The 51,063-nt window shown below is 28.2% G+C and overlaps 1 protein-coding gene across 3 annotated transcripts; it reads left to right on the top strand.

Moving 5' to 3' along the window:
- The first annotated feature begins 2,314 nt into the window (after nt 1-2,314).
- LOC107446780 (oxysterol binding protein) lies at nt 2,315-37,304 on the top strand. Of its 3 annotated transcripts, XM_016061540.3 has the most exons (14): nt 2,315-2,706; nt 2,802-2,907; nt 7,510-7,649; nt 9,973-10,178; nt 14,256-14,509; nt 17,003-17,171; nt 20,205-20,292; nt 20,914-21,055; nt 23,323-23,580; nt 25,279-25,524; nt 28,229-28,546; nt 31,284-31,453; nt 33,294-33,514; nt 35,566-37,304. In XM_016061540.3, the coding sequence occupies exons 3-14, from the start codon at nt 7,525-7,527 to the stop codon at nt 35,709-35,711; spliced, it is 2,343 nt and encodes a 780-aa protein (XP_015917026.1). In that variant the 5' UTR covers nt 2,315-2,706; nt 2,802-2,907; nt 7,510-7,524; the 3' UTR covers nt 35,712-37,304. The 3 variants fall into 3 exon arrangements, with proteins under 3 accessions (XP_015917026.1, XP_015917027.1, XP_015917025.1); XM_016061541.3 differs by lacking the exon at nt 2,802-2,907 and having other exon boundaries at nt 2,357-2,706; XM_016061539.3 differs by lacking the exon at nt 2,315-2,706 and having other exon boundaries at nt 2,831-3,117.
- The last annotated feature ends 13,759 nt before the right edge of the window (nt 37,305-51,063 follow it).

The raw sequence follows: 51,063 nt of genomic DNA, 5'->3' as shown, positions 1-51,063 counted from the left end.
ATATATATATGCATGCTATTATTCGCACTTGAAAAGAATCATAGTTTAACGAAAAGGAATAGTTTATTAATTACTATATTGTAAAATAATATTGCAAATAATGGAAATAATTACAATACAGTGAAATAAATTTTAAAAAAACATTTATTTTTGCTTAAAATAATTTTTAACTCTTGTTCATCGCCCCGGTTTGACCCCCGGATCTCGGGATCAGCAATTTCTTGCTTCCTATCACTTTAACTTTAACGACCAAACTAAGCCATGCAGCTCGACAAATAACAAGCTTTAAGTACTTTCCAGCGTTTTTTTTCAATGGAACCATATTTTGCCTCATTGAAGGTGCTCCTAATTTGTCTATAAATATTTCCTGTGGTACGTTAGTGTTGCTACGATATATATCCGGCCGAGTTTGAAAATTACAGGTTAATATTAAGGAGAGATATGAGGTTATATATATGTACAGTATATGTGCAATAAATTCTCCATTCTAACGCTATTATACGCACTTAGAAAAAATAATAATAATAATTTAGGGAAAATGAATATTTTATTTACGTTACAATATTGTTAAATAAATATTAAAAAAAACTTTATTTTTGTTAAATATAATTTTTAAATATTGACAATGAATAAGGTTTGTCCACTGGATCTTCGGGATACAAGATTATTATTTGATTTTCTGGCAATGGCTGTTCAAAAACATTTGTTTTCTTCCGCAATTTATTGTAGGTCTCTCAAACATCTGAAAGCTTTAAATTTTATTGCTAAGTACGTAAAATCGAATGAACTAACCATCTTTAAAATTTCAAAGTAGTCTGTTATATATTTCCTGAGAAATTTAAAAAAATGTCAAAAACTTAAAGTGACTCTTCCATCATTACATTGTAGTGTATTTTACAACTATATATTATTATACCAACGATAATAATTATGGACAAATAAGGAGGCTCACAATGGAGCATAATATCGTTCCCGCGACAAAGCGCAGGAAATTTTTAAAAGGCTATACATAGTAGCGTAAATAAAATATTCATTTTCTTAATGTTATTATTATTTATTTATTTATTTATTTTTATTTTTTTTTTTTTTGCTAGAGCGCTTATAAGAAAAGCGTTAAAATACGGAAATTGTTCATCATATACTGTAAGTATAATACCCCGTATTTCCCCTGAATGTTTACCTATAATTTTTTAATCTCCGAAAAATATTATATTATAACATAATATCTTATCATACTAAAGGAAATAATTATAGACAAATCAGGCTGCGCACATTGGGGCATATTACGGTTCCCACGTCATTTTTAGAATTTAGGAGAAATTTAGAAGAAATTTCTTGAAAGCAACTCCTTATTATTCCGTCTTTTAACAATTATTTTTATAATATATTACATTTTAAAAAGAAATTTATAATTTAATTCTACGATTTTAATTAGATTCATGTTATTAAGTAGTATACATGTTTGTTTTTTTTTGTGAAGAAGGAAGGTTGTATTGGAAGGTTTTGAGGTTGTATTCGTTATATTAGTTTGATCTCTCCCAAAGAAAAATAATTTTTTGTGAGGCCACTTCCTCAATTTAGACAGAGTCATAAGTAGATAGATAGGTACTTGTACTTTATTTACGTCGCACTTTAGCAGCACAAATGGGCTATTGGCGACTGTCTGGGAAACATCCCCGAGGATGATCCGAAGACACGCCATCGTAATTTTAATCCTATGCAGAGGAGATTTCTCCCCTGCTTTCATAGCCCAAGGACCTGAGCGCGAAGTCGAGCACTTTACGGTAGAACAGTTTAACGAGGACTGATACCGCGCATGCTCGGTCCCTACGCATTCTGATCACAGTGGTCACCCACCCGCTGACGACATAGTCAAATGGTTCAGTCGATTCAACGACGAACCGCAAGGCTTCTCACAGATTTTACAAGCATGTATATTTTACTTGCATAATTTGCGTATTGGCGAACGAAATGGGCTACAGGTGGCATAAAGCAGAAATCTCTACCTATGGCAACACTTCGCATGCTTTCAACAATAGCGGAGATAGTCATAGGAGGAGTTACGTTAGTATCAGTCTTGATTTACAATGAGATTAAAAACTTTTAAGTTGGGTAATTATATGAAGCTGAAGACTACATTGAACATAGTTCCAAATGAAAAAATCAGTTTTTACGCAAAAAAAAAGAAGAAAAAAAATCGCCTCCTGTATGAATGGCTCTTTCGACGGGACTGATAATGTTTGGGATCTATATGCAAGAACTGTTTGCGTATGCGTGAACCTTATTTACATGGGCTTGCATATGCGATTTGCCTGCAGTCAACGAGTAATATTGTAGTGAGAATGCTTTCTTTTTCTTCCTTCCTGCTAGACGCTCACTTTACCCAATGTTCGGGCCAACTCCTGATTTCTACCATATTCCACTTATAGAAAAATATTGATTAGAACTAATTCGAATTATAAGGAAAAAAACATATTTATATGATTTTAGTTTCACGATTTCTAATTATTTTCTTTCTGAGTTATATTGACACAAATGGCAATAGAATATCAGATTGTTCTGAATTTTTATTGTTTTTATGGAATAAAGAAATGGAAACGTAACGCTTACAAAAGCTGGTTGTGTCATGCTGGATGCGCCGCACCCAGCTGTTTAAAATCGCGTACAATGTAAACAATGAAGTTGAAATAATAAAATCTATCTTCTGTGAGTTTGTTAAATGTGTTGGGTTTGCTAATATATGCACTAAATTAAAAAAAAATCCTTGGCAATAATTTTTTTTCTTCTTTTTATCAATTTAGATATGCAAGCTGATAACTTTCCGTCATGCTCAGTATTTTTTAAACAAAATTTCCTTATGAAAGTTGATTTTTGACGTTTAACCTGTTACTGGAAGCAAGAACGAATGTAATCGCTGATTTAATTTTCCTTCTAAATTTAGTTCTTACCTTGTCTTTTGCAAGAACTAATTTTATTATTCAATAAAATTTCCTCTCTCTATCATTAGTAATTCTTAAACTTAAGTGTGTATATGTGGATTCAATGTTCTGATATAGGATTAACGTCCAAGAAATTCCATTTGCACTTTCATTTCTGATTAATATGAGAATTAAAAAGGTTCCCCATTTATATATTTTATAAATTCTATACAATAATATGTAAAAAGTAATATGAAACAACTGGATTTGAATATTTGTGTTAACTCGGAGAGAAATTAGTTGTGTCTAAGGAAGGGAAAGAAAATTTATTTAGCTTTGTTGTCTGCAGAAATTTATTTTAAAATGCTTTTTTTTGTGTGTGTGTGTATTTTCTAATGCTTTGATGTTTGTGGTTTCAAGTTATTGTGACTTCCAAATAGGATCCTTATCTACTTCATATGATTCCTGTGGATATCAAATTTTGTTGTTTAAAGAAAGATTAAAAACGCATTAAACAAAACCAAATCTTCTACCGAAAGCATTTTTACAAAAATCTTAAGTTATTAAATTTAATCATATATGTTTCAGCGTGATAATTTTAATTATTTACGGTTGAAATAATTCATATTTTTTCCTCACTTATACAGGGTATCTGCACACCTGGAAAGTCATAAATTTCTGCTTTGAAAGAAATTTGTCATGATTTTAACTATTTTTTTAAAAAAAGTCATGAATTTAGTTCGCTGAAAAATCTACTTTTTAAAATGGAATTTAACCCCCCCCCCCTCCAAATTTCATTGTGTTCCGAATATCTGAATTTGTAACAAAATCACCACATGCAATCTTATATCATTAAAATATAAAATCTGTTTATCATGTTCTTTAAAAATCATGGTGTTCTTTCAAAAAAGGAAGAAAAAAAATTACATTTCTAGAGTGAATTATCTTTTAAACTACTGTGATTTTAGAATTTTTATTATTTATTTTTTTATCAGTTTAAAATTCTAGCGATTTTTTTTACATTCCAAAATGAGAACAGAAAAATCAGGAGTATTTCTTTCCTTTCCGATGAACGCGAAAAGTATCTTTAGAATATAATTCTGCAAAAAAAAAGAAATTATTTGCTTTTGTATTTTTTTCAGCTATTATATTACTTCAACTCTTTCTTCACTCTGTTTTTTAATTTTAAAATCTATAAATATGAAGATGCAAAATATATAACATTTTTGATTATACCTATCATTTCAATTAATGCTATTATAATGCTTTTTTAAATTTATTGTTTTGTTTTTGTCGAAGAAAATAGTAACTTCATTGAGTCATGAAAAATTCTTCGAATTAGTCATGAATTTGAAAATCTAAAATGTAGCAGATACCCTGCACTTAGCAATTTATATTTTGTAAAAGATGAATTCTTAGTCACTGATTTAGTTTAATTTCTTCCTATGGACAACTTCTAGTATAGATATTTGTTCTGTACTTGGTATGATGAATGTCATTTCTTCAAAGCGATAAAATATTTTTAATTAAATCAAAAATTATATTTTATTTATCGTTTCCTCAATAAAAATATCAATAAAGTTTTAATCCTTTCAAATATTGATAAATTCATTTCGTTTATATGTTGAGTATTTTATAAATCTTGCCATTTCTATAAAGTATTGAAAATATTTGATAGATGTTCTCAGTTATTAACATAGCTTCTTACAACTTTTAAAAAGCTGTAATATGAGATGAAAGTAATTAATATGAAAGCTATGTCCCGTAAATTCCAATTATCTATGTTGCCCATATGTTTACTTAGAACGCATCAAACATGAAAAAATTATAGTAAAAATAAGTAGCCAATGATGTTAAAAGTAAATCAGTTTTTAAAAATTTAGGTAACCAAGGTAACTAACTAATTATTTCTTGTGAAAATTCTACTTCAACTTGGTTTTGTATTTATTAGAGTATCGAAATTTATAATTAATTTGTAAAAAATGCTCTTTAATTAAAAGTTTCTTGTTTAAAATTTTTAATACTTAATAACTAAACTATAATAACTAAAATATCACATCGATATTTTTATTAAAATGTTGATAATATTCTGTGAATAAATGCTTACATACTTTTTTCTTGCTCAAATTTCAGGTATTTTTTCAATTATTTTTAAAAGTGTTTTTGCACATTTCATTTTCTATTTCATCTGGATTTCTATTTTCAGCTTTTTTTGTTTTTCTTTTACCTTACTCATCCTTCTAGTATGAATCAATGTAAAAGTTCTATGAAAATTTAACATTTTTTAAAAAAATCCGTGATTTTAAAATATTTTCCCCAAAACAAGGTGGCGACAAAAGGGTTTCAACTAATTAGAAGAGTTAATCTATGTGTGCGGAAAGATTTTTAATTGAGATTTTGTGTTCAAAGAAAGTTTTTTATATTGTACAAGTCTGCTATCAGCTGCTTAGAATCTTATATTTTACAAAAATGGTTTATTTTTTATTTGGCTAGGTTATTTTTTATTTTCTGTAACAAATCATTTTCAAGAACAGTTTTCGTTTCTATTACGTTTTCGTTTTAGAAAAAGGAAGAAAAAAATTTCTGCAATAGGTATTTTTATTCTTACATCAGTTTTTTTAAGCGAACAAAAACTAAGCCTGAATATTTATTATAATATTTAGACCTTTTTTTTTATTAAATGTTGATCGTTTTAAACTTTCATTTGTTCATTATTACTGTTTTGAATTGTTTCTTGACCATTATTTTTCCATTTAAAGTAATTCATTACCATTCAAAATTATTCATGAAAAGTTATATTTATTTTGTTTGAATTCTTTCTTGCTTAACCTCTCCTTACCCTTGGGCATGTAAGACTGCAATGTTAATTCTTATCTTGTTTTGCACAGTCAAATTAAATCTCTTGGTTCTCATCCAAAAAATTTATTAATTGTTCATTCTCAATTAAAAAGAAAAAATATCCGATTATATTCACCTCACTAAATGCACACACTAATTACACGGTATTACATTAGTTTTTTGATTCCTGGATGATTTGAGGATATAAATCATTTTTAGCATATCTGATTTGTATAGTTGATTTCACTTAATTTATCAAAGATTCATTTAAACTACTATTTTATTAAAAATATTTCATTAATTATTGATTTGCATAATATTAAAATAGGATTTTTAAAATTAGTACTTGTTTCATAGATGTTAATAATTATTTTATTAAATGATTAATTTTATCATAAATAAACAAGGTTATTAATTTTAGCACTATAAATAAACAAGATCAGATTACATTCACTTCACTAATTACACAGTATTATACTAGTTTTTTTTATTCCTGTATGATTGGAGGTTATAAATCATTTTTAGCATATCTGATTTTTATAGTTGATTTCTCTTAATTTGTCAAAGATTCATTTAAGTAATGCATTATTATTTTATTAAAAATATTTCATTAATTATTGATTTGCATAATATAAAAATAGGATTTTGTATAATATTAAAAAAAAGGAAAATTTGCTTTTGGACTTATAGTCAATGGTTAAATTTAAGATTATCAAGAACATTTGTTAATACAAATACAATTCTGATGTTGCTGTAAGATTGAAACTAATAATTAGTAAATCCTTATTATTTTTTCATTTATTGACATTTTATTTTATTCTTGAATTAAATAGTACCTTATTTTTTATTAAATTTAAAAATTCAAGTTATAGTCAATAATTTAGAAAAAAATAATGTAAAACACACTTTTAAAAATTTTCGAGGGCATTACTTTTGCCTTTTTTCTTTTAAGGAAATATTTTAAGGATTTCATTGATTCAACTTTCTAGCCCTGTTTATCATAAACTGAAGAGGATTGCTTACTAGTATTCAGTATTAGTTTTATATTAAACTAAGGAGAATAGTTTACTAGTACTCAGAAGTATTAATTTTATTATAAACTGGAAAAAAATTGCTTAGTAGCATTTCTCAGATATATCAATTTCTATTTTTGATGCTTATTTATATTACTACTCAGGGGTCTGTTCAGGGCAAATTTACTACCCTTTAGCGGTATACCTTCAAAAATTTAACTTTAGGAAAAACAGTAGTTTCACAAAATAATTTTAAAATGTTCTCATAATGAACTTATAGTGCTAGTACTGTTAAATTCATTTTTTTTTATTAAATTCATGTTAAAATTTGACTATGGACAATGATTTTTAAATTTGGATACAATTTTAAGCCCAAATTTTAACAATAGCAAAATTGTTTTTGAATATATGGGGGAAAATATATAGAAATTTACCAGTTGAATAATTTTTATTGGTAGTAACAATTTTTGAAAATATTTTCTTACTTTACCTTATTTATGTGTTGATTTTTTTAATTTTCTCAAATTATATCTAAATTTTCATAAAATTTTAAAAAACCTAGACAGACCCCTGCTACTAAAATATTTTTCTTATATTTTAAATCTTATGAAAATTTATATTTTACCAATTGTTGTGAAATATATATAGGAAAAAAAAAGTGTATACAATGTTTTGTAGATAAAAGTAGTAAAGTAAGATAATTGTTATCTTATCTAAACTATTCTTGTTTCTCTTTCCAGTTGAAACCACTTGATATGGCAGAAAATAAATCTGCTCCTGAGCCTGAGATGAAGGGCTGGCTTTACAAATGGACAAATTATTTAAAGGGTTATCAAAAGCGTTGGTTTGTTCTTTATAATGGACTCTTATCATATTATAGGTAAACATATTTATTATTACTACTTTTGATTGGTTTCCTCTTCTTGTAATGCCTTCGAAGAACATTATAGGCACATATTATTAAATTAATATTATATAAAGAAGGATTGCCATGTCGTTGAAAGAAAAACTATTTGTTCCAAAATACTGGAAAAACCGAAAGAAACTAGACAAAATGAACTAAAAATTAAAATTGACTAATACAATTGTTTAGCAATAAGTATTATAAGAATAGCTTAAATTTAAACGAAGTTATAACTAATGTATTAAAAAAAATGTAAAAGTTTTTCGCTCTAATTTTTTTCTTGTAATTAACCTTTTTCATATTATTTTAATTTTACGTAGAATTTTAAAATCTATGAATTATTCTATTTAAGAGTCTATGTAAACATTCATGTTTAACAGTATTTGATTATAGATATTGGTATACCATTTGTAATTGTGACTTCAATAGTGATTTGAAGTGATTTATAGTAGTTGTATTTGTGAATTAGTATTAGTAAATTGTCATAATGTTATTTTAACAGCTCTTTATATCATTATAAAGTGCAATTTTACTGTGTGTTACTACTTGTTAACATGTTGAGCATGTTAAAAAATGTGAAAAGAGCAAAAAATGTTATTAATAATATGCTTAAGATATTGTGGTGCAAAAAGCAGACTTTATTAATGCAAATTTGTGTTGTGGTCATTAAAAAAAAATAAGAAAAGTTAAAAATTAATCTTTGTATGATAGTTTTATAAGTATGATAGTTAAAACAAGGGATAACATAAAGTTATTCTTTCCAAACGCCAGTGAAAAGATACGCCATTTTTTTACTCTTTTTTTTGGATGTAAATTCAGCAACCATTGATGCAATCGCACAAATGCGTGTGCAGTCCCACAAGCCAACAATAAAACTACCAAGCAAAACTTGGCTAACTTCCAATCGCAGCAGATTTTTTTTTGCTTCGAGCCGAGGAAAAATGTGATAATACAAAACGTACTGACAAATTCTGCAACGCCCCAGTTTTCTCGGGGTAATAAATATTTGCAATATATACATACCTAAGTTACCTCTGGCTAATCAGAGAAGCCGTTATTTTTAAAATATCGTAGTCAAATTTTATTAACACACTTAACAAATTGCATACTAAACTTATTCACTACTACAAATCTCATATTAAGTTCAATTCACAATTATAAACATAGATATTGAATTTCAAAATTAAATACTGCTAGAGAAGAATACTAAAACTTACTCTTAAATTATGTAACATATAGATTTTAAAATTCTATGGGAAGCTAAAATGGATTATTTAAAAAAATTTATTTATTTTTTACTTTTTGGTGCTACTTTATATTTATCTCGCTTAAATTTAAACTATTGTTATAAATTTTTATTTCTCAAAAATTCTATTAGTTTTTTTTTTTTTTTTTTAAAGTTTTTTCCAAATAAAATTCTAAACTTAATTCTTAAAGATGCTAACAAAAAAGTTGTTTTAAGTACATATCAGATAATCATGAATATTATTTTGGTTTTATTATGTTCACAATAGAAAGCATTTGTCCAAAATGATTATGTAATGCAAGTTTATGATAATATTTGAGAGCCAAAGCTTGAAAAATTTGAATTGCTGTTGTTGTAGTTCATTTACGTAGCACTAGAGCTGCGCAATTGCTGACGGTCTGGGAAACATCCCTGAGGATGATCCGAAGACATGCCATCACAATTTTGATCCTCTGCACAGGGGAGGGCACCCCCACTTCGGTAGCCAGACGACCTGCACATGAAGTTGAGCACTTCACGGTAGAACAGTTTGACGAGGACCATTACCGCACACCCTCGGTCCCTACGAAGACTGATCCAACTGGTCACCCACCCGCACACTGACCACAGCCAGTGATGCTTGACTTCGGTGATCTACTGGGAACCGTGGGAAAAATTTGGAAATTTGGTTGTTAGTACAAATTTCAAAAACTCAACATAATTTCAACGGTAGATAAATTTTAAATAAATTACTTAAGTCTGCATAATTACAATGACAAGAAATGGTTTGCAAAATTTATTAAGAAAACTCGTATAAAAAAAATTATAATCATAATTTTAAAATCCTCTGGTATCAAGAGATAATAACATTTTTTATTAGCAAAAATATTTTGTGAAATGAGTTGGCTTAAAGAGTATTCTTCTGTCAATCTATTAGTTAATGAGTGGGGAATTTAGAATTTTGTGGTTTAACTGTTTATAATAAGCTTTTAATAGGTTGTTTTCAAAATAAATATCTGTGAAAATTTAAAATTTAATAAATTTTTAAGTTAAAGTAACTATGTTCTATTATAGAAATCCTGCTGAAGTTGCTCATACGTGTAGAGGCACAATCAACTTAGTGAGTGCTGTAATACATACTGTGGATTCTAGTAATTTTGTAATATCTAATGGTGGAACACAAACATTCCATTTAAAAGCCTCGAATGAGATTGAGAGGCAGAGATGGGTCACTGCTCTAGAGCTTGCCAAATCAAGAGCTATTAGGATGACTGAATCAGGTACAACACTTTTTTTTGTTACTTTTAACCAGGGTGTAGAATACATCCAAACAATGCTCTGGGGAAATTTTTGGTCTATTTAAGTAAAACTGCGAAATTTTTTGTGTAGAAACGTTATCGCTTTGCAAATTATAATTGTCAAATATTACTATTTCAATAAATTAATATTATTACAATAATAATTTATTGATCTATAATTCTAAAATATTACCATTTTAATAAATTTTGAATTCTATTATTATTCTTTACTCTTATACTAGTTTATTCAATAATCGAGTAAAGTCAAGTGAATTTTTGTTCTTTGTTGAAATTAGAAATTATTATTATTTCAATACATTTTGATTATTTTTAACACATAGCTATAATACATAATTTTATTTAAAAATTGTGTAAAAATGTTTTTTTTTTGTTTTGTTCTATTTGTTAAAAAGAATATTTTTAGAAAAATTTAACAATACATAAACTTTACTTTCTAAAAATATTTATGAAACTTAGAAAAAAGAGTTTTTTTAAAAATGGAAAATTCTGAATAATAAATAAAGAATTAAAAATTAATTTTAGAGAAATATTGTGTCTGAGAATTTTCTGCATCCCAGCATTTAGCTTCATATGGTTTTCTCATTTTGAATTCATTTTGTCATAACTTTTTTCCCTGTATTTAGTGCTGCCTTTTGTTCTGATGACATTAAGCTGATTTTTTTAATTTAATATGTACACAATGTCAATGCTTTTATGTTTTTAATACAAAAGTGAAATGCAAAAAATATTTCAAATCAAAAAAAAGTTAGCAGAAAATAACAGAACTTTTTCTTTATTTTCCTCGGAAGAACGGATTTTGCTGAATCATTATTGGGAAATAAATTCTTTAATAACCCCACCCTTTTCAGAATCCTTTTCAATTTTTAACATTTTATACCTCTTATCATCATAATAGTAAATCTAACTATGCAATTGTTGAACTCCATATTATGCCTCATATAAAAACCTAAATACCTTTGTGTATACCGTTGCTGCTCCTATTCCAAATAGTATTGCTAGTTTCTTATTGTATAAGTTTATTGTCTGATATAAATATTATTTTCATTTATCTATTTTTGCTAAGGTACAATTTTTTATATTTATTTGTTCATTCAGTTATATACAATGTAGTTTATTTTATGAGCGGAAAAAATTTTACTAATTGAATACCACTTAATTATTTACTGTATTACTTACTGCATTTTATTTTGAATTTTAAAATTACTATGAAAAAGCAACTTTTTAATAAAGGAAGATCATCACACTTTCTGTTTATAATTATAAATTGAATTTATCAACCTTTTAATTATTAACTTGTATTGTTTTTTCTCAAGCGTGTTTACCTTAGTTAAATCTAATTTATTTCTTTTAAAAATACAATTTATAAATTTTAAGTTAAAGTTAATTTAAATTATATTCAATGGGAAAAGTGATTAAGAGGAGGTTTAGGAAGATAATTTTGTTCATTTTTTGCGAATTTTTACAAAAATTTTCGTGCAAGTATAGATTCTATAATTAGCATTAAGAAAAATTTGTTTTCTATGCTGAAAAATCATCAAGTTAGACCATGAACCCAGCTTAATTAATATGGATAAAAAAAATATACAAAACTATTTATTTTTTTAGAAAAACTTTTTTTTTCTGCTCGAGTTTAACTGCTAAAGTGAGTCTGTGTTATTTTAAATAAGCGTATGTGGTTCTTAAATGTTTACATGTTGTAACTCTTCTGAAAAATATATTCATAAAATAATTAATGTGTGTAATTTTAAAAGTTACGTTAATGTCTCTAAAAATAACACAGACCATTACCAATTCCATGTTTTGATGGCTTTTATAATTATTTAAAAAATACAATTATAGAACAAGTTAAGATCAAAATTTTTCTTATTTCTTTAATCTTTTTAGACAATAGGTTGTGCTTGATAGAACCAAAAATGTAAATGGGAACAAGATGCTTTTTGGAATTTTATATTTTATTTAGTAATTTATTTTTATTATTTTTTTTCCTATTATGAGTGTACACATATAGTTTTATTTTATGCATGCACTATGTTTTTATTAATGATTTTGAAATGCAATGCTGTAGCAAAAGAGCCTAATTTAAAAATATTGGAAAGTTTTCAAAATTCATTTTAGATATTATCAATGTATATTATTTTATTTTTATTTTATGTTGCAATATTTATAAGCATTGTTATGCTTTGAACTTCATTGTGTTAAAATGAATCTCGAAAAGCAGTTAATTCTTTATTCAGTTATTAAATCATTAATACTAAGATAAGCCTTTATGTGTATATATGTTTGCAGCCTATTTGACATTTTTAGTCCTATTCATCAATCCATTATTTCAAAATACTTTTTAATTGAAAAAATGCATTGCCTTCAATTTTTCTTACTCCTTTATGTTAAAATTTTTATTTATCCAGTTCAAAACAAAAATAAATGAATAAAATAACATGATTATTTTATTAAGTAATAAACTGATAATTGGTTGTAAATTCAGTAGTACTGCTAATTATTCTTTTTTTCAATGACACTCCAGCCCAGGGTGGGCCACTGCCTTTCTCATAATCGAGTTCCAAGCTGCCCTCTTCTTGTGTCAATTCTTCCTGTTTATAACTTTGAGAACTTTTAAATCTGTTTCTAAACAGTCGATCCACCGCATTTTTGGTTTTCCCCTTTTCGGGCTTCAGGTGGTTTTGCGTCGAAGGTCTTTTTGGTAGCACGGTCTTCATTCATTCTAATTAGGTGTTCTGCCAATTTTAGTATTTGAACTGAGATAAATTTTATTATGTCTGTCTCTTTGTGGATCCTATAAAGTTCTAAATTTGCTTTTCTTCTCCTAGTATCATTATACTTTACACCTCACAAAATACATACTACTTTTCTATTGATCGCTAAAACTTTATCACTTTCAGTCATTGCCCAAGTTTCAGCAGCATTTGTATAACTATGGGCCTGGTTAAAGCTTTGTAGGGCGGTAATTTTATTTTTCCTGCTGATGAATCTAGATTTTAAATATATGTGTACTCAAAAGAGTACTGCCAATTAATGACGTTAAATAATGCTGAAGTATGACATTTTCATATATACTGACAAAGAACTTAATCTTTGACATACATAACTAACACATAAACAATGTTCAAATGTATAAACATATTCAAATTCTTTTGTTTTTTCTTTTGTCATGTTAGTATGTTTATGGATGGAAAGCATGTATTTTTTAATTTTTTATTAAAAATATTCATTAATAGTTATAAAAATTTTCAAGATTATGCTTTACAATAGCTTATTTGCTTTCGATTTAAAGTGTAATGTATTGTTTAACCCTTTGTTTAAAAATACCAAGCTTTTAATTTATTAAAAAAAAAATAATAAATAAATAAAGACGACTTTATGGGAAAAAGTCGAAGAATTTTATTGATCTCTAAAATATCAAAAATAGTAACTAAAAAAATTGAGGGTAAATTAATTACTTTGAGAATGAGGTATCTGAAAGACAGATATTTTGTTTCCAAAAACAATTTTGTCTTTTGATAATTTTCGTATGAAAATATATGTTTATCTTTAACTCAAATGAAAAATATTTATATTTTGTAATATACATTATAAAAATAAGGCATAACTAAAAAATAATAATGAAATTTATTCTGCTGGTCCCAAAATTCTGGAAAATTCAAAGAAAAAAGAACTTTTTGAAAACTTGGGCTACCATCGCTTCTGGGCCATATGATTATTTATTATTTAACAAATCTTCACAAATCTTAAAATTTCAATATTATTCGTTCATCTCTTTCATCTGATTTTAAAAATGATTGATTTCATTTAACAGTGCAGTAATCATACCATAGGAGTTTTAAATGACGAATATCATCATAATGGATCGTTCTTTAAATTGCTTTTGTGCAGAAATGTTGGTCTGCTTTCTACAAATTCTTTAATGCATTTTTCTCTTGGTTTTTGAATCTACTTCTAATTTTTAAAATTTCATAAATATTATTATTCTTATTTTGTTAATATTTCTTTGTGTGTTTTATTTGAATTTTTTCCTTTCTCTAGATGAAGATGAGGAATTTAGTATCTTACCTGCTCAGTCTGATAAGAATGAATTGCAGACTGTTCTGAAGACACTAAATGCCAAGTTAGAAGACCTTAATACCTGTAACGATCTTATCCTGAAACACGGATTTGCCCTTCAGCGGTCTCTCTCCGAAATAGAGAATCTCGAAACGGTTCCTGACGCGGTCAACAAGATAAGAAGCGTGAATGAGAGAGCCACCCTTTTCAGAATCACCTCAAATGCTATGATAAATGTAAGTACCAAACCTGTCTACTGTTTTTTTAACGAAGACTCCTGTATTTCATGACCATCTCCTGTTTATCCGTATATTCTCAAATCTATCCGTATTTCTTAAAGAAATTTAAAAAAAAAAAAAAATTGGTGATAAAATATCCACTGATGGCAAAAATACTTCTCTTATTCCTCAACAGATGATGCTATTGCCAGTACTGCAGTATTTTGAGTGTTAATTGTTAAAATCAAGCCGTGATGGCTCAGGGGATAGATTGTTCGCCTTCCAATGAGGTGAACCCAGGTTCAAATCCCAGCGATGAGTGGTCGATACGAATTCTGCATCCAGCTTGCACTGACCACAGTGCTGACATAAAATATCCTCAGTGGTAGACAGATTATGGGCTAGAATCTCCTTGTCGTCAGACTAATCGTGGAAGGTTTTCATTTTTTTTCCTCTTCGTGTATTTTAACTGTGGGTTAATTCCATAAAAAAAGTCCTCCACAAAGGTAAATTTTTCCCAATACTTGATCAATGAGTTCATAATCCATGAGTCTTTTGGATTGGGTTCAAAATTACAAGGCTACGGAGTTGAACATCAGTAGTCGTAATCCCAAAATTGGGTCCATTAGTAAAATCTCCGTTATTTTATTTCTCCAATGTTGGCAGGTATACAATCATGTTACAAACTCTTAAATAGGCATGCACTTTTCCACGAGTCCCCAGAATTCGGCTCTCATCGTCCAATTTCTATCTTAAACTCTTTTAACAGTAAGTCACTTATGAATTCTAAAAGTACAAAGATTTTATTTGTTGAACTGAGGAACTATCCCCAAAGTATGTGAAGTATCTTATCTATTTTGCTGCATATTATTCTTGAATAATATTATATTAAAATCAATTACCAGAAATTTTCTGATTATTAAATTTCATAAGGATAGTAAAACTTCATAATTTATGTACTTATTTACTATTTATAGAAAATAAAATAAAATCTTGTATGATAGAGAAGTCTTTTTCAAAAATTTTAAATTTTTTCTTTTATTAGTTTATTTAAAATGATTTTAATCCAATTAAAAATTCACAGAAATTTTTAAAATGGGGAACTAAGGAGTAATTTATTTAAATCAATTTTTTAAAAAAAGTTTTAGTTGCATTCAAATCTAGTGTAACTCTAGATAAAATAGGAAACCAAATTCCAATTTTCAAAAGGAATATTAAATCTTTAGATTGATTCTGTAATCTCATTAATATAAATTCATCATTATGAAATGAATAAACATATATTTTAAGGAATAAATATTTTGTTTGTTAAACGTAAATGTTGCGTTGCATTCAAAGTGGGTATCAAAGAATTTTACTGGTTTTTAAACTTTTCAAAATATTTTCTTCTGACATTTAATGAATTAAAATCAAGGCTATTATAAATAGCTTAAAATTAAGGCGATCCTAGTAAACAAGTTATCACAAATTTTTAAGTGGTTTCAAATATGATTTGTACAACATATGAAAGACTTGCAGCAAAATACAGTACGATACCTTATTTCTAAGATGACATTATTTATGTTGCATTGTTTCAAAGTAGGTACTGTGCAAGTTTTTTTCTCTTTGTGTTATAATTGCTTAGTGTCCACTAGATATATATCAATGTCAGGGAGGAAATTAGCTCTTTTTTTTCGTTTGAATTCACAGTAATTAAAACCTTATAGAAGTATCCTCCACAAAATTCCTGACTTCTGAAATTGACATTTCAAAGTCTTGGTTTAGAATATGACCCTTTCACAAAACCCATTTTTCTACAATGTCCGATTATATATTATTTTGTATGTCACAGATTTGTGTGTGTGTATATATATATATATTTCAATTTTACCTTAATTTGCTCTTTCATATTTTGTAATCTGGCAATTTTGTTACTAAAATATTTTAAATCATTCTTGAAAAATATCCCGTTCATGTAAGTTCATTTGAATTCCCTACTCGCTTTATAGATTTCGTTTTATGTTTTGTTCTGTTTTTTCTTTACATTTTATTTTCTGTTTTTACGTGATATTTTTACTTAATGTGTTCTATTTGTTTCAACAAAAAAAAATTTTTTTTGAGTGCTCCTCACACTATTGTATTGATATATTTTGATTTTGGCTGTATTGATACATTATTAGAAAGTACTCCTTTTTACAGATATAATCTTATGAGCTGATGAAAAGATTATATCTTTTATTTTCCACGTTTTTATTAATTTTTATTAGTTTTATTATTTTTATTATTATTTTTTACTTTTTCCCTTTTTTTCACTGTTTTGTAATTTTTTCCATGTTTTGCTTAATTTTCTTGTTTTTTTTTTCTTTCTGCCCTTTTTGTAATTATATATATATATATATATATAAATATATATATATATATGTNATTGTTACTTCTATTTCATTTTTTTCATGTATATATATATATATATATATTAATAATTCATTCTTAAAAGAATCCAACTTTTATTTGAATGATTTTTATTTGTTTTAGGCTTGCCATGAGTATATGCAACTAGCTCAAAACCAAGGTCGTAAATGGCAGAAAATGCTGCAGCATGAGCACGAGCAGAGGCTGCGATTGGAAGAAATGGTAGAGCAATTGGCGAAACAACACTCCCATTTAGAGAGAGCTGCAAAAGAGGCGTCATCCAATTCACCAGGTGAGACACTGAACGCTTTTTCCCAATAAATACTTTCACATATTATTGAGCTTTAAACTTTAGAAAAAAATGTCTCGAATAAAAAAAAAATTGCTTGTTTTTTTTTGTTTAATTCATTTACCTTTGTGCAAATCCATTATTTAGGAATGTCATATTTTCAGATTTTAGTAGCACATAACTCAGTTAAAAAAAAATTGAGCTGTTCTACTAAGTTTTGTTACAATAATTCTTAGTGTCATATACACTTACTACAATTGTTAGCAACTTTCATAAGTTCAAAATATTTTCAAAAATTAAAAACTGTGTTATTTATGAATATTAGTAACAGCCAGTTTTGAAAAAAATTATTAAATTAATCGTTTTAAAAATTTAAAATACAAATATTGTAATTTCTAAAAGTTTCTGAAAATTGGTGTAAGAAAAAACTGCTTGAGACTTATTTTCACAAAATTATTTGAATTGTTTAATTTTTTTTTAATGGATGCATATTAATATTTTTTATAATTCTGTGCATTTCCTACAAAAAAAACGTGATTTAATAAATTTTGAAGGAAATGCTTTATATTTTAATGACCTTGCGATTAAAGAATAGATTCTATCAGTCATTTAAGTTGGTAACTATGCTATTGCATTTAAAAATGCGTAATTCTTATAATTTTCGTGGAAATTCTTTTAAGTGTTTGTATCTTGATAAATTAAAAGGGTGTAAGCAAACGCAGAACGTAATTTTTGTTAAATCCTTACAGCTGCTAGCATTTGCAGAAGATAATATCGTGGGAAGAACTAGAGCAGTTATAGTAGAGGCTTTCTGTGAACTTGAGGCAGTAGCAAAAAACTTAGAATTGTCAGTCAACAATGAAAAAACTAAATTCATGGCAATATCAAACAGGATCAAATCTACAACCACTGAATATGGCTCAATTTAAATATTTCTGTACAATTGTAAACAATGATAATGACATAAAAGCTAAAATCAAAAGTAGAATCAACATAGCTAATAGATTTTATCACGGATTGAGAAACCAAGTCAAATCTAAATACATAATTTGTGAAACAAAAATATAGTTGTACAAGACACTAGTGAGACCAATAGTTTTATATAGCAGCGATTACTGGACAATTAACAAACCAGGTGACTGATAACTTTCGAGAAAAAAGTATTAAGACAATTTTTTGGTGCAGTAAGAGAAAACAGAACCTGGAGAATTTGTTGCAACCATAAATTACAATTGAAATACAAAGAACCTAACATGATGTGCAGGGAAATCGCAGTGAATTTTTTTTTCAGATTTGAGTGGCAACCCTAACCCGTATAAAAAATATATATTACCCTTAAAGGGTATCTGCGCACCTGGAAAGTCATGAAAAATCATAGAAAGTAATTCCGGTATTGAACAAAATTTGTCATGATTAGAACTATTTTTTTAAAAAAATCATGGAAAGTCATGGATTTAGGTCGCTGAAAAATCTAATTTTTAAAATTGAATTTAAAAATACCCCCCGAATATCTGAATTTGTAATAAATTCCCCACTCACAGTCATATTTTATTAAAATATAAAATGTTTTTATCATGTTCTTTAAAAGTTATGGTGTTATTTCAAAAAATGAAAGAAGAAACATTTCTAGAGTGAATTATCTTTTAAACTTCTGTGATTTCAAAATTTTTGTTATTATTTGTTTTTATTTTATCAATTTAAAATTCTAGCTGTAGCAAGCCAGTCATTGGCGATTTTTTTTTTTAATTCCGAAATGTGAGCAGAAAAATCAGGAGTATTTCTTTCCTTTCTGAAGAACAAGAAAAATATCTTTAGAATGTAATTCTGGGAAAAAAAATTATTTGCTTTTGTGTTTTTTTCAGCTATTTTATGGCTTCAATTCTTTCTTTACTCTCCTTTTTTAAATTTCTTGTTGTGTTTTTGTCAGAGAAAATAGTAACTTTGTTAAGTCATGAAAAATTCTAGGAATTAGTCATGGAAAGTCAAAAAAAGTCATGAATTTGAAAATCTAAAATGTAGCAGATACCCTGCCCTTTTTTTTTTATTGCATTTTAAGTAAAATCTATCTTCTCAGAAATGATTTTCATGTGTCTGAAGTCTCCTGTCAAAAAAATGAAAAATTGTCACGGACCATTGGTTATGTGGCTCTGCTGCATAATGATGATCTCTTTGAGTGAAATGAAGGAAAGAGGAAGAATGGGAATTTCCTCCATCATTGTCCTTGCAATCATTTTTCCTCAGCAGTTTTAATGCTGATCATTCCTTTTATGAAGGAAAAAGCCCTTCAATTGTTACTTCTATTTCATTTTTTTCATGTGGACATCATTAATGTATTCACAATAATACACTTATAGATGCTGATGGTATTAATGGAGGTTTTGACATTCATGTAATTTCTTACTCCTCCTCCTACCTTTTGTCCCTGGAATGACTGGTTAGAAAACTATAGATTTTTGGAAGTTCTCTAAGTATAATGTGCATACATATTTTATTTATTTATTTATTTATTGGAGGAGGAGAAGGGGGTGATGATGTAATCGATTTTGATTTTGCTTTAGATATAGAATTTAATTAATGAACTCTGTTTTAAATTTTATATTGATTAATTTGTAAAATATAATTAATTCAACTAGTTTTTAAGTTTGATTCTGCATTATAACTAATTCATCTGGATATTATCCTGGATTCTTTTGTAGATTATTATTAATTGAAGACTCTGATTTCATTTTGTTTGTAAAATATAATTATTTCAACTAAATTTTAAATTTGATTCTGCTTTATTCATTAATTGTAATTAATTTGCAACGATTTTTTTTCTTTTTTTGTGAATTGTAATTGGTCTCTAATTTTACTTTTTGTTTGTTTATTTGTAAAATATAATTAATTCAACTAGTTTCTAAGTTTTATTTTGCAGTATAACTAATTAATCTGGATATTATCTTGGATTCTTTTGTAAATTATAATTAATTGAAGTCTAATTTAATTCTGATTTTATTTTATTTGTAGAATATAATTAATAAGTATAATGAATTTTAGGTATGCATTCTGATGATGATGAGTTTTATGATGCAGAAGAAGAAACAGGCTCAGATTTCCTCATCACCATTCCAGGAAAAGGTCATAGGTAATATGAAATTCGAAATGGGGATTCTGTTGTTATTCTTTATTAAACTTAAAAAATTAATTACAGAAAATAATGAAAGAGGTTATTTGTTTTCTAAAGACATGGAAATTTTTTAGCTTCAAATTGAAAAGAAGCTCCGAGTTTGATAAGTTTAATCAATGCCAAAATAGCTGCATTAAATAGATTTGTGATAAAATAGTTGTAACTGCTAAAAACTCTTTTTTTTCTTTTCTATTTTTAATTTGGAGCAGGAATATAAATTGAATACTCCAGCAGAATTCCTTCGAGTAGAGACTATATTTTAAAAGTAGTTTGTAATCAATACCTTTAAAAAGTAGTTGTAGTTTAATAGATTAGTGATAAAATAGTTGTAACTATAAGAAAAAAAAGAATTTCTTTTTTTAATTTTGTCCATGAATATAAATTGAGTACTTCAGCAAATTCTTCCAAGTAGTGATTATATTTTAAAAGTAGTTTGTAATCAATACCTATAAAAATAGTTGTAGTTTTGTGATGAAATAGTTGTAACAAATGTAAGAAGTAACTCTATTGCTCTTTATTTATTTGTCTTTTTTTGAATGCCAAACTATTCCTAGCTGTCTAATAATCATCTACTTTTAGGCGAACATTGAGTGGTCTCAGTTTACAAAGTGAAGGTCAAGGCTTTCAGGATGGGGCTTCTTCAGACACAGATCCTGAGGGAGCCAATGGAGTTAAAGGAGATGACATCATTGCTCGAAGAAAAAAAACCAGGCGTGCAAGAGTATGTGTTTATTAGAAATTAAGCATTTGTAGGAATACAAACATCACTTCATTTGTTGCAGACTATATTTTACATTGGTTGATGAATTTTTTTTCTTTTTCCCTAAACAATTTATAAACCCTCAGATGGTCATAAAAAATGGCAAAAATAGCCATACCATATAGAAATAAAGAATTTAATAGGGGATAAAAGAAAGTATAAGTCTCATTTAAGAACTTCACTTTCCTCTGTTAAATAATATGTGCAGATCATAAATAAATGAAATAATAAAGAGTAAGGGTAAATAAATAAATAAAAAATTGCAAAGATTAAACAAATGAATTCAATTTATCTGATTCAAATTATTATTTTTTTTTAAATGCTTGAAGAACTTTAGTTTTTAATTTGTTAAATTTTATAAATAATATTTTAATTTAATTATGATTAAAAGTAAATCATGAAACTATGTTTGAAAATATATTATTGCTTAAAAAATTGTTCCCTATTTTAGTAGTACATAGTGCATGTAATTAAATGACTCAAAGCTATTGAAAGTGAACTAGAAATGTGTCTTTAGTTATTGAAAAGCTAAAATTTCAATATAGAGCAACTTACCTATTTATTAAAAATAAATAAAAAATAAAGTAAAGATCAGCCTATTAGAAAGGGACAATATGCAATTTTATGTGGGTTTTTTTAATGCCATATTGGGATAATTTTCTTTTAATACTGTGTGTACTTCAGAAATATAGCTTTTATTTAGATATATAAGTATAAAAACAACTGCATTAAATTTCATCTTTCTGTTTTGTTTGCAATCTAAAAAAAAATCTAATCAAATTAAAAGATTTTTAAAATATCATTTAAAAAGCACTCTGATTTGTTACACACTAAGTGTTGATGTAATTTTACTACTTAAGGCTTACTAACACTGCAATAAGTTTAAAATAAATTTTAAAACTATACAAAAATCAAGCAATGTTTAAAATCACAAATGGTAATATTTTTATTAAACCTGTTTCTTTTTTTTTCGTTCAAGTTTTTTTTTTTATTTGTGTTAATTTTAAGATCATTAAAATGGAATATCGAGTTAAGAGAAATGAACATTTTGACTTTTAATCAAGATTATAAGGCAGTAAAAGCTATTTGTGACAATTGTGCTGTGCATGGAGAAAGTGTCACAGCTGAAAAAACTGCTCCTGATTGGTATGGCAATTTTGACCTTAGAGAAACACTTGGTACTGGCCAGCCAGTTGAGTTTAATGAGGAGTGGTTAAACCAACTTTTGCGTGACAAATTTGTACCTAACTACCAGGGAACTTGCAAGGAAAATAAAATTTTCCCACACTTCAAGTTTTTTTTAAACAAATATTTAATTTACGGAACCTTAGTTACTTACCAAATATATTATTTTATTTAATGCTGCATTACCTTGAAAATATTGTTAAAAAGCTCCAATAAAATTAAAATAAAAGAATTTATTTTATTTATTATTAAACCCTTAGTGATAGTTAGTACTAAACATAGTACTTTAACTGTTTATGTTATTCTTTTTTTTTTTATATATAACTCTGTTTTCAAATATTTTTTTAGTGCTAAGTTGAATGCATTTTTATGTAAATGCATTCTGGCAGAAAATACAAATTCAAGATCTGCATCTTAAAAAGCATATGATATCTACAGGGTTCCCATGGGTCAGGGAAAACCTGGAATTGTCAGGGAATTTTATTTTAACTCCAAAAATCAGGGAATAGTCAGGGAACGTTGCAAAAACCTGGAATATTCTTATTTCATACCTGGAAAATTACCAGTCTTAAAATTGTCAGTAACAGTAATCAGTTATTGAGATACGAGTTGAATAATTCTAGCATCTATTACAATTATTTGTTGTAAAAATTTTGCATTTTAGTCGAATTGAAATGTTCCCTTCCACATTTAATATTTTTTGCACAGAAAATCTAATTTTTCACATTATAAATATTAAAAAAATCAAAGTTTTCTGATGAAAATATGGTTTCATTTCTCATTGAAATTTACCTGGTATACCTGAAAAAGTCAGTGAATTTTTTTTATGAAATTGAGTTTAAACCATGTATCTATTGTTTGCCTTTTTTTATCACTTACATTTGCATTGATTAAAAAAATGTTTTTTTTTTTTATTGTTTGTTAGCTATTATGTTTCTTTAAAATTATTTTAGACTGCTTTCACTAATCAAAATCTCTTTAAATGTGTGACAAATCTAATTGTTGGTTTCATTCATTCAGAATGATGTCTTTTCTTTTCTTAGACTTTGGCGGAACAAGGTAAAGTGCACTCTGTATGTGTCTCAAAGTTTGGTGAGGATAATACTTCGGATTCAGAGCCCAAGTCTTCTAGTGCCCCTAATACTCCCAGCCATGGTGGCTATAATAATAATTCAGAAAAATCTTTAGTGCCTGTTAAGAAAAGAAGAACAATAATCCCTGAGAAACCCAATTACAGTCTTAATCTGTGGTCAATCATGAAGAACTGTATTGGAAAAGAGCTCACCAAAATACCTATGCCTGTAAGTATCTCTTATACTTTCTGCATGTCACCAATAGAAGTATTTAAATAGAACTTAAAACACGTTAAAAATCAATGATATAATAGAAGTCATTAAGGAACTGTTACACTTTGTTGACTCCATATATAGTGTGCAAAATATAATACAAAAATTTTGATCTAGTAATGAGATCTTCACATATCCAATCAAAGTATTAAATTGATTTAAACAAATTGCAAACTGTATCATTTGCTATTCATATTATTTTGGTTTACGAAACATATGTTGCATTTCATATTGCAAGTCATTGTTATACGTAATTTACAGGATTTTCAAGGCTTGCTTAACGTTTCATCACAACAATTTTGAAACAAAGGCTATTTAACAAATTGTTTTGCCTATGAAAGGAATTTGATTGCTCCTTTGAAAACTAACTAAACTTATGTCAAGTTGCTGAAAATGTTTAAAGGCATTTGCTCTACATAAATTTAAAAAATTCTGATTGACAATCATAAAATACACTCAATAACAAAAAAAATCGGCGCTCGATCAGGCTGGAATGATGCCGACTGGGAACATATAGTCTTTAGCGACGAATCCCGCTTCCAACTGTTTCCTGACAATCATTGGAGACGCACAGGTCAGAGGGGGATCCTGCCTTCACTGTTGCACGCCACACCGGCCCTCAACAAGGCATTATGGTCTGGGGTGCCATTTCCTTTGACAGCCGGACCCCTTTGGTCGTCATTAGAGATACACTTACTGCACAGCGGTACGTCGACGACATCCTAAGACCTGTTTTGCTACCGTTCCTTTTGGAACGCCCTGGGCTTGTTTTTCAGCAGGACAATGCCAGACCACATACGGCACGTGTTGCTATGAACTGTCTGCAAGCTTGTCAAACTCTTCCTTGGCCTGCCAGATCACCAGATCTCTCTCCCATCGAGCATGTCTGGGATATGATGGGAAGGCGATTGCATCTGGCACGGAATGTTGATGACCTCGTTCGACAATTGGATCGAATTTGGCAGGAAATACCGCAAGAGACCATCCCTGAGCTTTATCAGTCTATGTCACGCTGTGTGGCAGCTTGTATCCAGGCTAGAGGCAGGTCAACACTTCATTGAACTTGTTACTGTAACTCTGCAATGAATTATTCAATTGTTCTGAAATTTTAATCATTTACTATTCTGTACATTGTCTTCCTATCCACCAATTTTCGTTTCAATCGGGTAAGTCCTTCTTGGTGCGTCGGTTTTTTGTTACAGAGTGTATTACAGTGCAAAAATGTTTGGAAAAGCTAACACATAGTTTTTCTTTTCCAATGAAATAAAAAATTCGTCTGCGGAAAAGAAAAAAAAACATTTTTTTGAACACTAATTAATAATTTACAATTTATTCACTGAACAATATTTGTTTTAAAAGTTTTATGATTAACGAAAGTGTTTGTAAATATTTCAAACTTGTGAATAAAATTAATATTTTACTTCTAGTCAAATTTTATTAATTTTTTTTTTTTTTAATTTCATAAACTTTTCTTAAACAATGCTAGGAAGTAGGGGATGTTATAGAAATCATTTGTGGGTCACATGGGCCCCTAAGTCATAGATTGAACACCCTTCATTTAGATTAAGTCACTGTAATTTATTTTAGTGTTTCTATAATACCCTGAACAAAAAGAGATACTAAATTAGATTAATGTTGTTGTTGTTGTTGTAGGTTAATTTTAATGAACCTTTGTCCACACTTCAACGCCTTACAGAGGAGTATGAATATTCTGAACTTTTAGATAAAGCTGCTCAGTGCTCTGATAGTTGTGAACAAATGGCCTACATAGCTGCCTACACTATATCCTCCTATGCTACTACAAGCAACAGAACTGGTAAACCATTTAATCCTCTTCTCGGGGAATCCTACGAATGTGATCGCACAGATGACTACGGCTGGCGCTGCATATCAGAGCAGGTATTCCTCTATCCTTTGATTCTATGTTCCCTAAAATTTCAGTTTTTAATTATATTATTTATAAAAAAAATTGTATTGCAATTAATTTTTTTTTATTCTATTGTTTGTTTAAGTCAGTTTATTATCGCCAATTTTAAATTTCTGCTTTTAAACGTGGTGCGTATCATTTTTAAAAAGTGCTTCTTTTCGATTTTCGTCTTTTAAAAGCCCTTAAAGGTGCTTTTAAAAAGTGCTTGATTTTTTCTTTTCGAAAATTAGATTTTTGTTCTTTACCCTGTCGGTTTTCGGCACGTAATATGCAAAAGCGTGCTTTTCGCATTATTCTGTTCAACATTTTCACGATTCATTCAACCACAATCTATTTCGGCCTTCCGTCGGTCCATAGCGTATGAAAGCGGCAATCAGTTTACAGGTTTGATGAAATACTTGCGAGTCCGCGTGTACGTCTACTGAGCTGAGTTTGGTAAGATTCTAGCACTCTCATATGTAACGCTGCTGCATTTTGCTAGATATGCTCAATTACTTCATTTCCACCCTCATTTTTCGAACTGAAAAATCTCTCCATCTTTTTATAATGGCTAATATAATCAAGAAAAGAGTTCTTTGTCAGAAACTAGTTATTTTATTGTGATCATGTAAAGTCTTTGAAAATTATTTTGCATTTTCTTAATGTATATAGTGCTTAAAAAGTACTTAAAAGGTGCTTATTTTTCATTGAAAGATTTGGCCACGCACCCTATTAAATAAAATAACACTTATAAAAACACTTTTCAGGTAAATTGGATTAAATTGTAATTCATTAACAACATAATTAATATCTGATAGTTCAAATGTTATGTTATCATACCTTTTTCAATATCTGTCTGTTCAGAGTTACTAAAATTGCATTTAATTTTTTGATGTGTACTTAATAAGAAGTTATCTAGCAAATATAGTCATTTTTGTGAAAAATGATTCTAATAATTGTTTTAGTCAGTTTATTATCTACAATTTTAAAGTTTGGCTTTTAAGTAAAAATATAATACAATTGAAGACAGTTTTCAGGTAAATGGCATTGGATTGTGATTCAGTAACAACACAACTTTAAATCCATGTGGCGTTTTGATCTTTTTATCGGCTATGATTGCTACAAGTTTTCTCGATTTTTGTTAATCCCCATTTTTTTTATACATTATTATTAAAACACACGAAATTCAATTCTTCCATTCATTAGCCACTTTTAGATGCAGCGATACCACTTTTTTCGATTAACTTATTCACGCTTATTACTACTGATATTCACATGGTCTTTTTAAAATCCTGATGTTTTCATATGATATTACTAAAAAACGCAAAATTTGAATTACACATTTGAGTAATTATTTTTTGTATGCTCAATTTGTGCTAAATCCAGGTGGCTTTTCGATCGGTGCTTTTTAACAATTATTGCTGTTGATTTTCCTAAGATTTTTTTGAAATCCTGATATTGTTAAATATGGAAAATTCAAATCACGTACCTGAGTGTTTATTATGTGATGCAATAATTCTGTTGTTTTTTCCCAATAAATTTTTCGGTAGTTATCACTAACATTCGCATATTTTTTTAAATTCTCAACATTTTTATTACAATATTGTTTATAACAATATATGAATCTTGAAACATACATTTAATGATCTCCTTTTTGACGCATTCAATTCAGGTGATTCCGTTGCAAACAGATTAAGTTTTATCATTAATCTTTTTTCAGTTATCGCCATGAATTTCATGTTTTTTAAAATCCTCTTCTTTCTTTCTTTTTTTTAAATTTTTGCTGCAATAACAACTTCTAAAGTAAGGAATACACAATTTTTTTACAATAAATATATTCTTTTATGTGTTGATAAGAAAAGAATTATTAAATTAAAAAAAATTTCTTCCTTTAAGTTTCATGAATGTTACTTCGTGCATAAAAATGACAGCCTTTCTTGTATCTTCTACATACAAAAAAAAAATTAAGTATTAAAAAAATTAACATGTTGCTGAAAAATTTTCTGGTAATTTCTTCTTTCAGCAATCATATGTCTAGAATAAATATTTTTTCTTAATGAATTTTGTTTTTTGTACATAACTTTTTTTGTTTCATTTAGCTTTGATTTTAAGCTATGTAATTTTATAGAAACACATTTCAATTGCATAATAGTTATAAACAAAATAAACATGAAAAGTTGTAATTCGGTGATGTAGTTTCACATACCACCCAGATTGATCATTCAACTTACCTGACGAAACAAATAAAAAATAATTGAATCTTGAAGAATGTGAAATTAATTCCTTTTTTGATTAAATAGATGTAATCTAGCTGACATCACTGATGCAATCCATTAAATATTGTATACAATTATTGTATATTGGTATTAAATATTGTATATTGGAAAAAAATTGTATACAGTTCATAATTATAGCTAAACTTATGAGAAAAATTAATTTTTCAAATGTCCTTCCTGAACAAACTAAAAAAAAAATTTTAAAAGCTAGCTGCTGTTCATATTTCAAGATGACCGCTTAATTGGTTCAGGAGTTATAAGAGACATGCAAATAAGATCTTTATTTTATTACTATAGACATACAAACCTTCCTTTTGACTGCAGAATTTTAGTGTACAAAATATTTCAGTAATGTTTTCTTAGTGTAAAAAAAAAATTTAATGAACTTTGCACTGAATGTTTTGTGCGTGTTGTTTTGCAGGTCAGCCATCATCCCCCTATGCTTGCCCAACACTGTGAGGGCAGGGGTTGGGAGTGTTGGCAAGAGTTCACCATGTCCAGCAAATTTAGAGGAAAATATCTGCAGATTATTCCACTAGGTATTGCTCACCTTCTTTTCCCTGAATCAGGCAATCACTATACGTGGCGCAAAGTGACGACCTTCGTGCACAATATTATTGTTGGGCGCCTGTGGGTGGACCATCACGGTGAGATGGAGATAGTGAACCACTCTACGGAAGATAAGTGTCACCTTAGATTCATTCCCTACAGCTATTTCTCTAGAGAAGTTCCTCGAAAGGTAAGTAGTTTTTCTTAGTTCATTTTACTTTAAGAAAGCCACTATAGGTGAGAGGCATGCACATGCCTGCCAAGTCTCCCGTTTTTTTTTTTACAAAAACTCCTGTATTTTACGATTATCTCCTGTTTACCTGTATATTCTCAAATTTCTCCGTATTTCTTGAAGAAATTTTTAAAAAAAATTTGGCTATAAAGCATCCGCTAATGCCAAAAATATTTCTCTTATTCCTCAACAGATGGTACTATTCCCTGTACTGCAGTATGTTGAGTGCTTGTAGTTTGAGTAATTATAAATAATGATATTAAAAAATCTTTACATTAAGATTTATATACATATTTTTTTATTTCGCTAAATGTAAGTGCTTATATTATTTCCAATTTTGAATTTCACTTTTTGACTTACATTATTATGCATGATGTATCAAAACTCCCTATACTTGATGCACAATGCCCAATTATATATGATGTATCCATAATCCGAAAAATGTCCCTAGTAAAACCTCTGTTATTTTACTTCTTCGATATTGGCAGGTAGGTACGCATTATAAAGTTTCCAGACACTTTTTTTTTGTATATTATATTAAGCAGTTGTCATGTTAGCTAAATAAAAATGAACCTTAATATGAAAGTTATCAAGAATTAATGTTATAAAAAAATTAACATTGCAGTTCCTCGAGTGTAAAAATGCTTAAGGAACTTATTAATACAGTTAGGAGTATTAACTATAAAGAGGTGTAACTATCGAGCATGTCAAACTTCATCTATCAGAAGGTACCTCAAGGTAGAAGTGAGTTAGCATGTCTTATATACTACTGAATTGGTATTTATTATTATTAGTGGTAGTTAAGCCACAACTACACCACTCTCTATAATTTGTTGTGAAGACGGAACTGAGCTAGTCAAATATGATCAGTATCAGCCGTGCTCGTGTAGATTAAAGAAATAGCTGTCTGTTAGTGGTTTAGTGAATTTATTATCTCTTTGATGTAATAGCTTTAAAAATGAGCTTACTTTAGAATCATTTTATTAAAACTTTTTCTAAATTTATATTCTTCTTAAATTATATTTGAAATCAATGTTTAGTTTGAAATTTTACTGTAATCTAAAATTTTAAAAGCAATGGAAAAATAAAAATTTTATTCTGAAAGAATACTTTGTGCTATGTAGACTGAAGAAAAATAAAACTTGAATGAAGCACAACAAAAAGTACATTTTATTTATGTTTTATTTCATTTGTGTTTTATTCATGTTTTTGCTTTAGATAAATTTTAGTATTATTTTAATTTCTCTCCTTTTTTTTCTAATTTATGCTGTTACCCATGTCTTTATTCTGAAATATCAATCTATACAAATCAAGCAACCCAATATTTCACAAAAGGAACAATAAACACAAAGAATTCAGTAAACAAGCAAATAAAACATTTACAAACAAGATAAGCATTAACTATAAAAAGGGAAGGAGTCTAAGCAAGTTCTAGTATTTTTTTTTCTCCAATTGTTTTAAATAACTTTGTTTATTCAAAATAATGTAATTAAATGATAGTATTCTTAGCATGCTATTTTATCTAAGGATTATTCTCACTGGATGATTATTCTCACTTAAGGATTATTCTCACGTGATTAGTGGAAAATATTTACTACAAAAAACTATCTAATCAGATTCTCGTTCTTCTGTAAGAATAATAAGAGAATAATCTTATGGAATGAATTTCTTTTCAAAGTTATAAAAAGTTCAGAGTTTTTGGTACTCATTCAAGATTTTTGGAGATTTAAATAATTATTGCATTGTCATGAAGAAAAAAAAACTATATAGTTAATTAATTGTATTATCATATATCATTTTTAATAACTCAATGCAATAAATATGAATTAAAAGCAAAAAACTAACCTAATACTCTTCTTGTGGACTCAATTCCATTAATATTTATTTCTAGTTTGTTTTTTAAATTAAGTTTTCAGAAAAAAAAAAACATTTTCTTTAATGAAGAATTTAACAAATATTTTCTGTTTAAATAAAAACAATTATTATTATTTTTAAAAACATTGTTAGTTTTCATAATTAGTGCAAAGTTATCAAATGATGATGTCACACCCCATAAAAGAATTTCTCTACACTTCAAAATCTGCTTGTGTAAACAAAATTTGTATTATTGAATCGGAATGTTCTTTATTTTGTTTTTTCTGCCTCCCACATTTTGAGATGCTGGGCCAAGTTAAATTAAGATAATTTTTTTTAAAAATTTAAATTTATAGATCTGGGATAAAATATTATTAATGAGAGGATTAGTAAAAAGCAGCGGTATGAATGACTCCAAGAAAAAAATAAGTGGGGTAATTCAGCAGTCAGTGTAAAAAGACAGGTGTTAGGTGTTATTTTTAATTAGTGTAAAAAGACAGATGTCAGAAAAGAAGATGTTAGGTGTTGTTTTTATTTCCTGTAAAAAACAAACTAACCAAATGAAGAAAAATAAATGTTTTTTTAGGAAAAATAATCATCATTGATATAATATGTGGGCCATTTTTATGAAAAGTGAGTGATGAATTTCTGAAAAATTTTGCTGTATAATGCTAGACCATGTTAATTGTTCAAAAAAAAAGTTCAGTCTTAAAATTTTGTTAGAGGGGCACCCTTGTTTATGTGACAAAAAATTCTATAAAACACTAATCCTCGTTTTTCAAATTAGCGTAATAAAATTGTTAGGAAAAAATTGTAATTGCATATGCAATGTCATTTAAAGGTTACTGGTGTTGTGACAGACAAAGATGGCAACGCAAAGTTTGTACTCCAGGGCACTTGGGACAACAAGATGGAATGTGCACGTGTCTTAAGTACTCAGGGATCTGTGAAAGGCAAACCTCTCTTGGAAACTTCTACTCCCAAAACTATATGGCGTAGGCAATATCCACCGTGAGTATTCCTTCCAACAACCTTTGTATATTTTTCTTGTATATTTCCCCTTGCACTACGCTGAAATTCGGAACAAGCCGTGAACTTATGCACCCGAATATTCGCAAAAGAGCCTAAGTGGCTGATATCTTATGCAAATGCATATGTTAACTTAGTTTTCAAATGTTATCTGGACTACAACAATGTATCCTAAGTAGAATGTAAACTACATTAGGAGGCGATATATAAAATACCTATTCATATAAAGAAGAGATAAGAGGCCATTCAGACTTTCCTGTTTAACCCGAGATTAAGACCATAAGTATGGCTTGTGATATTTGTGTTTTGTCTGAAATGTTGATTACGAGCCTGACTCGTGATATTCAGGTTTGGCTTAAAATTTTCATCTTTAGTCAGACTCGCGAAAATGGTGCAAGAGGTTAAAGAGAAATGTCTAATTGTACTAAAATTGTGTTTTATAAGTTTTATAATATGTTTTAATTTAACTTTTAAAATCTTCACAATTGTATGTTATACATTAAATTCTAAAGATAACCAAATTGAATAATGAAATATTGTAATTAAATTTTTCTTAATGTTTTTTTTTCCCCCTCCTCAACTGATTGCTGAATGCAAAAAGCATTCAACTTTATGTTCAGCTCATGAAAGTTTGAACCGTGACTGACTCATGATAATATAACAAATAAAACTAAACTCAGTGGCACAGCAGCCCGTAGAGAGCCAAGGCCTACTGTACCTATCTCAATTTTCATGACCTTGGACTCTTGGGTGCAGGAGCAGATGTTCCGGTTGGGTGGTTAACCGAACACGGAATCCCCAATGTTTAATCCCCACGCATGCTTTGTATTAGAGCATTAAAGTGAAACTGTAATCGTAATATTTATTACAAACTATGTCTTTTTAAAAATTTTCCTTACTTGAGTTTCTATCAAGATTTTTTTTTCAGCTTAAATTTCATTTATTTTTTTCTTGTGATAAAAGGAATTTCCTATTATATATTATCTAAATTATATTGTATAAATATGTTTTTGTTTCTTTAATGGCAGGCACTGAACTCTCGTTCTTTGCCTCAGAATATGCCTGGAACGTTTCTATTTAAAGTTACCCAGTAAGCAGCTGTTAGCTTTACTCGTGGACGCAAGCAACAGTACCCATGCCACTGTACCACAGATACCGTTCATGGGGTGGGCCACATTCATACATCACGCAACAGAAGACACACTCAGAGAGAAGCATCCATGCCCTGAGTGGGATTCGAACCCCTCAACCATTGGCTTCAGAATCTGACACGCTAACCGCTCCGCTTAATTTTATTGGTTGACATCAGTAAGATTCAGAAAAACTCCTAGAATTCTGGTAAATGTTTGTTCAGTGGATCTATATATATATACGCAACTTAAAATTTCTATCACTGTTTAAATTCCTGATTCAGTTTGCAAAGAGAAACATCAACCTTTTTAGTATTTTTGCATATAATAACATTTAAAAAACAATTTTTTCATGAGATTAAAGTTTGTCAAACAAAAAATTATGTCTGAACTCGGTTCTGGAATTTAACTATGTTCATGCATTTTTAAATTTATGGAATACTTTTGTCTATATCCCCTCCTCGTCTCTCTATAACAAAATAATGCAAAAAGATTTTATTTTCAAGAATATCGAAATGAAGCCTGGAGTATTTGGAGAATATTTTAAGGCCAATCAAGGAACTGTATGTTTCTGATTCTACTGTATTATTTTTATACTTGTTATGTGTTCTAAAAATGAAATGGTCCAATTCATTGTTTACTGTTGCATGCCCTTAACAAACTGTGATCACAAATATTTATATTGTTTTCAGGCCTGAATATGAAAAAATCTACAATTTTACAATTCTCGCTTGCCAACTGAACGAACCCGAGGATGGGGTGGCACCCACGGACAGTCGCATCCGACCGGATCAGCGGCTAATGGAAGAGGGTGCGTGGGATCAAGCCAATGAAGTAAAAGTGCAGTTAGAAGAGAAGCAGAGGACCGTTCGTAGGAAGAGGGAGGAGGAAGCCGAGAAAGCGGCGGCTGAAGGTCAGTGGTGCATCTCTTTCCTTACTAAGCCCAGGATTTTACCTCTTACTATACATACTTTTAGAGTCATCAGATTGCATATAAATGGGGGAGAAACTTCTTAATTATGATCCATTGAGGAGAACAAATAAGGGCCGTTCCGAGTCAAATCAGCCAGCCAATGTTCAATTTGTAAACAAAATTGTTTTATTAAACTTGTTGAGTGTGTTCTTTACGTTAATATAAGAACATCTATAAAATTTTATTTAATTATACCAATTATTCTATGAAATGCAGCTTTTTAAAGTTTTTTCAAAATAAGTAAAAGGCGATGACTTGCTTTTTTATGAAACTTGCTGAGTGTGCTCTTTGCATGAATATAACAGGGGTGATTGTGCTCCGGAAAAAATCCGGATTTTTTGCTAACTGCGATCCGAAAGTTTCGGGAAATCCAAAGTCCAGAAGTTTCTAGAAATCATCGATCAGATTTATATATAAAAATTCTTCTATATTTTATTTAAAAATATTAGAACTAGAATTTATACTTGGCATCTCTTTCATCTGTAAATATTTTTTTCTGGTAGAATAATAAATGTGATTAGAGATAAAAGTAAACTTACACATAATTATTCATTTAAATTATGCTGCATACAATTTATTTAGAACTTCATGTTGTGAAAATTTCAATGATTTAAATTTATAAAGATATTAATTTTTTGAATGATTTTACTCAAGAAATTTTCAGGATTTTTGAGTTGAACCCACAATTACCCCTGATATAAGAACAACTATAAAAATTCATTTAATTATACCAATTATTCTATAAAATACAGCTTTTTAAAGTTTTGTCAAAATAGGTAAAAAGCAATCAATTGCTTTATTCAAACTTACATCTGGTGTAATTTTTGCTATGAAATAGTCATTTTTAAAAATAAAGTGTTAAATTTTTTTGCAACGTGTTCATAATAAATTATGCATTCGAGTATATTGTCGCTTATTATATTTAAGGCAATTAGCTTGAAAAAGTATGATACAGAAAAATTGTGTGTAATGAACAACATTGTTTTGCCTTCGGAAACTGCCCAGTAACATTTGTCTACTTCCAAATCCATTTTAAATTACTATAATACCAAAAACTAGATTTAAAGAAATGATACATTAAAACTAATGAGGTTTGGACTCTTCACTAAATTTCATAGCCTATCAAAAGCCTAAAGTTGTAAGCCCATCAAAATTGCACCACATATAAGCTCTTAAATAAACTGTGCATTGTCTTATTTCTAAGTAAAACTGCTCGGTTTTTTAATATTTATGACTTCTTGTGATGCTATTGCATCAAGTGTAATGTCTTGAACTACTTTGACAACACATTAGAATAAAATTATATGTTAAATTGTACAGTTTATATCTATTATTTAATTACCAATTTTTAAATTAAATAAATTTCATTATTTAAAAATCTAGAATAAAAATTTAAAATTATTTACACAATTTTTACATTTAAAAAAATGAGAGCAGTAGGATAGAAACTTAAGTTCAATGATTGAGTTGATGTTCAATGAAAATTGTTTAATTTGTGTAGATCTTTTTGGTTAAAAACTAAACAATGACCCAAATTGATGCAGTTAAAATAAATTTAATTTATATTGTTATTACGAATAAATTTTTTCCTACAAGAAAATAAAAAAATTTTAAAAAACTATTGTAGCCATTTTAATCTATAATACTGATATTATTGTTGCTATTAATTGTTATGACCATAGAATACACAGTTTAAAATATTTTTAATAAATATTTTTTTTTTCCTTTTTTTTTTTGGTGCTTGATTTGTTAGGGCAAAATAATTTCCTGGACGCTATCCATTTATGCTGGCTCTTTATCTTTATTTTCATATTTTTTTGCCACTCCTTAAGAAATTTGACCATCATCATTTATCTAATTCTTTTTTTTTCTTCTTTTTTTATGTTAAAAAAACTTAGCACATTGTTAAAATCTTGTTCTCTTTGTCACAACTGTGTATTACATAATTGAGTTGCTTGTATACTGACAATAAAAACTGCTTTATTCTCAAGGTCGACCTTACGAGACCTACGATCCTATCTGGTTCAGAAAGGAGACTGATCCGATAACAGGCAACCCTGTGCACAAGTTTACAGGAGATTACTGGAAGTGTAAAGAAAGTCAAGATTGGTCTAGATGTCCTAACATATTCCTGTGATATTACTGCGAGGTATCTTTCTCTCTAGAATTAAAAAAAAAAAATTAAGTATTGTACCTATAGGAATATTAAAAGAATGTTGTATACAGTAAGTACTACTATGAAACAAACAAACAAAAAATGACTGGTTCATTGAGTGTGTATATAACCCCGTATCTTGCAAAAGCCAAAACATCTTTTTTCTAGCCCACGTTCAAATAGTGAATGTTTTTGCATGGGAAAGTGCTTTAAATATTTGGCCTTTTCATATAATACTGTTAAAATGCTGTTCTATTTTTTCTTCTGTTTTTTTTTTAGTAAACCTTATGTAGTAACAGGGTTGCTGCTCCACGGGGAAAACCTGGAAATAACAGGGAAAATGCAGGGAATTTTGATTTTTTTTTCCCCTTACAAACTGGGAAAATACAGGGAATTTTGTTTCTTATTTTTGTCATTTGAAATATGATGACCACTCAAAGCATGTTCAGCTGTTTTTCCAGCAATTAAAACTAATAAATATAGTTAGCCCAATATAGCTCACACAAGAGCACAGTAATTGTTGTTTCCTCTTAATATATTGTGTATAATATGTACAGGAAAAACATTGGGAATTTTTTTTTTTACAGATTTGAGTGGCAACCCTGAGTAAGATTTCTATAGCTGATTTGTATAATCTATCAAAAGAAAGATGATTTATCTTTCCTGCAGTCTTTGATGCCCTAATGTTTTATTGCTGTATAAATTTTATTCTTCTAATGATTCAGCTATAGATACAGAATGTTGGATTTATTTTAGATGTGTACCTTATGATGTTAAGTTTTATCTTTTGCATAGCAGATTTATTAGCTAGTATTTATACACAAAACAAATATATTTATTATTTTTTTGGGGGTTCAACACTGGGATGCCAACTACTACCGAGTTTTTTTTTACCTCCGCAGATTTGGATTCTGGAGGCAGAAATATGGAATGGCTTTTGAAACTTCGCGTCAATGGCTGCTTAATTTTCATCAATTTGTGCCTTATTTTTTAATGTTTTAAAATTTGAGAACAAACCCCCTTCTTTTATATACCATATTATTTGTTTATAACTTATACAAAAAAGTGTTAAGAAGCAAAACTTAATTTTTCCTTACATACTTTTTGTTTCTTAAACTGTTCTATTTTTACTTGCTGTTATAACAGTGTTGATAACATTGATGTTTAAAGTTCTATTTTTTCTCTCAATTCATTTGTGTGCAAATTTTGTTTCGCTGTTTAAAAAATTGTAACCCGTAGAAGGTTCCAAACAAATTACTATTAGTGCGCAAAATTATCAGGAAAATTCCGGGACTAAAGTTGGCATCTTTGGGAATAAATAGTACAGATTCAACTCATGGAACTGTTTCAACTGTGATTATGTCTCAACGTCATAAATAGCTCATGTAGTACATAAATATACTTATTACAAATAACTTACAAACTTATAAATAAAATATAACAGAATTGTAGTTCTGAGTATTCATATTTTGTAAAAAAATGATTTTTTTTTCGTGATGATGATGGACTAGAAAATGTTGGTGATCTAAATATTTATGTTTAAATAAATAAAAATATTTTATTTATTGTTTGTTATTACTGATTCATCTCTATTTTGAATTTAATTAGATGTCTGCTGATCGCAATTGTAAACTTTAAATGTCTTTATTGGAAAAAAATAATCTGTGGCTTATTATTTATCAGGAAGTTCTGGCAACTTACTTGAATTAAATTTTATTCTATGAAAATTAGATTGTTCTGTAAGTTCTTAACAGTTATTCCTTTTTAAAAATTATGTCAAAGCTGAATAAAATTGTGCAGATAAAAATTCTATTATCTATTTGCATTTTTATTTATATTAAATTATATTTAGAAAAATGTAGTTTTGGTATATTTTAGTGACTTTCTTAACAGAATAAGAAAATAGTGAGTCAAAAGAATGCCCACTACAAAACATTTTCCAAATTTAGTTTTTCCTGGGAAATTACAAAAGGCTTTTTAAATTAAAGGGAAAGTTAGTTACTACTTATTTTCACTTTTCATGCATCTTTTTTCTAATTGCACAATTTCTTAATTTTGACCTTTTTTTTTTGCAATTTGTATACAAGTCTAGATTTTTTTCGAGTAAACTAACTTGTTATTGTATTTGAAGCAGTCAAACTCTACTTGTTGCTCTATATGCAATTAAATATAATGAAGTTTACCTTATTGTTTAGGGGAAAAAATGTATATTCTATCATGAAATGTTACATTTAGTATTTTACTATTGCTGCAAAATCTTTTCTCTATTGTTGTGGAAAAATAGCTCACAAACTATAGAATCCAAGAAGTTAGTTTTTCTAAATGTTTCTTTGCTTTAGCTTTTTATTAATAATTAATTCATTAAATGTAAAATTATACTTATATATGTTATCGCTAAAACTCGAAATTTGTTGCCAATTTATACATTATGTAGCAAATCTACAGATAAATTTATTTGCTCAGTTAAAGTAAGGAATTAAGAGTTTCCATATTTTACTCAGGTAATGTATACCTTAAAGGCTTCCGTAACCCTTAAGTTAAACAGTTAGTCTTTCTCATTCCATCAACATATCTGCTGATAGTTTTGACTTAAACCTTCGTTAATCATAAAATAAATTAATGACATTTTATTATTTTCTTTAATTGCAATAATATTTTTAACCTGTTTATTCCTGTTTATTTTATTTTTTTTTTTTTATAGTTAGTGAACCATAAATAACATCATGTTAATTATAGCTTACAGAAACGCTGCTGTTTTTCCAGCAAAGATCTTATTTTCACTTTAACAAGTACTTAGTGGATAATGTGCTGTGCACATTACCCACTATCTAGGTAATATTCAAATAATTTAAGTAATTGAAGAAAAAATTTTTGACAGTAGCAAATATATATACCATCAGTTAAAGAATCAGGGAAATGTAATAACATTCTGAAAAAATAAATTTTTTTTTCCTAGTATTTGTGGCCACCCTGTTTAATTTTTAAAAGGCAGCAAATAAAATGTGTGGTTGTTTTCTTAGCATTCACAGTATTGATACTGGCCTCATACTCTACTTGATTATTAATTCTCTTTTACTAAGAACTAAAAGCCATTTACTGATTGTCATTGATGATCTTTTTGCTTTTTCAGTTTTTACACATTTTGCATTAGTTTTTTTTTTTTAAATATTACATATTGTTTTGTAAAAAATTTGTAAATAAGATTAAAAAAAAGTGTAAATATTTTAATTTATTTTGCAAAAATATTCCTATATATGTCTTGTGTGTAAAATATCTGCAATAAATAAGAAAATATTTCTCTTCTTTCTTTAAAAACATTGTATTTCGTTTTTTCTTCGTGTAGAAAAATATGCAAATTTAAATATTATTACTTTATATCATGCATTGTACAAGGTATGTAGAAATTTCCTCTGGGGTTATTAAAGCTTATAAAAATATTTTTTTGCGAATACAGCAACATAAACTTATATATTATGGTGTTACATCAAACATTATGTGTTTTTGTCCCCTACGCCACATAATTTTAACAGAATTTTCGTTGAATGATTGCTCACCTTGTAGCATACAAAAAAACTTAAATTCATTTATCCAAGAGGGAAGAAAAAAGAAATTTCATAAAAATGTTCCAAATTCTCATTTTTTTATTTTGTTGAATGTAACTGACTATGTATAATTAAAAAAAAATCACAGATTTTACTTTAAAGAAGAAGAAAAAAAAGCTGTTTATTTTGTTTCTATTGGTGACTGTTTTTTTAATATTGCTCATTTTCTATGAATCCTAACCTGTTTTATTATTAGCAGTAAACTATAAAATAATTGTGCAGAGGATGAAATTATAAAGGTTTTTAATTAATAATCTATTATTAATATAGTTATATAATTTTATACAACTTAATAATTTTAGCAAATAAAATGTTTTCTTTTTTCTGTAGAAAAAAAAAGATAATACAAAAATATTTTTTGCTTTTGCATTTACCAATTTCAAAATAAGTGATATATTAAGATAAATTTCTCATCAAAAATTTTTAACATTTGCTTAAATGTAATATCAAAACTTTTTTTTTAAACTTCAAAAATTAATAAAAAATAACAGCTTTAAATTAAACATTAAAGATTTTTACTACTTTTCATTTTTATTGTGTCTGCTTTCATAACTTTTCTGCAGTAATGTAGTATAAATTATATTTTTAATTCATATGTAAATTTCATTTATTCATTTTAAATTTATAGGGGTTTCCTATACTCAATTGAGATAACAGAACTATTGAAAACAATAACAACTATAATGTTAACTTTTTTGCATGATATATAGTAATACTTTGAATAAATCTGTTTAAAATAATAAAACTTAGCATTGTCATATAAAAGCAAAATAATCACATTAAATTTAAAAATATTTAACTTACCATTTTACATTTCTTAGAGTTTTAATGTTGCAACAAACTGTAACTTAAACAGGAAGACTTCTTTTTTACACAATTAAAATGGAGTGATCTTTTATGTTCATTTAAATAATAATAATAATGACTATTTTATTATAATATCTTTTTTAAAATTATCTTGTAGGCAAATTATTGGTATTTTTCTTTTAAAAAAAATGTGTATTAATGATGGTTAGCCCTTTTTTTTTAATAAAAATATAAACATAAATTAATTGCAATATCGCAAATTTGCATTTCCATGATATTCCACTCTTCCAACCTTCGTGAATTTTGTTGCCATTCCCAATATTTAAAAAAATTATTTCATTAAGGGTTTTTCAACTAAAAATATGTTACATTTTTTCCTATGAAAAACATTTTTGTATAAGTTTACTGAGCATTTATTAGTTAAATGTTTTATAAATTTAAACAATTCAACTTTTTTTCTCCATAAAATGTAATTTTTGTAATTATTATTTTGTCCCTGAACTTGCTGTGTCAATTGAGGTCTCTTGAAATTTTGTTATTGCGAGATGACTCAATTCACTTGTTGTCAACTATGCATTTGTTATGTGAATAATTCAAATTGAATTTTGTACTTGAGGGGGCTTAATAATTGGATTAGAATTGCCATCTTTTTGTCAATGTTTATTCCACAACTTTTGTCAGTGTGTTACACCTGCATGATATTCACTATATGCACTTACTGGGAACAAGTGCCGAACACTTTAGATTGCTGTATTTTTTTACAAATGTTGTGAAACACTTTACTTAATACAGTAGCCTCTCATTAATGTTGCCTCCCTTTAAGTCAGTTTTCTCATTTATGCGGCTGCATTTGAGTAATGGGCCTCTGTTTAAGTCTGTTCTCTGGTTAATGCGGCTACATTTGAGTAATGGGCCTCTGTTTAAGTCTGTTCTCTGGTTAATGCGGCTACATTTAACTTAAGCCTCTTGCAGTTTTTTTTCCCTGGTTTAATGTTAAATATTTTTTCTCAAATTAGTTCCTTTCATTTATACATATTTAGTAAAAAAAAAAACTGATCAATAAAAGAACACCGTGTAAAAAATAAATAAAATAGTCTACAACTTCACCTTAGTGTTCATTTAATAATTTCTCAATTTATTTCATGATAGGTTTATTATTTCTAATTATATTTTTTCAAATGTAAATGACTTAACTTATATTTTAAATCTTTTTTTTTTTTTAGTGAAAGTTAACGGTTAAACAGTTACAGACTTTCGTAAAAAAAAGTCTGTAACTGTTTAAACATGTTTTCCTTAAGTTCATTTTAAATTTTTGTGGTTGATTTTATACTGCTTTAATTTATGAGCTGAGTTAATTTAAGAATGTATTTTCAAAAAGTGATTTTATGATATAACTTAGGAAGAATATGCCCTACACTCTGATATAATTATCATTATCAAAAGAATTAATTATCCATTATCAATAGCTATTGAAGGAGTAAAGATAAAAAAAAAAATTTAGGAATTGGTGTACCTCATTCCAAAGATAGATGCAATATTCATTCAGGAATTTGAACAAAAACCTTAATCGAGGAAGTGGATCGAAATTGATTTTCGAATCAACTTGTAGAATAATGTTATATATTACTAAATTAAAGTAAATTTAATGAACTATTTTCTTTAATGTTTTTAATGCCTGTTGTATTGATTTATTTTGTTTTCCAAAATGACTTAATTTCTCCCCTCAGAAAGGTCTGTTGTGGTTACATGAATTTTTTTTTTTTTTTTTTTTTTTTTTTTTTTTTTTTTTTTTNTTTTTTTTTTTTTTTTTTTTTTTTTTTTTGCAAATAAGGAGCTATTTTCATAACTGCTGTGAATTTGTAACACAGTTCTGTCTCTTTTTAGTCAAATTTCGAAAAATGGGCAAACTGTCAATACAAAGAAGAGCCACAGTTTTGTGAAAATGCAAAGCATTTGTGATCTTTTTTTATTTATTTATATATATATATTTAGAGAGGCTGCATTGTTCATAAAACTGATTTCAACTATAGGTAGAAATATCTCACCAATTTATTTCAACTATAGGTGGAAATATCTCGCCAAATTGGCGTTTTTTGAAAAATATGTTTAATAACTTTTAAAATATTTATTTGTCTGCTCTAAAGTTAAGATAATTCTTTACTTCAAGATGGTACATAATAGTTTTGCTTCAAGCATGTGACACTTAAACTATGGCCTTTTTTATTTAATTTGAAGGAGCTTTGAAAGACACTACCTATTTAACTGTCAATTAAATTATAACTCAAAGATCAACGTTTACTGGGGACAAACTGTTAATTTTGTTTAAACTTGTAGACTAACGAGAAATTGATGAGAGGCTACTTTATTTGAAAATAAAGTTTCCAGCTTTTTGAGTCTTTTTATTTTGTCTTTCTGAAGCATGAAATTTTAGTCCTGTCATTACCTTAAATGAGTTTTAAAAAATTGTAAATTTTGAATTATGTTTGTTGTAAATTATAAATGACTTGAAGTGCATTTCCAAAGAATGAAGAAAATATTCATTCTTCTGTCCAAAATTAAAGTAATTATAATAAAGTACTGACTTCTAATTAAAGATTCTAGTTTGAGAATACTGTGTTGTCTTTTTTTTTTTTAAATCTTTTATCTGTATAGAATGATTCTAAAATGTGATGGATATTGAATTTAAATTTATAAGGAATATTAATTAAATTTATAAATTTTCTGAATTGCGTCAGTAATGATTTTATTCAAGAAGTTTTCAGGATTTTTGAGTTGGGCTCACAATCTCCCCTGTCTATCTAAAGGTACCAGAAGATTGAATCAAGTTAGCATGTCTTATATACTGGTGAATTGTTGTTTAACATTCGTAGTGGTAGTTACGTCACAATAATACCATATAACTTCGGTAAAAACTGTATTTTGAGGACTTGAACAATGAACAAAGCTTGTGTGTAACAAGAAATGGATACAGCTCTTTAGTGCTAGTAATTATTTCTTAAGCGATTACTTTTTTGAAACGTTTATCAGTAACCCATATTTATGTTTATTTGTATGAATTCATACATTCAAATGATGACAGGTCACGGCAGACAAAGTGAATAAAATCTCTAACAGTTCCCCTATTAGAAGTGGGAAGTACTTGGCTACTACTCTGTAAATTTCGTGAAAGTTTTCATGGTATTGGCCAAAACTAAAATTCTGTAGAAAATCTTTGTAAGATTTTACAAAACCGGGTTTTAATGCTGCAAATGATTTTTAAATCTGGGTATGTTTCTTTAAATGAATAAAAAGCTCCTCTATCTGTAAATAGTGAATGCCTTCTAGGAGGCGGGAGCTTCTTATAGCAACACAGGAGGGACCGCACAAGCAACCGCTCTCAACACAAGCGCTCAAAATCCGGTGAACTTAATACAACTCTCCCAGTCTTTCGCAAATACGGCAACTAGATGTATCTGTCCATCGAATTCTATCCCTGATAAAATTCTGATGGGTGAGTATTGTGGGGTAATTACCGTTACGATTTTTAAATATCAATTCCTTATATAAGACATGTTAACTCGATTGAATCTTGGTACCTTTCGATAGATGAAGGTTGACATTATCGATAATTCCTCACCCCCACGCTACCAATCATAGCAGATACTTCAACTTTGCCAGGTGTTGTGCTTTTATATGTAAAATTGCTATAATGTGACACATGAAGCTGTTATTTCTAGATTTTACTTTTCCATCGGTTGTTGTTGTAGTTCATCTACGTCGCACTAGAGCGGCACAATGGTCTATTGTCGACGGTCAGGGAAACATCCCTGAGGATGATCCGAAGACATGCCATCACAGTCTTGATCATCTGCAGAGAGGATTGCACCCCATGCTTCGGTAGCCCAACGACCCGCACGCTAAGTCGAGCACTTAACGGTAGAGTAGTTCAACGAGGACCAATACTTCATCGATCCCTACGCAGGCTGATCCAAGTGGTCACCCACCCGCACCCTGACCGCAGCCAGTGGTGTTTGACTTCGGTGATCTGCTTAACGATCAGTCCACTGCGGGACTACTTTTCCATTGGAACATTGTGATAACACATTTTTCTTATAATACTCTGACCACAAGCTTTTGAAATCAAGAATCACATTCTAGTCACTTCCTTCACAGTTATTTTTATCCCTCTTTATTTTCTTGCATATACCATCTAAAGAACTGCACTCTGAATCACTTATTGTGTGTTAACAAGCATCAACAAAATAGCAAACTAACAACTAAATAATCAATTGTTAGGTTATGCGAACAATTTTGTAAGCAACAACGCCAGCCATCCAGCGGTACATTTCCAAGTTTACTCAGAGGACAAGTTATCTCCAGGGTATGACATGTTTTCGAACTAAATACAGATTTCACTGCACAAAATATTCTATGCCAGTTAGGAGAATATAAATTATTTATATTCTAACTACGTCAGTTAAACTTAAAAATGCAAGAATTTCAATTTTGAAAAAAAAAAAGTGGGGATGACCGATTTTCGGACTTGTCGATTAAAATTATCCACCTCTTAATGAACTGTCAAAAACGAAATAGTTAGTTAAAAAAAATCACGTTGATATGATAGTAATCTGTGAAAAAAATGTAGAGTTTTTTCATTTCATAAACGAATATGAGGAGGAAACTTTTTGTTTAAAGGTGTACACTTTTCTAGGCCCAAATGTAAATAAAGTTTAATACTCTCTCTATTTACCGCTTTTTTTTAATATATATTTATTCATACTGAAATAAAACACAAAAAGTTCATGAGATTCAACATTCTTATGGATTAAAATGATGTATTACTCGTCTATTTTTCTTTAAACCCTTAACAGTGACATATATTTCAAAAAAATGAACCAAAAATGGAAGAAAAATTTTTTTGATTGTTTAATTTTGTTCCTTATCTAATTATATAAGTTAGAAAATTACAAAAATAAGATTTTAAATGCAATAACTACTGTATTTATAATTTTTACATACACATAAAAAAGTAATGGATTACACACACATCTTATTCAATTAGAACAAATTAAACAAAATTTTGATGCTAAATATAATATAACTAGTATAATATATTATAAAAACACAACAATATGATTTTTAAAACATAAATTTTACAATTCATTTACAGTATGGTATACCCCTAAACCCACATTTTCCCTCCCTCAACCGGAGTCGTGATCGGTGAAAAACTGTGAATACTTATGCCATCTATTAGGAAAATAGTGAATTAATTATCCTAAAGTAGAAACGAACTCAGCTCGGGCTTCACAAAATAGAAACGTTAATTTTTTCCAGCTTGAAGTCGGTTCGGGCATCACAAATACTGCACGTAGTAGTTGCCCGAACTGTATTCGGGCGACACTGCCAAGGGGTTAAAAAAAAGTTTCGATTAAAAAATTTTACTGTCACGAACGTACAAATGAAGCAATCTTAAAGAAAAATAAATAATTTCGACAATTTCACATTGTGCTAAATGCTGTAACCTTTTCTTTTTCCTCGCAAAATTCGTGTTATTTTTCAAAAACCCTCTTTTTGTCTAAATTTACTTATCAATGGTAGTAACATAATGCAATTCTTTCCAATCGTATCAGAATTATACAGTAAGTACTATTTGAAATATTATACTGTACGTGTATTTTTAATAAAATAAAAAATTTGTATATGCCTACATTTGTTTAGTTCTATCTACATTTGTCTGTTTATTATTTAATTTTTATGAATAAGGTAGAGCTAAAAAGGAAAACTCAATTAAAAAAAATACATAGATAAACAACGTAATAAAAAAATGCATAGACAGGGTGCGTAGCATTTTTTAAAAAGTGCTTAAAGGTGCTTATTTTCAACTTTTTGTTTTTTAAAAAGGCATTAAAGGTGCTTTTTTCATAGGGTGTTTTTAAAAAGTGCTTAATTTTCCCTTTTTCGATATGGGATTTTTCCTTTACTATGTTGATTTTTGCTTCGAATTATGCAAAACGACACAGTTCACATTGTTCTATTCAACGCTTTCACAATTAATTCATTCCCAATCTATTTCGGAGTATTGTCAGTCCTTATCGTATGAAAACGCCATTCGTTTTACATGATTCAAAATTTCATGATTTATGACAAGCGCCAAAAACAATGGCAAAAGTTTTTTTTTTTTTTTTTTTTACTTGACGGTTAAAACAAGATAAAACTGTTAATTGTCAAAAACTTTCCAATCCTGCCTAATTATGATATTTTTTAAAGTGCTTAAAAATATTTTTTGAGTGCTTAAAGGGTGCTTATTTTTTGTTGAATAATTTGGCTACGCCCCCTGATCGATATGTTTCAAAGGTACCAGAGGTAATAAACTTAAAATAAATCAATACATTTTTTTTAAAAAAATCAGGGTTGCCATACGTAGTATTTTTTCACCAAAAATAGGGCTGTGGTATTTTTTAAAAAATTTCATGTTTATGTTTTTCTTTTTTCAATTCTTAAATCTAAGAAAATAAGAGCCGCTCTAGTTTTGATGTAAAAATGAAATTTTTGAAATAAGCTAACCATTCGATTTCTGCTAGTCACTTCATCTAGCGATGTAGGTTATGAAATGAAATGGGTTTTTTTTTTTTTTCATTTAAGTTCGATTTTCTACAAATTTGTAATTATTCATTTTTGATACACAAGAGACCTTTATGATACACACAACTTATTAAAATCTTTGTTACTACGCGTTTTCCTGAAGTATAAGTGCTCAAAAGGGCAAAAGATAATTGTTTTTCGATTTTAATATTTTATCCTTGGTAATTTATTCTTTTAATAGTATTCTTTTTCATAGTGTTTTTCTTTTAATAGTATTATCCTTTTAATATTATTTAAACTACCAAATAACTACTGTAGATGTCGCTTAAAAATATGTAGTATTTTTTTAATTTCGCAGTCTGGCAACCCTGAAAATAATTCTTCTTCAATCCATTAGTGAAAAGTGTTCTTAAAAAAAAAAAGTGGTAGCATGCATGTTTGATTATTAGAATTTATTTGTCGAAGCAAGACAGTTCTATCTATTATAATATATTAAATATATAAATATTTATTTTTGGATTTGAAGTCAAAACAAAGTTGAAACTACGTGGTAAGCTAATTTCGAAAAATAACAATGATAATGAGTTTTAAAAAAAGAATTCCTGACATTCGAAATGACAGTTCGTGACCGCGTTCTTTTCTTTTCTCCGCACTTGAACCCAATCGGAGAATCTGCAAATGGTTGAGGTTAAAGCGTAACAATCTTTCGATATTTTTTTTCCGAGTAATTTTTCTCAGATGCTCCGAAAGGAGGCCATTAGGAAACAAGTCCAATTTTTACAACATAATCAGTCATGACACACCATGGAGCAACTCTAGGGGAAAGGAATATGACTCTGGAACATGCTGAAGTTGTAAAAACTTTGGATTCGAATGGGAACATCTTTCTCGAAGGGCATTGTACCACACAAATATCCAGAGGAATTCTTAGAATGTTCTTAAAGACCTCATTAATATTGCTAAATTTGTTCCTTTTTTTTCGGGATATAAATACGAATAGTTTTTAAAGTTAATCTATTCAGTTACAAAACTTTTATTTTTTTTCCATAAAAAAAACTTCACGATTCGTTTTTTTTTTTTTTTTTTTTTTTTTTTTTTTTTTTTTTTTTTTTCTTTTTTTTTTTTTTTTTTTTCACTTTTTTTTTAATTTCATTTGTTTTACTTTAATTATTTTTTATAATATCAGGAACAGGGTTTTAGTTTAAATTTTCTTCATCTTTCAATTTGTAATTATGAAAATTTATTTAGAACTTTTATAAACTGATATGTCCTTCAAATTTATCGTTTTTACCGATGCAACTGATCATAGAAATAATAAACAATCATGTTTAAATATTTTTTAAAATTTTCTAAAAAGTTTTTTTTTTCGATAATGATTCCCGAATTAGGTAATTCTAACGACGGTTATGGAAAGGGAAGTATGTAACTGTGAATAGTCTTTTTTTTTCGCAGAAAAACAGTTCAAATTTGTTGCAAAAATTTGTTATTAAAAACTATGCCGTAGAGCAAAATCATTAAAAAAAAAATTGCAAAACGTCCTTTTTTAATAAACCTTTGTAGAATACATGGAATAGAAAATTCATGGAATAGAGTAGAATTATAAAATGAACATGGAATAGAGTAGAATTATAAAATGTAACAAATATATTTTTTAAAAAATCTGTTTTTTTTTTCTTGTTGTCTGAGGTATTACAAGTACATTAGCTCAATTAAAAAAAATTCCAAAATGTTTTAAAGTCTACCTTTTACATAAATACGAAATCGAAAGATCGACTCTGCAGTTTCCTTAAGAAACAATTAAATAATTTTCTATGAAAAAAACCTTCCTTTTTTTATTTTCTTTCTCTTTTCTCATTTGTCAAGAATTTTAAAAAAAAAAAGTTAAAACTATATATTCCTTTTTTATACTGAAATGCGAAGTGAAATAACAGGTGACCACCATCATTGAAAAGAAAACAAAAATGGGATACCTGCAAGTGACGTAGTGTGGGTATCGCGATCCTGATTGGTTGTTGAAACGTGGCATTTGTTTACGTTAGCAGCTGTTCTTTCCATTCTATTCCGAGTAAGCCAAGCCTGTCAGGTATCAATCCTCTTAAGTGACACATTCTTAATTTTTTCACAAAGATTCTTTCTCGAAGTGTTCAATTGGGTATAATATGAAAAAAACACAACTACTTCGATTTAGTAGGAACAACATATGACGCAATGCTAAACGAATGGAATTTAGTTGTTGTTTATTTAGTTATTGTTATTAGTAGTTGTTGTTATTTGTTTTAGTTGTTGTTGTTTATTTAGTTTCAATAACTTTTCTTTATAATGCAATAAAATCTGGCGAGCAGCTATTTAAACGATCGAACACTTCGCTTGTTTTTTTGTGGTTTGAAGTTAGGCTCACAGAAAATGCCGTTCATGGGTTAAATTTAGTAGGAACAACACAACCTGTGACGTAGGCTATATTATACCCAATTCTTTCACAATATATTTATTTCGAGACTTGACACAAAGACAGGCACGAAGGCATGTGGAATATAAACAAACATCGAAGTTGCCAGATACACAAAATAAAAATGTAAAAATTCGATGTGCGATACGGCTTTGTATTTAAGTAACCTATCGTTAATTAACATTTCTAATTTATGCAGAAAAACTTAGCTCAACTTTAATACGCCATTTTGCTGATAAAGATTAGTTGGCACTGACGTCATAGGTCACATGTGTGGGATATGAGAGATCGTCTGCTTGAGGTGCAAGAACCCAATTAAGGCTCTTAAAAACCTATTTCTTGAATTTCATAAAAAATTGAAACATCCAAAGAGAATTAAAAGAAAAAGAGAGAGAGATGATTACAAAAACAGTCTAAAAAAAGTTAATTTTTTAGTTCATCTTTCTTTTGGTTATAAAAATATATAAAACGTAAATCAGTGCATAATTTTATTTTATTAAATGTACTCTTAAATGCTACAAGAAGTTCCAAAAATAATTTTTCAGCATTCAGAGATAAGTTTAAATATTGGTCTTTCATGATTCATGCGTAGTAACACTTTTTTAGGAAACATATGCCAGTTGTAAAACTGCTCTGAGTTTGTAACAATTATTCAGTTTGGTAAAAGTGTTTTTGACCTGGAGCCTTGATAATATGGTGAATTGCTCACTAATTTTGACCATTTTCATCTTAGAGATGTATGAAACTTGCGGTTTAAAAAAAATATATTTCTAAATATTTAAGCGATTTCTAACGTTTTAGAGTATAGATAATTCTTTTCAGTAAAATAATGTATGTAGTTTAAAATTAGAATGTTGCTTTGAATGTTTTTCGTTAATGTTTAAAGAATTACTCTAAAGCTGCATTGTGTGGGCTCATAAAAATTTGAGAATTATTCATTGATTCTGAAAATTCTAATTTAGGTGCAAAAAGTCTTTTTAAAATATCGTTAATGGTTAAAGAGTTATTCTAAAACTGAATATCTAGGCTCTCAAAAATTTGAGAATTGTTTATTGATTTTGAAAATTTTAATTTAGGTGCAATAAATCTTGCTGAATAAGCATTTTTTTTAAATATATAAATAAGCATTTTTTTAAATAATTTTTTTAAAATATCGTTAATTTTTAAAGAGTTACTCTAAAGCTGCATTATCTAGGCTCTCAAAAATTTGAGAATTATTCATTGATTCTGAAAATTTTAATTTAGGTAAATATAAATCTCACTGAATAGGCGATTTTTTTTTTAAAAAAAAAAGTTTATTAGTTTTTAAAAGATTTAAATTATTTGTCCGTTTTAAGACCCAGATAATTCTTCACCTCAAACAGGGACTTATTAATTTTTCTATTTTACTTGTTATATAATGCTGCGTAACAACCAGATATCTGATAGTCCCAGTATGCGGAATAGTTTATGCATCGTTAAAAGTTTACATAGAATTCCTATAAGCACATATTTTGTAAATTCTGCGTGATTTTTATGAAATTAATCCTTTGGTGTTTGCGGCTTGGTTCGCGATCGCAACGCTCGAGTACGCCGTCTAGCGGGAGCCTGTAAATATCAGACATTAATTTATCACGTTTTCATTTAGTTTCAAATCATTGACAGAATCAGACGCCATTTTTTAGCAGCAAATAAGAAACAAAATTTCCCTAAGGAAAAGTATTTAGAAGAAAATTCTGCCGTCCAGAATATTAGTAAATCTTTCAGGAACAGAACACGCCAAACATTTGAAGAAAAATTCCTCAATAATTTTTAATTTCTATTATCAACAAACTTGCAACTGATGACTTCCGATTTCGGATACTGTTACAGATGTGTGTATTAAGGTAAAATGCATTTCTTCTGTCTTCAATTCATTACGAATTAAAGTGAAGTC

Source organism: Parasteatoda tepidariorum, chromosome 2 (genome assembly GCF_043381705.1).
Source record: "Parasteatoda tepidariorum isolate YZ-2023 chromosome 2, CAS_Ptep_4.0, whole genome shotgun sequence".
Taxonomy (NCBI): domain Eukaryota; kingdom Metazoa; phylum Arthropoda; class Arachnida; order Araneae; family Theridiidae; genus Parasteatoda; species Parasteatoda tepidariorum.
Note: the sequence above shows the minus strand (reverse complement) of the source record. Positions and strands in the feature narration are given on the sequence as shown.

What these genes read in the sequence shown, in the direction of transcription:
- LOC107446780 (XM_016061539.3), top strand. An exon ending in GGACTCTTATCATATTATAG is followed by an intron (nt 7,650 to 9,972) that starts GTAAACATATTT and finishes GTTCTATTATAG; the next exon opens with AAATCCTGCTGAAGTTGCTC. An exon ending in CCTCAAATGCTATGATAAAT is followed by an intron (nt 14,510 to 17,002) that starts GTAAGTACCAAA and finishes TATTTGTTTTAG; the next exon opens with GCTTGCCATGAGTATATGCA.